The sequence below is a fragment of the Manis javanica genome, chromosome X (assembly GCF_040802235.1).
Source record: "Manis javanica isolate MJ-LG chromosome X, MJ_LKY, whole genome shotgun sequence".
Lineage (NCBI taxonomy): Eukaryota > Metazoa > Chordata > Mammalia > Pholidota > Manidae > Manis > Manis javanica.
Genome location: NC_133174.1, coordinates 40,647,934 through 40,720,022, shown reverse-complemented (window position 1 = coordinate 40,720,022; position 72,089 = coordinate 40,647,934). Strand labels below are relative to the sequence as shown.

General features: G+C 44.7%; 1 protein-coding gene across 3 annotated transcripts; it reads right to left on the bottom strand.

Annotated features, from left to right (window-relative positions):
- Positions 1-20,483: 20,483 nt before the first annotated feature.
- On the bottom strand, positions 20,484-58,140 carry LOC140847430 (uncharacterized). Of its 3 annotated transcripts, none has more exons than XR_012127421.1 (3): positions 31,853-58,140; positions 23,614-31,116; positions 20,484-22,864 (listed from the first exon to the last, which is right to left on the bottom strand). XR_012127421.1 is itself a non-coding variant. In XM_073227734.1 (2 exons), the coding sequence occupies exon 1, from the start codon at positions 35,638-35,640 to the stop codon at positions 34,831-34,833; it is 810 nt and encodes a 269-aa protein (XP_073083835.1). In that variant the 5' UTR covers positions 35,641-58,134; the 3' UTR covers positions 20,484-31,116; positions 31,853-34,830. The 3 variants fall into 3 exon arrangements, 1 of the variants encoding a protein (XP_073083835.1); XR_012127422.1 differs by having other exon boundaries at positions 20,484-27,997; positions 28,156-31,116; positions 31,853-58,138; XM_073227734.1 differs by having other exon boundaries at positions 20,484-31,116; positions 31,853-58,134.
- Positions 58,141-72,089: the final 13,949 nt, after the last annotated feature.

Genomic DNA, 72,089 nt, shown 5'->3' with positions numbered 1-72,089 from the left:
GAATTGGCTGGTCGTAGTAGCCGTTTGTATAAAAGTTCCTGGATAATTGACTGCAGGCCCAGAAAACTCTTGAGGGGCAGTGGGTACTGAGGGTGAGAGGGAGAAGAGGTGGGGTCTTTAAGTCTGATAATTACTAGGGGGCAGGTGGCATTAGAGGGGGGAGGGCATCCCAGACTACAGAGTTGACCAGATGGGGTGGTAGGGGAAAAGGAGAGGTAAGTGGGTTTGCAGCAGGTTGGAGGGTGAGTAAAAGTGGGATTGAAGGCGAGCTGGGGTTGAGGCATGGTCCAGGAATGAAAGTAATGGAAGCTCCAACCTTGTGTAATAGGTCTCTTCCCATAAGGGGGATGGGACAGTGGGGAATCACCAAAAAGGAGTGAGAGAGGGCAATGCCTCTAAAGATGCAGTGAAGCATGGGAGTTTGTAAAGGTTGATAAGCTGTTCCCTCTACCTCGACTATACAGGACTGTGAGAGGGAGGTAGGTCCCCAAAACTCCTTCAGGACTGAGTAGGTGGCCCCGGTGTTCAAAAGGAAAGAGATGGGCCTACCTGCTACCACAGTGGTTACCCTGGGCTCCTGTACAGTGATGGTAGTGGTCGGGTGGAGGAGTCCCGGGCCCCCTCAATCATCAGTTGCCAGACCCAGAAGGTCTATGTGTGGAGTGTTAGAGCTGGATGGCCTGGCACCTCTCAGTGTGCAAGGACAGTCAACAGCCCAGTGTCTCTCCTGATGGCACTTAGAGCATGGACCGGGGGGCTTCCGGGGATTTGGGCAGGCTCTAGCCCAATGATCCGTTTGACCACATTTGAAGCATGGACCAGGAGGTCCTCCTAGCTGCTGCTTAGGAAGTGAGGATATCCGAGCACCACTGGTTGGTGTAGGTTGAAAGGCCTTAGCCAGCATTTGATATTTTTGTTTATGGGCCTTTTCATCTCCTCCATTATATACTTTGAAGGCCACTGCCAGGACTTCTGCCTGAGGAGTTAAGAGTCCCTTCTCTAGACGTCTAAGTTTAGCCTTAATGTCGGGGAAACTCTGGGTGAAGAAGTAGGTCATTAATAATTGTCTCCCATGTGGGGTCTCAGGGTCTAGGTTTGTATATTGTAAAAGAGCTTTGCTGAGGTGGTCTAGGAACATAGAGGGATTCTCAGTTTTATCCTGAACAACCTCTTGGAGTTTTTCATAGCTAATGGCTTAATTGGCTGACTTCCTGAGATCTACCATGAGGCAGGTGATGAATTTATCTTGACTGGCGACTCCCCCTGTATTATAGTCCTCATCTGCATGAGTTCTAGCCTGTTCCCAGACTCGCCTACGCTCTTCAGGCAAAAGTGTGTTGGATAGGATCATGTGGATATCATGAAAGGTAAGATCATATGACTGAGTTAGGTACTGGAATTCTTTTATGTAAGTAGCTGGGTTGGAGGTGAAAGAGCCTAATCTTTTCTCAATTTGAGATTGGTTGGAGAGAGAGAAAGAGACATGGACCCGGATACGCCCTCTGCACCAGCTACTTCCCGTAGTGGGGCTAGGATCTGGGTTTGAGAGCGAGTGACTGGAGGGCATGGTAGGGGATCTCCGGATGGGAGGGAAACTGGTTGCGGTTGAAGAGGTGGGGTTGTTGCCCTGCCGCTGATGGGAGCTTGTGGGAGACTTCGCGGGGGTTGAGGGGGAGGAGGCTGGGCAGTTTCCATGGCTGCACCAGGTGGACTGGGTGGTTGAGGAGGAGGAGGAGAAGGAGGAGGTGCCATGGAGATTTGGGGTTGGTAGGGTGGGGGTTCATCAGTGGGGTCAAAGTCAGAGGTTGTAGTGGGATCTGGTTTGTTGGAGGTTGAGGACTTTAAGGCAAGTAGTAGGTATTTAGGATTGCAGGGGAGACACAGTGCTTGGTTCAGAGGTAGGAGAAAACCTGAATATATGGGATCTCTTTCTATTTGCCCATGCTCTCACAGAAGTTGTATAAGTCATGGAGAATTTTAGGATCTAAAGAGCCATTGGGAGGCCATTTAGACTGATTGTCCAAGGAATATTGTGGCCAGATCTCATTACAGTAGTGAATAGGCTTAAAAGGTTTGAGGTCTGGAGTGAGGTGGAGGGGTTTTAGATTATTGAGTAAGCAGCCTAGCAGTGAATCTGTGGGAATGGAGGGGCCAGATCCCATGGTGAGAATGCGACCATTCACAAGTTGCTGAGGCATCCCAGAGTGATTGAGGTCACAGAGAAGACCAGACACAGTTATGGGGTAATCACCACCTCTAACTGAGCGGTCAAGGCAAAAACGCCGAGGAGGCTCAGTACCTGGTACCAGGAGTTTACAACTAAAGGGAGACCGGGCTTCAGTGAATGAGATTTCTCGCCATGGGGAGGCAGAGAAGGGTCGACTATGGGGATCAACCGTGACTCTGAAAGTCATGGTTGGGGGTGCCCCTGTTCCAGAGGAGCCCTTGGGGGTGCTGCACACTCAATGGTCACTTCCCAGGTTCCAAAGGGACATTTAAGTCAACCATGAAGGGGAGACTTACCAAATTGAAGGCCGGTGTTGGGCGAGAAGATGAGCTACTGGGGAAATGGACGGTGAGCCCATGGAGGAGGATCGGGCAGTGAGGATTCCCAAAGCAGCTCAGATTACTGGAGGAAGAGCAAAATCAATGGGAGAACCTCATCCGAAGTCATGGCACCAATGAAAGGGTATCTCGCCGTCACCCTCCTTACCCCAGAAGGGCCCAGGAGATACGGGCCCACACAAGAGATTTTATTATCTGAAAGAGAAAATGGCTGCACCCAGAGAGAGGGAGCAGCCCTGTGGTGCAGAGCATTGTGCCTTTTATATTGGAGGAGTGGAAAAGTACCACTTGGCCGGTTACCTTGGGGGAGGGTCGGAATATTTAGAGGTAAGGTGAGCAAGCTCAGGCAAGTCCAGGCATGATTTTCATTGGCCTATGTGCTTGGGACCATGGGGTAAATGGAGTATAAATTACTATATTCTTATAATTTTGTTTTTCTCTCCCCTATTGTCTTGGGATTTCCCAGAAACTTCCTAAATGGAGACTGAGGCTTGCAATTCTTTCAGCTTAATCCACCATTTTTATACAGGACCCCTGTTATTGTGTGGTGGTAAGGTATGGGAGGAGGAGAAACATTCTGTAATGGTATGATTAGGTCTCTGTCTTTTAATGCCCCGGTGCCCTTGGCCTGTGACCTTCACAAATGTTTCCCAGTTCTCATCCCCTCTTAGTTGAGACAAAAGCCTGCAGGAGATTGAAACTGGATACTTTCCCTTCGCACCAGGTTGAATAAGGCTCTCGCAAAGTCTTCCCTTGCATGGTAGGTCTGGCCATATGGAAAGGGATCTTTCTCCAAGCTTCACAGGAAGAACCTGGTGGGACATCTAGAGATAAAAACCCATGTAAATGTGGAAGTTCCCCTTTAGAGTGGTCTCAGGCGAGTTTTAAATTCTCAAGCTGTTCCCTGTCAGCCTCTAGCAATTTATCAAAGTTCCTGTTGAGGCTCTCCTACTAGTTATTGGTTCCAGTGGCTTCTGCTTTAGGTAGACTGACCTGCATTCTCTATTTTCATGGATCTCTCCAGTTTAGAGAGTGCCAGTTTGTCCTGTGACTTCAGTTCTCTGATGAATCTAAGAAAAGCCATTGGTTTTCAAACTGATCAGTTTTCTTCTTGTGAGGATGAGAGAGACATCTACCATGCTCTTTACAGGTTGGAGCAGCTGTAGTTTTAATATGACTGAAGGTCAGCAAAATGTAGGTGGTTAAGTGTAATTATCATTGCCCATATATGTCATGTTGATGGACAGTTGATAATTTGGATGAATACTAAAATATGAATTTATATACAATTTTATATCATTACATGTTTATTCCATATTATTTGTTCTCCATTTTCACAAAAATACTAAAATTGAGGTTTTATGAAATGGTTGTATTTGCTACTGGACCCCCAAAGACCAGTGAGACAGGGACCATGGGGTGTAGCCACAGTAGGGTGAGCACCTCCAAGAAAAGCAGGGACCATGGGCTTAGACAGAATAGAGTGAGTGCCTCTGGAAAAAGCAAGGCAGGATATTTACAGTCAGAGCAATGTAACTACATGCAAAGAAACGCCCTACCAAAACTCTGTGTTAAACATTAAGCTCTAGGGTCATTCTTCAGTGAGATCAGTTAATATTCCACAGATAAAGAAGAGTAGCACATGTTTTTATTATGCTAATCATTTGTAATCATGTGTAAAAATCACTTTAGCATGTTAAAAGGCCCAGGCCTATGTTCTGTCTTTCCTCCTTCAGATCTGAGGAAATGAGTTGCAAACTGGGCAACTAATTTAGCATGCAGACCCAGCTGTAAACAACATAGTAAAAGGCAGGGAGGATTCCAGTTTAAAGATAAGATTGCATTTTAATACCCAGGATGTTAAGAAGTAAGATTCTTAAACTTACTCTTTAGCAAACAGACAATACCTCAGCCCACCTTGGGGGCTGGGCAGGTGACCTTGTTTGATATGTTCCTAGACCAAGATGCCAGTTTCCAAGGGAGAAATCAGAGCAGTAAATTTCTTCTGTTAAGTTAATTTTTAATATTCAGGGACCACTTAAGTCCACACCCCTAAGCTTTTTTTTCACGTCCCCCCAAATCCTCAACTGCCTATAAAACCCCTAGACAATGCACAACCACGGACTCTCTTGTCCCCTTCTGGTGTGAGCCAGGAGCTCTATTCTCTCATTGTATCTCTAAATAAAAGCCTCTCCCTGGCTCTCCTACCTTGACTGTTTGCTGAGTTCATTCTTCGACTCTGCAGACAAGAACCCCAGCATCACCAGCTTCTTGAGTTTCAGTGTTATAGAAATTAACACAAAACTAACAAGAAAGCAGGCTGAGTTTATTAGAGATAGCTTGTCCATAAGGGAGCCCACAAGACACAGGAGTGCCAGGCTCCTAGAGGGTTTGTGCATAAGGCTTTTAAAGGCAGTTTCAAAGGGTACAGGGTTTGGGGGGTTTTAGAGGGTGAGGATTCAGCTTCTGGAGGGCCACTTCATGGTGAGCAGATGTTGACTCACTGGCTTTCCCAAAACATGGTCAGGGACCTCCTTTTTCGATGTTTCTATATAACATGCTGACACATAATAATCTTTGTAATTTCTCTTTCTCCCCCAAGGCAATGATTCTCCTTGGGAACACAGGGAATGGTCGCTGACCCTTGGGGAGTGTTCATTCTGGCTTAAGGTATGGTCAGTTAATTGTTGACCATATGACTGGCTTATGGCTTACCATAAATTCTTAAAAACCATTTCAGAAATTTTACCTTTTAACCTTTAAGCCTCAAGGTGGAGGTTTAACTTAAAATGGAGTCCGTCTTGCTTTTCCCTATGCTGGCTCACTTTCATATTGAAAGTAATAAACTGAAGAACTAAAATTAAATGCAATTGAAATATTGGTGCAACATTTTAATATAAGCTATCACAATATAAATTAAATGAAATGGAAAAGACCTTTTTTACATTTAAAAGTATTTGCTTCAAGAAGGCTCAATATTAACTACTAAAAGGAAAATGTAAGCTGTAATTGATAAATTATACATTTAAAAAAACTTTAAAATACATACAAATATTGACTTCTAATTTTGTTCCCCATTAAAAGAACCTGGGGTAGGGGAAACAAACTTGGAATGTCTTGTTGTGCAATTAAATAAGGATGTGCTCAAACCGTGATGGAGTTGTAGGGACCAAGGGCACGCAGCCCCAAGATGTGTCATTGTGACACGCAGATTATTTCACAGTTGAGAATAATCAAGGCTCAGAAGACTCAGAAAGAAACTTTGACCTCCCACTCCGTAATGATATAAAAAATATTTAGATGGAGGACCTGCTCCAGGAGGAGAGCTAGCACCATAGACAACTACATTATAATGTAAACTAGGGGTGGTAGACAGGGAGAGACGTGGCTAAGTCTGTTAAAATGCCTCTTTGTGCCCCACTGTTTCTGTGTGGCCCATCAAGTATTTTATCAAACATTTACTCTTTTCACATTCCTATGAATTATTTCCCCTTTCCTTTGATGTCTCAGACCCATACCCCCTTCCCCTTGATTCAGGATGACATATACACCTCATTCTCTCTGTCTTTGGAACCCATGTCTATGGCTGCCCCATATGTTCACAATTAAACTTTGGTTTTTTTCTCCTGCTAATCTGTCTCATGTCAATTTAATTCTCAGACCAGCTAGAAGAACCTTGAGGGTTAGGGTTAGAAGAAATTTCTTCCTCCCCAACAGAGACCTGTCAAAAGGACACAAAATACAGCTTATAGGGGCCCCAGCTCGCCAAATATAGAATCATTTGAGCATTGAAATAAACGCTCATAGTGATAGATTATAACCACTTTAATAAAATAAGAATCCATTGCAAAACTGGACAACTACATGTAAGAGAATGAAACTGGATTATTGTCTAACACCATACACAAAAGTAAATTCAAAATGGATCAAAGACTTGAATGTAAGTCATGAAACCATCAAACTCTTAGAAAAAACATAGGCAAAAATCTCTTGGACAAAAACATGAGCAACTTCTTCATGAACATATCTTCCCGAGCAAGGGAAACAAAAACAAAAATGAACAAGTGGGACTATATCAAACTAAAAAGCTTCTGTACAGCAAAGGACACCATCAGTAGAACAAAAAGGCATCCTACAGTATGGGAGAATATATTCATACATGACATGTCCGATAAGGGGTTGACATCCAAATTATATAAAGAGCTCATGCACCTCAACAAACAAAAAGCAAATAATCCAATTAAAAAATGGGCAGAGGAGCTGAAAAGACACTTCTCCAAAGAAGAAATTCAGATGGTCAACAGGCACATGAAAAGATGTTGCACATCGCTAATCATCAGACTAATGCAAATTAAAACCACAATGAGATATCACTTCACACCAGTAAGGATGGCCAACATCCAAAAGACAAACAGCAACAAATGTTGGCGAGGTTGTGGAGAAAGGGGAACCCTCCTACACTGCTGGTGGGAATGTAAATTAGTTCAACCATTGTGGAAAGCAATATGGAGGTTCCTCAAAATGCTCAAAATAGACTTACCATTTGACCCAGGAATTCCATTCCTAGGAATTTACCCTAAGAATGCAGCAGCCCAGTTTGAAAAAGACAGATGCACCCCTATGTTTATCATAGCACTATTTACAATAGCCAAGAAATGGAAGCAACCTAAGTGTCCATCAGTGGATGAATGGATAATGAAGAGGTGGTACATATACACAATGGAATATTATTCGGCCATAAGAAGAAAATCCTACCATTTGCAACAACATGGATGGAGCTAGAGGGTATTATGCTCAGTGAAATTATCAAGGCAGAGAAAGACAAGTATCAAATGATTTCACTCATATGTGGAGTATAAGAACAAAAAAAAAACTGAAGGAACAAAACAGAAAAAAAGTCACAGAACCCAAGAATAGACTAACGGTTACCAAAGGAAAAAGGACTGGGGAGGATGGGTGGGAAGGGAGGGATAAGGGGGAAAAAGGGGCATTACGATTAGCACACATAATGTAGCAATGGGAGGAACACGGGAAAGGCAGTATAACACAGAGAAGACAAGTAATGATTCTATAGCATGTTACTATGCTGATGGACAGTGACTGTAATGGTGTATGTGGTGAGGACTTGATAATAGGGGGAGTCTAGTAACCATAATGTTGTTCCAGTAATTGTACATTAATGATACCAAAGTAAAAAATAAAATAAAATAAAGAATAAAATAGCCAAGGCTGTTTAAAGTAGAGCTAGAGATAAGGACTGTGAATAACTATCTTCTATATTAAAATGTGAATTATATTTTCCACATAGCCTGCAGTAACCCAAGTTAGGTACTGATCTAAAATGTGTCTTGGGTTGACATTTCTTTCCTAGAAATTCTTAAGAGGAAAACCATACATGAATAATTAACTAAATTAAATTGCTTCAATTCATCATGATTTGTTAAAGATGACCAAATGAATCTACTTGAAATGACTGAATCATTTTCAGAAATATATTCTAGTGAAACCTCAGTGCTGGAATGGCCTCAAGCAAACTGTTTGACTTAACTGTATACTGACATAATAACATGATTTGGTAACACATAGCAAGAGCTATAAAAGTGCTGAAGCTTTCAACCCAGTTATCCCCTTAGTAGTTTAATCTTAATAAATAATTCACAAGGAGAAAAAGAAGCTGATACTTCTCTAATGCTATTCTCTTGATTATTATTTATATTAGTAAAAAATGGGAACTAGCCTAAATGTCCAACTAGTGGGGGTGTAACTCAATGGGCAATTAAGCAGGCATTAAAAGTTTCAAAGACAAAGATCATAGAGATACATGGAAATATATTTATTATATAATGTTATATGAGATTTAAAACAACATACATTTCTAACTGCTTAGAGATAGAGTATACATAGTCAGCATTTATACAACACTGATAAAACTGTTGCTATTCTTGTACATAGTATTGATTGTATTTCATTAATGAGAAAAGGACTATCATATAAATATTCATTTGATTGGCTAAATGTATCTATTTTAGAACAATGTGTATTCCATTCTATTATAATGCCTATTTTTGGAAAGACTACTGAGCGCAAGGTTAAACACAATATGCTTTTCAGAAGTATTAATTTGGTTTTGAGGCAGGTATTTTAGCAGAGTTCAATGTTTTCATAGGTTCTCTTGATCGAGAAATACAATTTAAAATTTTACAATTAAAAAAAGAATCCATGAATCTGTACGTATAATAAGTAAATGACATGTATATACATACATACATGCACAAATAAACAGAGTGCTATCTTAGTCTGTTCCTACTGCTATAACAAAATTCCAGACTGGGTGGCCTAGAAACAACAGAAATTTATTTCTCACAGTTCTGGAGGCTGAGAGTCCAAGTTCAAGGTGCAAGTATGGTTGGGTTTTGAGGGCCTTCTGGGTTGCAGACTGCTGATTTCTGAATGAATCCTCATTTGGTGGAAGAAGACAGGGAGCTCTCTGGGGTCTCTTTTATCCCATTCATGAGGGCTGTACACTTATGGCCTATCATCTTCTAAAGTCCCCACCTTCTAATACCATCACTCTGTGCATTAGGTTTTTAATGCATGAATTTGGGGGGATGCAAACATTCTATTTATATCAGGTTCCTTACAGTAGAATATAATTATTAAATGTAGGAAAAAATTATAGAGTTAGAAAATCAGCATTTTTTAACCATTCATGATTTAGGCAAGAATAACAATGAATAGTAAATGAGAGGGGAGGAGTTTGAGTCTACAGAATACCCTATTCATCATCAAAGTCTCTCCCTTCAAATAACTAATTAGGAAGAGAGAAACAGTAACTTTCAATAGAGAAACCTGGCAGTCAGCACCTCAATGATGTGATCAAAGCAAATATTGGGAAATATCTACTGTTCCAGATTAAAAAATGACTGAAAAGAATGTGACAATTAAAGGCAACATGTGATTCTGGATTGTATTCTGGGCCAGGAAAGCAATTGCTGTAAAAGGCATTATTAGGAAACTAGGCAAAATTTGAATGATTGTGTATTAGATAATATTTGTATCAGTGTTAAATTTCCTGAATTTGATAACTGAACTGTGATTTTATAAGACAATGTCCTTGTTAGTAGGAGATACACTCTGAAGTATTTGATAAATATCTCTATTTATTCATATTATACTGACACTTAATATAAGATTTCCAGTCAGGTTATTATTACTTACAGGAATAACTATATCAGTTTCTCTTTGCCCCGGTTCTTCCCCTTTCTGGGGCAAGGCAGTCTTAGGAGCCAGATGGACTGGAATGCATATTCAGGGGTTGGACTACACAGTTAGAAATCTGGGAGCTTATTCAAGAGTATGACAGAGGCCCACACCCACACTTCGCTTCTGAGCGAGAGATCCATTGCACCACGAGTCCTAGTCCTTCAAAATCCCCTGGAATGTAAAGACCTACTCTGGGTTTCATCTCACTTGGAAATGTACACACATCCCTTTCAGTGTGGTGAATTTCTCCTTATGGTCTCCTATTGTCTAATTACCCTTTAACTTCCAAGGCTTGTCTTTTAGCCCAGATTTCTTTGCTCAGAAAACTCTGTCCAGAAACATGAAAATATTTTCTTTACAAACCCACAGTATTTAGGGGTAAAAGGAAATCATGAATGCAATATATGAGGGCGACAGACTGAGATGATGGAAGAGAGAGAGAAAGGATAAAGCAAATGGGGCCAAAATGTTAACAAGTGAGGAATCTGGGTGAAGGGTATACAGGAATTTTTTGTACTATTCTTACAAGCGTTCTGTTAAGTTTGAAGTCATTTCAAAATAAACATTTAAAAATGTAAAATAAAATATGGAGGGCAAGAGAAGAAGTACCCGATCTTGGAACTAGAGAACTCTTACAAACCTACTTATCCTATCAGTACACCCCACTTCTACCTCCACGGGACTTCCATGTCTGCAGGTTGGGTCAGGGTGTTCTGGCCCCTTTTCCTGGTGCCCGCAGTTCCATAGAAGACCTGATGTCTGCAAGGAGTTTGACAAGGATGCCCATCCAAGGGTACTGAGGAAGTGAATGCCCAGAGGGCAGAAGACAACTGCGTGAAAATCTACCTGAAGAATGGTTGGAGAACTAAAGAATGATGGGAGCTTAGCCAACTGACAACTGGGGTTGGGGAGATCAAGGATCTACCCAGAAGGGATGAAAACAAGAAAAGTGCTAGTGTCTTGATAAGAAGGTCTTGTGATCTAGATTAGCCAGGCAAAACTTTTTGGGGGTTGTGGGAGGAGTTTATGGTGCAAAAAGTGCCTGCACATAAAAGGAATGTCTGAATATTTGTGAAGTATATGAGTAAGTGATCCTTTAATTCAAAATATACTTCAATAACAGAAAGTCATCAGACAGGGTTTTTCTGCCCTTCTTGAAATCAAGATAAAAACGACAGCATTTCATGAAGCAGTTTTTCAAATTTGTTTCTGGAAAAGATATCCGTGCCTTCTTCACATAAGTAGATTCTTTCACTTTTTTGCTGAAAGGGCAAAAATGACCAATCAGATAAAGGCTAAATGATCATTTTCATGTACATTATTTTATACTGTTGCTAAAAATTCTTTTAATAAAAGATGTTTTTAAATTGGTCCCAATGTTTTGAACCTTTCTGGTTTGTCCTTACCACCTGTCTTTTGCTTTTTCATTCTTCTCTATTTTCTCATTTTGAAAATGGAGGATTCAAAACAAAAGAACTATGCTAACTTTAAAATCTGGGAAATAGTATAGCAAAATCAGCCATAGTCTCTTCAGGAATAACCATTGTTTACCAACGTCCTAAGCATTTTTGTTATATATCTATATATCTTTCTAATACATTTAAAAATGAGAATAGGAATCTCAGGGGAAGCAAGACTGCAATGTAAAATACTTGCATGGTATTCACACAATAGAGATATTTTCCCAAGCTGCTAGTTATTCTTAGAAATTGTTTCTTCTGCCTCCCTGATTAAAAGAAAGTGAAGACACCATCTGTTAGCTGAGCAGCTGTAAGTGGAACCTGACAGCCCTGTGGGTGGAGGGTGGGAGGTAAGGAGCCCTCATTACTGATTTCCCAACTGGTGTCTGCAGTACCTTCTGTGTATGCTTGACTGTGTCTCAGTACACAGGGCCCTCTGCTGGGCTATGTGCAAATTCCACCCAGGGAATTTTCTGGAAGGAAACAAGCCATGGAGAATGTTGGAAAAAAAGTTCTGAGAGCCAAAGAGAATAACTAAATACTCATTTGATTTTGTATACAATTTGGAAACTGCTTGGGAGATAGGATATTTAGATCATGAAATTAGAAAGCTCGTTTGTCCTCTTTTTGTTAGCAACACCTGATGTATATTGATGTGTTAGGTTTACTTTTTAAAATTAATAACTAAAATAGTGTATTTTTATCTCCACTCTGGAAAGCAAAACTATGTAATTTTCAAATCTATAACTATTGTCTTCAGAATCTTAATTACTATTGCTTTTTTTATATTAAACTTCATATCCATCTAGGGGTGGTGTAAAAAAATATGTTCTGTGCCTCTATGGTTTTCTTTTCAGAATTACTTACCTCCATCCTCACATTGGAGCCAGAGGATGTCAGGAAATCATCGGAATCTTTGAAACCCTTTGATAGGAATCTCTAAGCATTATAAATGTTGTAGGCTTATTCTTTAGTTCTATAACCTAACTAGTTAAGATATTAACAAAAGAGAAGAATACAAAACAGACTACATTATATATTTCCACATAATGAAATACTTATAAGTCCATTAAAACAAAGGCACTAACTTGAAAAAGGTGCCATTATTTTATTGCCAAGTGAATAAAAATAAGTTGCAGAGCAACAAGCATTCATTGATCTCATTTTTGTTCAAAAATTTATGTTGGTATAAGAATAGCAAAATATTCAGAAGCACACAATTATATTTTAGGAGGCCTAATTTATCAAATATTTTTTCTTTCATGACATCTGATTTGTCATTTATAAAAAGATTCACCCTTGTTTTAATGCTTCCAATGCTTTTTTTTCTTCAGTTTTTTTTTCACATTTAAAGTTTCTATCCAGATGGAATTTCTTTTGGTATAAAGAGAAAGATAAATACTGAGTTTTCATTTTTACCCCCAAATAACTACTAGATGCCCTAGAAATATTTCAAAGTTATTTGAATTTGTCAGGAAAACAGTGTATAAGGAAAATGGTGAAAACCTTTAATTGAAGGAAATTTGCAGAGCCCTTAAAATAGCACTTTTATAAGTAGTGAGATGTAGAGGAAGAAAATGTCATTGAACAGGCAATTAAACTAATCACCACCACAAATAGAACCATGTTAGGACATTACTTGAAAAGAGAAAAGCCACAGCATATGGAAATTCTGATACATGCTATTTTGGCATCACAGTCTCCAAGTTAGTAAGGCAGAAAAAGGTTCTGACTGCCTTCATCTTAAGTTTATAAGAGAAGAATCACTTAAAATAATAAATAGTACAAGTAAATTTTTCTCTCTGGCTTTGAGCCAATAGAATGTAAGGCAGCTAACTGAAATACATGTTTCCTTCACTCATTTTTTGTGTAACACAATATTGCTGGACGTACACCACTTACAAAAATGAACTTGAAGTGGATTAAAAACTTAAATGTAAGACCTGAAGCCATAAAACTCCTAAAAGAAAACACTGGGAAAAAGCTCCTTGATATTGGTCAGCAGTAATTTTGTATATGACAGCAAAGCACAAGCACAAAAGCAAATATAAAAATGTAGGACTACATCCCACTAAGAACCTTCTGCATGCAAAGAAAACCACCAGCAAAATGAAAAGGCAACCCACAGAATGGAAAAAATATTTGCAATTCATGTATCTGACAAGGGGTTAATATCCAAAAAATAAATAACTCATACAACCCAATAGCAAAAAAAAAAAAAAAAAACCCTAAACAATCCCATCAGAAAATGGGCAGAGGAAATGAACAGAACAGACTGTTTTTTGAAGAAGAGATACAAATGGCCAATAGGTATATGAAAAGGTGCTCAACATCACTAATCACTAATCATCAAGGAAATGCAAATCAAACCAAAATGAGATATCACTCACACCAGTTAGAATGGTTGTCATCAAAAAGACAACAGGTAAGTGTTGACAAGGATATGGAGCAAAGGGAACCCTGATATACTGTTGGTGGGAATGCAAATTGGTACAACCACTATGGAAAACAGTATGGAGGTTCCTCAATTAAAATTAGAACTACCTGATGATCCAGCAACTCCATTCTGTGTATGCATCTACAGAAATTGCTATGAGGATCTTGTAGAGATAGCAGCATTCCCATGTTCCTTGCAGCATTATTCACAACAACCAAGAAATGGAAACAATATATAAGTGTCCATCAATGGATGAATAAATAAAGATGATGATATATATGTAATGGAATATTATTCAGCTATGAGAAAGAACAAAATCTTGCTCCCGGGGCAACTAAAAAAACCCAACTTGTAGAAACAGTAGAGTGATGGTTACCAGGGGTTTTGGGGTGCAGAAATGGGGAGATATTGGTCAAAGGGTACAAACTTCCAGTTAGAAGATTAGCAAGTTTGGGGATCTAGTGTACAGCATGGTGATTATGGCTAATGATATTATATCATATAGTTAAATATTACCTAGAGAGTAGATTTTAAATATTTTCATAACAAAAAAGAAATGGCAACTATGTGATGGAGTGGAGGTGGTAGTGACAACAGACAAGGAAGGGGTGCCTCCTCTAGAGAGAAGACCAATCAGATGCCCATCCATTCCCGTTCCTTGCGGAGACTTTGGTCAACCTTGACTAATGTGCACCCATATAAGTCCCGGGCCAGGTCAGCCAAAGCTGAATCACCAATATGCCATGACAGTTGACCACAAAAGTGGATGAGGGCCCATGCGGATTCCATAGCGCAGGCCATGGAATCACAGATTCAGTGCAGGCTGAATGACTTCAGCCGCCCTGCACACTCACTCACTCAGACCAGAGTTTAAACATTCCTCCTCAGGAATGTCTGCCTGTGAGACTTATAAGAAGTCTCTAGGAGGTGATCAGGCTCCCCTTCCACCCCAATGGGTGGGACTGGCTGGGTCAGGTGCCCTGGGCCTTTACCGGATTCGAAGTTGTAACCAGTTCCTCACCTACCAAGCCTCGAGTCTGGCGGAAACAGCAGAACGGGGCCTGCCCAGGGCGACCAGGTGGGAGACTGCCGAAAGATCAGGCAGGGCGCACCTTCTCCATTGTGATCTCTTGTTCCATCACCGCCCCGCCATTGCCCCAAACCAGTGGCAACAAAGGGCCAGCATGGTTGGGTTTCCCAGTCAGGGAACCAAATGTTACAGAAAATACTGAGAAAAACCTGGACTGGATCAATGACAGAAGAACCAAGTGGCACTCGGAGGTCTTGGAGTGTTGAGGCTTTTTTTTCACACTGGTGGGCTCAGAGGGGAGTAATCTCCCAAAAGTCTGAGCCCTTAAAAATGGCAAAGGGAGCAATATGTATCTTTCTGCTTCCATATCTGTAACATTCTTACGTGCACAGCAAGCAAGCAGGCAAGGGGGATGGAGTTTAGGGAGTGAACCTTGGGAACCAGTGCTAGGCAGAGCGGGAAACCAAGGGAGTGTTTTTTTGTTGTTTATGTTGAGGAGGGGGATGAGGCAGAGGGGTGCCACCAGGGCTAGATTGCTGTCCTCATAAATCTTTCCCTATCAAAATAACACTCTCCTAAATAATCCATGGGTCAAAGAGGAAGTCTCAAAGGAAATTAAAAAAAGAAAAAAAGCATAGAACTGAATGAAGATGAAAACACAACATATTGATTGTGTAGAATACAGCTAAATCTTTGGGGAGAGGAAAATTTATAGTGCTATAGGCTTTTATTAGAAAGGAGGAAAGGTCTCAAATCAATAGTATAAGTTTCTGCTTCAAGACTAGAAAATAAGGGCAAAATAAACCCCAACAGTAGGAAAGAAATAATAAAGGTAAGAACAGAAATCAATGAAATTTTAAAAATAGGAAACATCAATGAAATGAAAAGCTGAGTCTGAAAATATCAATAAAGTTGATAAACTTCTAACAAGAGTGACAAAAGTAAAAGAGAGAAGAAGACACAGATCACCAATGAGGAATAAAATAAGATATCAGTACAACTCCAGCAGCCATTGAAAGGATAATAAGGGAATACTATGAACAACTTTACTCTCATGAATTCTACAGCTTAGAAGAAATTGGTCAAGTCCTTGAAAACCACAAACTAAAAAAGGTCAACCAAGATGAAACAGATAATCTAGTCTTATAACCATAAGGAAATTGAATTTATAATTAGAAAACTCTCAAAAAAAATCTCCAAGTCTGAATGGTTTCACAGGAAAATTCTATCAAACATTTAAAAAAGAATTGATACTGTAAAGTAAAATCGAGCCAAAATGACCAGGTGAGGGGGCAACCAAGGAGCCAAAAGTTTAATAGAGCACAATCCTGGGTGATGTTCACCAGTCTGGTTACGTACAGGCCAGAGAAGTCACACCCAGCAGGGCAGGCAGTGAGTTTATAAAGAAGTTAGGGGGAGGGATAGCATACGTCTACAGTGGTGTGAGGATTGGCTTGCCTAAAGCACGTGTCATTGGCCTTCACAGTAGACAAAGGACTAGAAAGTTACTACTCCTTTTTCAGATTGGGAGCGGGCAGCAGCCAGGGATTTTGGCACATCATCAGCCAGAATCTGTTGGTCTCTTTCCCTTACTAGGTCAGGGTTGGGGGCTTTGCTGCCCCCTTTCCTTATTTAGTGAGGGCTGAGCTCACCCGACGTGCTCACCACTCCCTTTGGTGCCTCCAGCCTTTTGGTTATAATGGGAGCCAACTCGACCTGGCTACTTCTGGCTGAGGTGGGGTGGCAGGGGCAGGGTTAAGGCTGGTGGGAGGCCGGAGGAGGCTTGGAGGGAAGGGGCGAGTACTGATGTACCAGCATAGTCTTGTGCACCTCTACTGTCCAACCTCTCTATTGGTGGCCAGAGGTTCTAGCAGATGTTGTCCTTGTCTCTCAGGACAGACATATCCAGCATGATCACTCAGGCTTCACGCCATCCAGTACTGTTGTTTGGAAGATGAGAGACAGACCTAGGCTCATTCATAGCAGGCAGCCTGGATGAAGGAACGGAAAGATGAGCATTGGGCAGGACAAGGGGGGTATCTTTCCTTGGGGATTTGGTGGAGGGTCTCGTACCCAGAAAATGGTCTTGCTGACTTCTCCTGGGCAACAAGTTTGAAAATCTCTTAACATTATAGCAGCCCAGTACAATTGGTCTCCTTGCTGAGACACCAGACATGAAAGTAGCATGTCTGGGGGACCAATTGGTGTAGTTGGAGCATACCCAATATGACGCACTGGTTACAGACCCAGTTTGCCAGAGCCGGATGGGTCATTGTGGCCAGCACAAGTGCGAGTAAGGCACAAACGGAGGGGCCCTGTCTCTAGACCTCCACCTATCATGACTGGGTGCTCATTTGAGCCTGGAGATGTGGTACCACAGGGAGTGTTCCAATAGCTTGGCAGACATGGGAGTGATAAGAATCACTGTGTATGGCCCTGTCCACCATGGTTGGAGTGACCGAGGTTGGAGTTCTTTAAGAAGGACTTCGTCTCCCGACTGTAGAACCTCCATAATTCTTGGATCTGAGGGGGAAGTGGGTTGAGGCAGGAACTGGTCTGCCTCCTAAGACGTCCCTGAGGAGATGTCTTAGGAGTGAGAAGTAAGGTAGGTAGGTAGGAGGCTAGAGGGGGTGGAGTTTTTGGCAGGCCTGTGTTTAGAAGGAAGGGTCTACCATACATTAACTCAAAGGCACTTAGTCCGGTGGGTTCCCTAGGGGCTGCTTGCAATCGGGTGAGAGCAATTGGGAGTAGGTCTGGCCAGGAGGTCTTTACCTCTAAGGAGAGTTTGGTAAGTTGATCCTTGAGAAGGCCATTGGCCCTTTCTACCTTACCCGAGGATTGAGGGTGATAGGGTATGTGTAGATTCCAGGAGATATATAGAGAGTCAGCCACTAGTTGTGTGACCTTTGAGATGAAAGCTGGTCCTTTGTCTGACTGGAGCAACTTCGGGAGGCCAAAACGAGGGATGATGTGTTCCACCAATGTCTTTGCCACTACCAACGCAGTCTCTTGGCAGGTAGGAAAGGCCTCGATCTAACTTGAAAATGTATCAACCAAGACCAGTAAATATCTGAGCTTTTTGTGTCTAGGCATGTGAGTAAAATCAATCTGCCAATCCTGTCCAGGTAGTGCTCCCTGCAGCTGGTGGAGGGCCGCACGGCGTTTGAGGGCACCTTTAGAAGAAACATGATGATAGGTGGTGCAAGCCATATGTACCTGGTTAATGGTCTTTCGGAGCCCAGATGGGGCAAAGATAGGGGAGAGAGACATGTACATAGCCTCCAGATCAATATGGAGGAATTGGTGAACTGTAGATACGATTTCCTTGGCCTGGGCCTGGGGAAGGGCTATCCTGTCCTTAAGATGAGGGCTGTTTTCTAGCCATTCCACCTTTGTCTAAATGTTGTTGTTTTTCCTCTTTGGAATAATTAGGAGTTATAGAGGGGAAGAGAAACAATACTGGGGAACAATCAGGACCTGAGGTTAGTTATCGGCCAGTAGCAGCAGTTAGAGCATTTCCTTTAGTGACTGGGTCGGTACCTGTCTGGTGTCTCTGGCAATGAACAATAGCCACCTCCTTGGGTTCCTGTAAGGCCTGCAGTAGGTGATGAATTGTTTTACCATTTACAATCGGGGTCCCTCAGGTAGTGAGGAATCCCCTTTCATTCAAGATCACCGCATGGCTGTGTGCGATTAGGGAAGCATACTTTGAGTTGGTGTAAATAGTTACCCTAAGACCCACCACCAACTGTAAGGCTCGGGTGAGGGCTACTAGTTCTGCCTTTTGGGAGGTGGTCCCCATCCACAGGGGAGCCACCTCCACTATTTCTGAGGAGGAGGAAACTACCACATAGGCCACCCGCCTGCACCCATTTGAATCCCTGACTGCGCTTCCATCCACGAACAGAATTAAGTCTGGGTCAGTGAGAGGTGTGTCCTGGAGACCCTCACACAGGAGTCAAAGGGTTTCCACCAGCTCCGTGCAGGAGTGGCTGGCATGGCAGATGAACTGGTGGGAGGAAAGAGGGTGGTTGAGTGTAATGATGGTGACACCTGTAAGTTAACTGGGGGTGTTCAATAAATATGAGGTAAAATTCCTACACTCGTGATGGGCTGAAAGAGGCCAAGGATTTGTGGCCCAGAAGGTCCTGTAAACGATGAGAAGAGTATACGGTTATCGCCTGTAGGAGGGTTAGTTTCAAAGCTTCTTTGGCAAGGCACGCTGCCACTGCCAGGGCTCTAAGGCAGGGGTTGCCACCCCTTATCAGTGGGATCCAGTTGTTTTGACAGGAAAGTGACCGGTCGGTGTCTGGGTCCTACTGGCTGGACCAGCACCCCAGTTGCTATTCCCATCTTTTCTGTATATATAAGAGAAAAGGTTTGTTAAGGCTAGGCAGCATAAGTAGGGGTGAGGAGAGGAGGGCATTTCGGAGTTCTTCAAGAGCATGGACCACTGCTGTAGGAGAGCTGAGTGGCCCAGAGGGCATTTCTTTGGCAGCAGCATACAGAGGCTTAGCTAATAAGGCAAAGTTAGGACCCACTGTCGGAAAAACCCCTCCAGTCTGGGATACAACAAGATCTCAGCTCCTGAGGTGGGTGGTAGAAGAGCTCTAATGGAGGCTGTTCAGTTCACTGTGAGTGCCCTGGAAGAAGGAGTTAGGGCCACTCCAAGGTATGTAACTTGTGGGGTGGATAACTGAGCTTCTGATGGAGAGACTCTTTATCCCTGCTGAGCCAGGAAGTTTAGGAGGGAAGCCATGTCTTGAACAGAGGCCTCTTTTGTGAGGCTACATAGGAGGAGATCATCGACATACTGGAGGAGAGTGCTGACTCCTGTGTCATGATGGAACAGATCTTCCACCAGTGCCTGTCTGAGAAGGGGATGACTGTCCCTGAAGCCTTGAGGGAGGACCGTCCAAGTTAGTTGTCTAGTTCGATGGGTGTCTGGGTCCTCCCAGGTAAAGGCAAATAGTAACTGGGAATCAGGATGTAGAGGGGTGGTGAAGAATGCATCCTTAAGATCTAAAACTGTAAAGTGGGAGGTGTCCAGGGGAACCTGAGACAAGAAAGTATAAGGGTTAGGGATGACCAGGTGAAGAGGGACTATAGCCTTGTTGATTATCTGCAGGTCTTGAATGAGCCAGTAGGTCCCCAATGGCTTCTTGACTGGAAGGATGGGAGTGTTACAGGGAGAATTAGTCGGTACCAGAAGCCCTTGGGAAAGAAGATGGTTAGTGATAGGTTGGATGCTTTTGCAATGGACTTGGAAAGTAGAAAATTGGGGCCTAGAAGGAAAGGAAGATGGGTCCTTGAGGCAGATGAGGACCGGAGCATGATGGCTCACCACTACAGGAGTAAAGGTGTTCCAGACCATCGGGTTAACATTGGTCAACGGTACAGGAGGGTCCATGGAGGCCTCAGGGCCACAACTTATACTGGCTAGGGAGATGAGTGAACACACATCCCCATACCCCCACACACTATACATGCTAATCGTAATGCCCTCTTTCTTTTTCCCCACCCTTATCCCTTCCTTCCCTCCAATCCTCCCCAGTCCCTTTCCCTTTGGTAACTATTAGTCCATTCTTGAGTTCTGTGATTCTGCTGCTGTTTTTTCCTTCAGTTTTCCTTTGTCCTTACACTCCACATATGAGTGAAATCATTTGGTACTTGTCTTTCTCCATCTGGCTTATGTCACTGAGCATAATACCCTCTAGCTCCATCCATGTTTCGAAGCCAAGGGTTTATATAGCATTTTCAAAGCACTTAACTCACAGTAATTTTCCACAGTTACATATTATTTTTGCAAGTCACACATCCTGGGGGTTAAGCAAGAGCAAGATAAGACCACTCCTCAATTAGACAGAGTGCTTTTGCAAGATAAGCTGACCAGGGTTGCAGCTGTAAACAACCCGGTGTCCATGATTAATTTGTTCTTCAAACTCTGTTTATCAAGCCTTACCCAGTTCCTCTCCCGCCGAGTCACATACTCAGAAAATGGCTTCTTGGCCCTTAAGATGGCCGTTCTCATGCTAACCTATTCTTACATTCCCCCCTTTTTGTTACAATGAGGAATCCTGCTCATTTGTAGGGTAGTTGTAGGGACCCTCAGGAGGGGGCAACTTTTCATATTGTTGTCTCAAGAACAGGAGTTGGACGGTATTAACACGGTCTTTCACAAAATTAATAAGTTTGTTTAGGATGCAGGGGCCAAAAGTTGAAATGAATATAAGTAAAATTAATGGGCCAACTAGGGTAGAAACTGGGGTGTGAGCCAGGTGGACTTATTAAACCAAGCTTCAAACCAGTTCTCTTGTGCTTCTCTTTCTCTCTTTCTCTCGGCTAATCCTTCTCTTACTTTAGCTATGGATTCCTTTACTACTCTTGAATGATCAGCATAAAAACAGCACTCTTCTCCTAGCGCAGTACATAGTCCCCCTTGTTGGAGGAACAATAAATCAAACCCTCTTCTATTTTGGAGTACGGCTTCAGATAGGGAGGTGAGAGATTTTACTAAATGACTAATGGAGGTCTCTATTCTTTCTATATCTTCATCTGTGGCCGCTCTCAGGGATGTCATACCTGCTTGTTGAGTGGCCAGGAAGGTTATGCCTGTTTTGGCCCCAGCTACTCCTAAAGTGAATAGAGTGGCAATGGTTAGGGCAGTGATGGGCTCTCTCTTATTTGTTTGGCTTGTGCCTTTACTCCATTGAGAATACATGCTTTCTTCGGGGTGGTAGAAGATGCGGGGTATCACAGTCACTAGGATACAGAACTCTTTAGAGGCGTTAAATATGGAGGTTGAAAGGCACGGGGTGAGGCCAGTCCTGGAACATATCCACCATCCATCACTTCCTGAGGTTAGCCACTTTATGTCATCCCAACTAGGGGTGGCATTTATGGAAGTGCATAAACTTTGTTTATCCTGTGGCACTTTCCCTAGGCAGGTCCCTTTACTGCTTACATGTTGTAGTGTTAAGTCTATTTTACAGTCCCCCCATGAACACTGAGAGGGATTTTCACTAATTGATACATTATAAGTGGCATTCAGGCCTATGGCTTCATAAAATGGAGGCTTTATATCATAACATAGCCAGCATGAAGCTGTGAGGCCGGGACTGGTAGCATTAAATTGTAGGGTCTCATACATAGCGTGCATCAGTTTCCATAGGGGGTCCTCAGCAGCCTGTGCAGCAGGTGCCAGGGGGGTTACAGAGGTATTAATCTGGGGTTCTGTTATTTCTTTCGAGGTGCTCTTGTTATCTGGGTTCTTAGTAGGGGCAGGAGGAGCCAATACCTGATTTGGACCCATAGGAACTCTTTTTGTCTGAGACTTATGGATAACTAGTTTAATGATTAAAAGTCCACTTGGGTAAGGGTCAACCCAGGCAAACTGGCCCATATCAAGCTGAAAACCCCAAGTTATTCCAGATATCCAGGACTTTTCATTTTTAGCTCATTCTTGGTTAAATTGTACACGCACTTGGGGTACCCTGTTGTTGGGGTCTCTGAGGGTGAATTTAACCAAATCTCGATTTCCGACTGCCCACTTCTGGGGCCCATCATTAGAGGTTACACAACTCCAGTTTATTCAGTAGACACTTTCTAGGCCACCACAGGTCTTCCAGTTATTTCTTAGATTGCCAGGGCAGGCCCAGAACCCTTGTGCTCATCCTTGAGCTGTGTCAATAAATAAGTGCCTGTTTTTGTAGGACATGATAATTGTGTTCTCTCCCCTGCATGAGTCCGAAAAGCTCCCTGAGGTTGAAATATAAATCTGGCCACCATGTGTTTAGTGGGGCTGTGTGTGAGGTTTCGTTGAGGGTTTTGCCAGTTTGTCCATCCGTCAGGATCCATGCCTGCTTATAAGGTTGATGAAGGTTGGTCTCTGCATGGTTTTCCTCCCAGTTGCTGAGCAGGGTCAGGACCAGTATCCATTTCATCATCAGGCCGGGTGGGAGGTTCTGGGTGTTCTCAAGGTCTCGAGATCTGTAGTTTCAGGGGGTTATCAGGGTGCTGCCGCACGGTCCACTCTCTGGCTTATCTTTGCTCTGGCTGGGTGGCTCTGCGCACATGGTAGTGGTGGACCCAAGGTCCAATGCTGTCAATCTTTAAGGCAGTTAGGGAAACGAGAACAACTACGTAAGGACCTTTCTGTCTTTTTTCTAAGGTTTGGGTCCTGTGCCTCTTTACCCATACCCAATTTCCTGGGGCGATGCCATGTTCCGGGTTTGGTGTGTCTCTTGTTTCATACAAAGAGGGCACCAAAGGCCAAATCTCATGTTGGACTTCCTGCAGGGCCTTCAAACTGGCTAGATAATTTGAGGTTACATTAGGGTCTTGGTCCAGCAAGGCACGGACAATAATGGGGGGTGGTCTCCCATATAGAATTTCAAAGGGAGTCAATCCATGCACATAAGGGGAGTTCCAAACCTGGAAGATAGCATAGGGTAGGAGGGTCACCCAGTCCCCGCCAGTCTCGATGGCCAATTTAGATAAGGTCTCTTTCAGGGTCCGATTCATTCTTTCTACTTGCCCTGAGCTCCGGGGATTATATTCACAGTGTAACTTCCAATTGGTCCCCACCGCTTGGGCCAGTCCCTGTAGGACTTTACTGATGAAAGCTGGACTGTTATCAGACCCTAAAACCTCAGGGACCCCATATCGGGGTATGATTTCTCCTAGTAATGCCTTAGCAACAACTTGGGCAGTCTCTCGTTTCATGGGGAAGGCTTCTACCCAGCCTGAAAAAGTACCAACAAATACCAGCAAGTACTTATACCCATACTTCCCAGGTTTTACTTCAGTAAAATCCACCTCCCAGCTCTGTCCTGGCACCCTCCCCCATACCCTTGTACCTGTGTGTAGGGGTCCTTTCCTACTGGGTCTCATAGCCTGGAACCTAACATATTGGTCCACGATTTCCTGGATCCAGACGGCTTGTCAGGGGAACTTAAGGCGGGCGGACTCGAGAACTGTCAGCAACTTCTTCGTTCCTAAATGGGTGGCTTGGTGCAGGTTGGAAAGAAGGAACAGTCCTAGTTTTGCAGGCAGTATTAGTCTTCCTTCTGGGTCTCGATGCCACCCATGTTGATCAGGCTCTGGGCAGTGGTGGTTTTGGATCCACTGGAGATCTTCTGGGATGTAATCAGGTTGCGGTGGCAGGTGCGGAAGCTCGGGTGCCGGCAGGGCGAGTGCCAAAGCTGGTGAAGCTATTGCCGCCTTTTTGGTGGCCTCATCTGCTTCCGGGGTTCAGGCAGACTGGTGTCCAGGGATGTGAACCACTGCAACTGCCCGGGGCTTTTGCACAGCCGCCAGCAACCTCTGTACCTCTGGGAGATTGCATAGTTCTTTTCCTTCTGCTGTAACAAAGCCCCTCTCCCAGTAGATGGCGCCATGCACATGGACAGTGCCAAAAGTGTAGCGGCTATCGGTGTAGGTGTAGACAGTCACCCATCTCCCTTCAGCTCATTCTAGCATCTCCGCCAGTGCAATTAGTTCTGCTTTTTGGGCTGAGGTTCCCGGGGGAAGCGAGGCACTCCAGATGACATTCCCATCTTGGTCTACCACTGCCACACCTGCCCTTCGCATCCTGTCCAAGATGAAGCTGCTTCTGTCAGTGTACCATACCAATTCACTGTTAGGGAGGGCAACGTCCTGGAGTTCGGGGCACACCTGGGTGATCTCTGCCAAGATTTCTTGGCATTCACGCAGGGGGACCTCTAGATCCAGGGTTGGCAGAAGGGTGGCTGGATTTAGAACAGCAGGTTCGGCAAACATGATCTGGGGTGCATTCAACAGGAGTACCTGGTAATGGGTCAGGTGGGTATTGGTCATTCACTTACCAGGGGGGTGCTTCAGGACTCCCTTGATCGCATGAGGAGTTACCACCTTTAGATGCTGCCCAAAGGTGAGTTTGTCTGCATCTTTTACCATTAGGGCCACTGCCGCGATGATCCTTAGACATGGGGGCCATCCTGCTGCAACTGGATCAAGTCTTTTAGATAAATAGGCAACCAGACGCTTCCATTGCCCCAGGCGCTGCATTAGCACTCCTTTTGCTATCCCCTTCCTCTCATTGACAAAGAGGGTGAAGGCTTTTAGGGGGTCTGGCAACGCCAGGGCTGGTGCCTTTAAGAGGGCGGCCTTCAGTTCGTCAAAGGCCTTTTGTTGTTTTGGCCCCCAGGCCCAGGGGGGCTTATCTTTGATTGCTTCATACAGGGGCCTTGCTATCTCAGCATACCCCAAAATCCATAGTTGGCAGTAGCCTGTCATCCCTAGAAACTCTCGGACCTCTCGGACTAAGGTAGGGACTGGAAGCCTGAGAATAGTCTCTTTCATGGCCTTTGTTAGCCATCTGGTTCCTTCGCTTAATTCATATCCTAGGTAAATGACTGTCTGCCTGCATATTTGAGCCTTCTTTGCACTGGTTTGATAGCCCAATTGCCCTAGTTCCTGGAGGAGGTCTCCAGTGGCCTGCCGGCATTTGACCTCGGTGGGGGCTGCCAGAAGCAAGTCATCTACGTATTGCGGGAGTGTAACTGAATCATGTCTCTGGCTAAACGAGTCCAGGTCCTGATTTAAGACTTAATTAAACAGGGTTGGAGAGTTTTTGAAGCCTTGTGGCAGTCTAGTCCAGGTCAACTGTCCGGGGGTTCCCATGTTGTCATCATGCCATTCAAAGGCAAAAATGTTTTGGCTGCTGGGTGCCAGGGCTATGCTAAAAAAAGCATCCTTTAGGTCTAGGGTGGTGTACCAAACATGTGAAGGGGGCAAGTGACTTAGTAAGGTGTAAGGGTTGGGGACCATGGGGTGGATGTCCTCAATCTTCTTATTTCCTTCCAAGTCCTGCGCTGGCCTGTAATCTTTTCCCCCTGGTTTCTTAATGGGAAGAAGTGGGGTGTTCCAGGTGGAGTGGCAGGGTTTCAGTATCCCAGCTTCTAAGAGGTGGTTAATGTGTGGGGCAATCCCCTTTCGCGCCTCAGTGGACATGGGGTATTGTTGGACCCAGATAGGCTGGGCTGAGGTTTTGACTTCGACCACTACTGGTGCTTGGTGGGCTGCCAGACCCACACCTGCTATTTCTGCCCATGCCTGAGGGTACATTCTAAGCCAGTAATCCAACTCATGGGGCCACTCTGTAGGGGGAGAGGTGCCGTGCAGGGCAAACAGGCGATGCTCATCCACGAGGGACAGGGTCAGGACATGAAGGGGCTGTCCTTGGCCGTCCATCACTTTGATGCCGTCCGGCTCAAAGTGAATACAGGCCTGGACCTTGGTTAGGAGATCATGCCCTAACAAGGGGGCCAGGCATTCAGGGATAACCAGGAAGGCGTGGGTCACTTGTTTGCGGCCCAAGTCCACCTGGTGCTTACTGGTCCATCAATAAACTTTGGACCCAGTTGCCCCCTGCACCAGGCTGGTTTTCTGAGACAGGGGCTCTGTAGGCTTGTTTAAAACTTAGTACTGGGCTTCTGTATCTACCATGAATTCCACTGATTTCCCCTCTACATGCACAGTTACCCAAGACTTGGGGAGGGGACCTGAGTCCCATTTCCCCTAGTCACTGTCTATTCCCGCCAGCAAAACCTGAGCGTCCTGTCCGGTCTCGCCCTGGCGCTTGGAGCATTCCCTCTTCCAATATCCATATTCTTTGCAGATCATGCATTGACCCCTATCTAGCCTGGGCCGCAGTTTCTGAGGTCGGGCCAGTCCGGTTGGACCTGGTCCTCCCTGGGCTGTGCCTTGCACCCCTGCCAGCAGGATTTTGGCCATCTCCTTCTGCTGCCTTCTGTTTTCCCTGCTCAGGTGCTCTCTGTCTTCTTTCCTAATTCTTTCCTGTAACTCCTGATTTTCTTTTCTGATCCGATCCTCTCTTTCTTCTGGGATCTCTCGAATGTTGAAAACCCTCTCTGCTACTTTCATCAGATCCCGAATGGTCATTTCCCCCAATCCTTCCTGCTTATATAATTTCTTCCTAATATCTGGGGCAGCTTGGTTTATAAAGGACATAATTACAGCTGGCTGATTCTCCTCTGCCAGGAGGTCTAGAGGGGTGTACTGTCTATAAGCCTCATAGAGGCATTCTAAAAATATGGCTGGGCTTTCACTTTCCCCTTGCATTACAGCTTTTACCTTAGTCAAATTGGTGGGGCGGCATGCTGCCGCTCGAAGACCTGCTATAAGAGTCTGGCGGTAGACTCAGAGACGCTCCCTACCTTCCGCGTTCCCAAAGTCCCAATCCGGTCTATTCAGGGGGAAGCGCTTGTCGATCAGGTTCGGCAAAGTTGTTGGTCGTCCGTTGTTGCCAGGGACATTCTTTCCGGCCTTGGTGACGATTTGTTTGTGCTCTTCGGTAGTGAACAAGGTCTTAAGGAGCTGCTGACAATCGTCCCAGGTGGGGTTATGTGTATGCATGACAGACTCAAATAAGTCTGTTAGACCCCTTGGGTCTTCAGAAAAAGGGGGTTATGAGCCTTCTAGTTATACAGATCACTACTTGAAAAGGGCCAATACTGGTAAGATTGTTCCCCACCTGGGTCAGTACCTTCCAGGGCCTGTATGGGGAGAACGGGCGCCCCAGCTGAGGTGGAGGAGGATGGTTCCTCCTCTGGGGTCTCTTCCTGGTGCCTGCAGTGCCTTAAACCCCTCACTGGTCCCTGGGTTGGGGCTGGGGGGGCTGACAAGGAGGCAGATGAGTGAGGGGGCTTGGGAGGGGCAGCCACCTCAGGTTGGAGTGGCACCACAGGCACGTAAGGAGGGGGTCTCTGGGTTTCTTCAAGATCTAGGTCTATCAGGGAGGGGTACAGGTCTGACCCTTCCTGTAAGACGGGTTTCTTGGATGGGTCCACCGGGAGTTCCAAACAGGCCATTAAGAGTGGGCACAGTCAGGTGGTGGGGAGCCCAAGAGATGGCCAGTACTCACGGGGGATCCTCCGGCTTCTCGGGGACAAATGGTTTTAGCCAGGAGGGAAGACTTTCCACCAATGCCTGCCACATCAAAATATAGGGATATTGGTCTGGGTGGCCCTGTAATTCGGGCCGGCTGATCACATCCCAGACTCTCTTAATAATGTCCAGGGGAAAGGTCCCCTGGGGTGGCCAGCCCACCTTAAAAGTAGGTCATTCTGCAGAGCAGAGGGTATCAAACTCACCTTTCTTTACTTCCATGCCATAATTGTGAGCCTTGGTGCGGATCTCAGGGAAGTGGTTCAGGAACAGGATCTTAGGTGTTACTTGAGCCTGTCCCATTATTATTACAAAAAGAAGCCAGAAAAAGACAAGGGACACAAAGCAAGCAAACATACAAATTCTAACTGAGTTTTCAAACACCCACCGGCCAGTCAGCCACACCACATCCACAGGCACCATCTCAATCACACAATGCTCAGGATCCTTACCTAGCTGTCCAAACAGCACCCATTGCGGACGTCATTCGGGCACCGTCTTGTCGGGGATGCCTCCCATGACTTCCAGTAATGGAGCCTCCAGGGTCATAACCCGCTCCTTCCTTTCCATGAGAATTCTCGATTAGGACCAGGCAGAGACCTGTTTCAGTCTCTCCAGTCGAGGACCTGTTTCAGTCCTCCCCTCTTGGGACCGGGCAGAGACCTGGTTCAGTCTCTCCGGTCGAGGACCTGTTTCAGTCCTCCCCTCTTGGAGGTGGCCAAACCTACTTCCACGGCTTCTGAGCAAACCTCAGTATCAGGGGGGTGTCTGTCTCCCTGAGGAGGGGTCTAGTGATCCTGGAGGAGCCCCCAAAATGTTAGGGTCCGGAGTTGACCACCTCTCGAACAGACAGAAGACACTCACGATAATGCAAGTCACACAGCAAGGTTTATTTCCAGCTAGCTGGGGTCCAAGTGTCTGCCTGATGCAGTGGGTTTCAACAAGGACCCAAGAGCACTCAAAGCCAAGGGTTTATATAGCATTTTCAAAGCACTTAACTCACAGTAATTTTCCACAGTTACATATTATTTTTGCAAGTCACACATCCTGGGGGTTAAGCAAGAGCAAGATAAGACCACTCCTCAATTAGACAGAGTGCTTTTGCAAGATAAGCTGACCAGGGTCACAGCCACCCACAACCCAGTGTCCATGATTAATTTGTTCTTCAAAACCTGTTTATCAAGCCTTACCCAGTTCCTCCCCCTCTGAGTCACGTACTCAGAAAATGGCCTCTTGGCCCTTAAGATGGCTGTTCTCATGCTAGTCCATTCTTACAAAATCGAGCCAAAATGACCAGGTGAGAAGGTAACAAAAGAAGCCAAAAGTTTAATAGGACGCAATCCCGGGGGATGTTTGCTGGTCTGTTTACTTACAGGCCAGAGAAGTCGCGCCCAGCATGGCAGACAGTGAGTTTATAAAGAAGTTAGGGGGAGGGAGAGCGTAGGTCTACAGTGGTGCAAGGATTGGCTAGCCTAAGGCATGTGACATTGGCCTTTACATTAGACAAAGGACTAGAAAGTTACTACTCCTTTTTCAGGTTGGGAGGGGGCAGCCGCAGGGGATTTTGGCATGTCATCAGCTGGAATCTGTTGGTCTCTTTCCTTTTCTAGGCTGGGGTTGGGGGCTTGTTAGGGTCCTGGACTCTGGGGTTTCCCAGAGAACAAGACACATGGATATGGAGATGAAAATCCAAGCAAAGTCTTTATTCAGCCAGCAAGCTGGGGTCGACAGCACCTCCCCTGACACGCAGGCCGAGTCCGAGCTGCCGACCCCCAAGCAACTTTAGGTATGGTTTATATGGGATTTCTACAGTCATTGCACTGGAGCCTGCACATTACCCCAACCAATGAATTTGAAACACATTCTATACTTTGGCCAATAAAATTGGAACAGGGACATACCAGGTGCCTGACCTTTGCACAAGCATTCCTATGTGACTTATCACAAGTTTCGACCCCAGGGGATTCGTTTACTTCTAGTTATCTAACTTAGGGTAGGGCCCAGGAATGTTAGCCTCACGTAGTTTCTATATGAAAACTGGGTGGCTCAGCCCTGTTCCCTGCATTCCTCTACATTCCCCCCTTTTCTTGATTAAACTGAGGAATCTTCCACAGTGGCATCCAGGGCCTGATATCTCTATAGAAGGACCAGAAGTTGGACGGCGTTAACCTTTTCCCGCACAAACCTAAGCAGCCCATTTACTATGCACAGACCAATCGTAAGCAATAACAGCAGGATGACCAGTGGCCCTGTAACAGCCGAGAGTAGGGTAGCAAACCAAGGTTTGTATTTGAACCAAGAGTCAAACCAGCTTTTGCTACTGTCATATTTTTTACGCCTCTTCTCTAGATCTTTCTTTAGTTTGGCCAGGGAATCTCTGACTGCACCTGTTTTGTGTACATAGAAGCAACACTCTTCCTTTAAGGCTGCGCACAGTCCACCTTCTTTTAAGAACAGGAGGTTCAGGCCCCTTCTGTTTTGTAGGACCGCCTCACCTAAGGAGGTAAGAGATTGTTCCAAGTCTGATATTGTCTGTCGAAGTTGTTCTAGGTCCCTGTCGACAGCCCACCTCAGAGCTGTGAGCCCCTGTTCTCAAGTTACAAGGGCTGTGACCCCTGTGCCAGCCCCTGCCAGCCCTAGGGCAAAAAGGGCCCCAATGGTCAAGGCTGTAATAACTTCCCTTTTTTCCCTGTGGGGGTTTGGCCATTCTTCCAAATAAGAAAGGAGGGTCTCATGAGAATGATATACTAGGAGTGGTAGAATGGCCACAAGTACACAAAACTCACTGTTAGCATTAAACACAGAGGTGGATATGGCTGGGGTGAGGCCTGTCTTTAAACAGAGCCACCAACCCGAGGAGGGTATAATCCACTTGTCCTGCTTCCATGTATTGTACTTGTAGGACGAGCATAACTGGCTCTGGACTATCAGGACTGAGCTTACACACGTTCCCGTGACTGAGACCTGAGCGATTGTAAGTCCCCTTGGCCCCCTGTCCCAATAAGTGGGATAGGAGTCATTAATGGTGTAGGAGCCATTTATCCCGATTGCCTCATAGAAGGGGGGTGAACCTGGATAGCATAACCAATAGGGATCGGTGAGGGAGGGAGTGCTGCGGTTCAGAATCTCTGTGAATGCCTGCACCATTACCCATAAGGGGTTACCTAACCCGGAGAGACCCGAACCCGGTTTTCTTGTGGGCCCTGGAATCAGCTGCACCGATGTAGCTTCCTTGAGAGTCCATACGAAGGCACTTATCAGCAGGATCCCCTTCATCTTCGGCTTAGGTGTATTTTCATGGGATTCGCAGGATGCTGCTGCACTTTCCACTCTTCCTCATGATCACCTGGGTTTCTGTGAGGCAGGATTTTCTAAACGTGCGTGTGATGCACCCAAGGAGCGATACCATCAACCTTGAGAGCAGTGGGGGTGGTAAACAATACAACGTAAGGTCCCTTCCACCTGGGTTCAAGAGTCCTTACTTGGTGTCTTTTGACCCATACCGTATCCCCTGGGACTATGCCATGTTCCGGCTAGGAATTTTCCCACCCTCGTAATATGCTCTGATCAGGGGCCAGATTTCCTGCTGCACTTTGGCAAGAGCCTGCAACACATTCAGATAGTCAGGGGCCAGGTTCTCTGCACTGGGAAGCTGCACTCACCGAATTATGGGTGGAGGAGCCCCGTACATTATCTCAAATGGAGTTAAACCATGTACATAGGGGGAGTTCCAAGCGCGGAAGATGGCTAAGGGAAGGAGGGTCACCCAGTCCCCGCCAGTCTCCAATATCAATTTAGAAAGGGTCTCCTTTAGGGTCTGATTCATTCTTTCTACCTGCCCAGAGCTTTGTGGGTTATAAGCACAGTGTAACATCCAATCTATTCCCAAAGCTCAGGCTAATCCTTGCAGGAATTTGCTTATGAAAGCCGGGCCATTATCAGAACCTATAGCTTCAGGGACCCAATACCTGGGGATGATTTCCTCAATTAATCTTTTTGCTACTACCTGGCTAGTCTCATGCTTGGTTGGAAAAGCCTCCACCCACCCAGACCATAACCAGCAAATACTTATATCCATACTTTCCTGGTTTTACTTCGGTGAAGTCTATTTCCCAGTTCCTCCCTGGAGCCCTTCCCCTTTCCCGGTACCTGCCGGGTGCAGCCCTCTTGGGGCTGGTCTTAGCATTGCACAGCTACCGCATTCTTTTGTGATCTGACGAGCTGCCTCATTTTGGTGGGGAAACACCAACTGCGCAGACTGAAAAAGGCTGAGCAGCTTTTTCCAGCCTAGATGGGTGGACTTATGCAGATTAGCAAGCATGTACTGTCCTAATGCTTCTGGCAGGATCAACCTACCTTCTTGGTCTCTACTCCAGTTTCCCTCTTCAGACACTTCTCCTGATACTTGTTTCCTAATCCACTCAAGATCCTGGGGGGAATACTCAGGTTTGGGTGGCAAGGCGGGCAGTTCAGGTATGGGTATTTTGAGGGCTGCAAGTACAAGGGAGTCCAAGAGGGCTGCCCTCTTAGCTTCTGCATCAGCATGACTATTGCTGATGGCCTCAGGTGTCTTCCTTGATTGGTGGCCCAGTATATGTATAACTGCTACCGCTTTGGGTTTTTCGACAGTAGGTAGTAGTCTTTGGACTTCTTGCAGATTCCTCAGTCCCTTCCCTTCCATGGAACAGAATCTTCTTTCTCGTTAGATGGCACCGTGGACATGGACAGTGCCAAAGGCATATCTGCTATCTGTATAAATGTTGGCCCGCTTGCCTTCTACTCTTTCCAGGACCTCAGCAAGAGCAATAAGTTTCGCCTTCTGTGCTGAGGTGCCAGGGGGCAGAGCTGCGCTCCAGACAACTTCCCCTTCATGGGTTACTACTGCTGCTGCTGCTCTCCTGACCCTCTCCTGCACAAAGCTGCTCCCATCCGTATACCAATTTAGCTCACAGTTTGGTAACGGTGTGTCTTTCAGGACTGCTTGCACGTGGATAATTTTGGAAAGGATGTCTCTACAGTCGTGGGTGGGGGTCAACAGATCTGGGTCCGGCAGAAGGGTGGCAGGATTTAGGGTTACCGGGTAAGAGAAGGCGATTCATGGAGAATCTAGTAAGAGCCCTTGGTAGTGGGTGAGTCTTGCATTCGTCATCCATTTTCCTGGAGGATGCCTGAGGATCCCCTCTACGGCATGTGGGGCTGTTACTCTCAGGTTCTGGCCAAAAGTCCGCTTGTCTGCCTCCTTTACCAGTAGAGCGATAGCTGCTAGGATACGCAGACAAGGTGGCCACCCGGAGGCCACTGGGTCTAGCTGCTTGGACAAATAGGCCACAGGTCTTTTCCACGGGCCCAGCTGCTGAGCCAGGACTCCTTTAGCCACTCCCTTCTTTTCATCTATAAACAGGATAAAGGGTTTTTCTGGGTCTGGCAGAGATAGGGCGGGGGCCCGGAGGAGAGCTTCTTTTAGTCTGTCAAAAGCCTCTTGTTGTTCCTGAGTCCATTGCCAGCCCGGCCCTTCTTTGGTCGCCTCATATAGCGGTCAGGCTATTTCTGCGTACCCTGGAATCCAGAGCCTGCAAAACCCGGCTGAGCCAAGAAATTCCCTCACTCCCCGGGGTGAGGAAGGGACAGGGATAGTCAGGATAGTTTGTTTCATGGCCTGTGTTAGCCACCTGGCCCCATTAGATATTTTGTACCCCAAGTAGACCACTGACCTCTGACAGATGTGGGCTTTCTTGGTGCTGGCTCGATATGCCAGTTCGCCCAGTTCAGCCAGCAAGTTCCCGTGGCTTCTTCACACTCCTCATGGGTTTCCGTGGCCAGCAACAGGTCATCCACATACTGCAGCAGTGTCACACGGGGGTGGCTCCTGCGAAAGGGCTCCAGGTCCTAGCTTAGGGCTTCATTGAATAAGGTGGGAGAGTTCTTGAAGCCCTGTGGTAGTCTAGTCCAGGTAAGCTGCCCTTTTCTCCCCCCTCCCCCGGCTCTTGCCACTCAAAGGCAAACAAAGGCTGACTAACTTCAGAGAGTGGGATATTAAAGAAGGCGTCTTTCAGGTCCAGAATAGTATACCACACATGCGTAGGTGGCAGGTGGCTGAGTAGGGTGTAAGGGTTGGGCACTGTAGGATGGATGTCTTCTACCCTCTCATTGACCTTTCGCAAGTCCTGCACCGGTCTGTGATCTCTACTGCCAGGCTTCCTCACTGGAAGCTGGGGCATATTCCATGCAGATTGGCAGGTTTTAAGGATTCCTGTCTCCAACAGTCTATGGATATGGGGTGCTATCCCTTTCCTAGCCTCTTCCGGCATTGGATATTGCCAGAGCCGGATGGGTAGAGCCGTGGCTTTGAGTTGAACAACGACCGGGGATAGATGTTTAGCGAGACCAATTCCTCCGGTCTCAGCCCATGTGGAAAGGAACCTCTGCAACCAAGAGTCCATTTCTCCCTGGCTCCCCTTTTGTTGATCCGCCTGTAACAGACGATGTTCATCGGCCAGGGACAGAGTTAACACATGCGCTGGTTGTAGGGGCTGACCTTCTTTGTCCAAGATTTTTATCCCTTCGCGTTCAAAATGAATGCGCTCCCCAACCTTGGTTAGTAAGTCTCTACCTAACAACGGTGTGGGGCTCTCAGGTATGACCAGAAATGAGTGAGAGACCTGATTCCTTCCTAGGTCCACTTTTCTGCTAGTGGTCCAGCACATTTCTTGGACCCTGTTGCTCCCTGGACTATACTTGTGTGTCCTGGGTTCAGGGGACCATGGGCATGGTTGAGAACTGAATATTGTGCCCCAGTATCTACCATGAACCCAATGGGTGTCCCCTCCATGCACAGGGTTACCCAGGACTCGGGGAGGGGTGCCGAGCCCCGTCCCCATCAATCCTCCTCTCCTAGATGCAGGGTTTTAACGGGGTTCCCTCCTCCTTGTTCCCTCCATTGGGGGCACTCCCTCTTCCAATGTCCATATCTCTTACACAGGGTGCATTGATCTCGTCCTAGTCGGGATTGGCGGGGTCCTGTTCCTCGAGGCGGCCTAGGGCCCTCCTTCACCCCGGCCAGGAATATCCTGGCCATCTCCTCCCTCTGCTTCTTGTTCTCCCTCTTCTGAAATTCTCTGTCTTCCTTCCTATTTTTCTCCTGCATTACCCATTTCTTTCCTCAGCCTTTCCTCTCTATCCTCCAGAGTTTCCCTAGCATTGAAGACCTTCTCCGCCTGCTGCAGCAGTTCCCTAATAGAGATCTCCCCCAGGTCCTCCCGCTTGTGGAGTTTCCTCTGGATATCCGGGGCTGCCTGGTTGATGAATGAGAGGACTACAGCTGATCTATGTTCCTCTGCTTCAGGGTTTATGGGGGTATACTGCCTGTAAGCATCAAACAGCCTTTCCAGATACACAGCTGGGCTTTCCATTTCCCCCTGAACAATAGCTTTTACCTTAGCCAGGTTAGTGGGCCGTCTGGCGGCCGCCCGGAGACCGGTCATCAGAGTCTGGCGGTAGACCCGGTGACGCTCCCTACCTTCTGCAGTCCCGAAGTCCCAATCCGGGCTCGTAAGTGGGAACGCCTCGTCGATGATGGGCTGGAGGGTAGTGGGTTTTCCATTCTCTCCAAGGACATTTCTCCTGGCCTCATTGAGGATACGCTCTCGCTCTTCCGTCGGGAAGAGAGTGCAGAGCAATTGCTGGCAGTTGTCCCATGTGGGACGATGGGTAAACATAATGGACTCCACCAGACCTATAAGACACTTGGGGTCCTCTGAGAAGGGAGGGTTCTGAGTCCTCCAATTATAGAGGTCACTAGATGAAAAGGGCCAGTATTGATATTGTTGAGTGATGCCTGTACCGATGGCACACACAGGCAGAACCGGCACTGCTCCTTCTGAGGTGGAGGAGGGAGCCTCCCCTTCTTGTTCCCTGGCCCCCCGAGGCCTTAACTGCATTCCTCCTGCTCTACCTGGTGCCCAGCGTGGGGCCAGGGCGGGGAAGTGTGGGGAAGCTCTTTCAGGCCTCCTGCCTTCCTCTGCTGAAGAGTCTGGGGAAGCTGCGGCCGCCTGGTTCCTGCTGGGTTCCCCAGCCTCATTTTCTATCCTCCCGGCAGCTTCACCCCTCTCCTCCGCATACGAGGGTGGCTGCTCAATCGGCAGAAGGGGGTAAAGAGAACTGTCAGGGAGGACAGGCGGCACAGTCGGGTTTTTGGCCCTGTGATTAGGGGACTATAAATCTTCCTGGGTAACTAGGACGGAGGCTCTTGGTGGGTCGGTGTGAGGTTTCTCCACCAAAAAGGGCCTCAGCCAGGAAGGGGGATTCTTAGCCAAATTTTCCCAAACAAGGATATAGGGAAGTTGGTCAGGGTGGCCCTCAGGGTTTGGCCGGGAGATAACAGCTTTGACCTTGTCAATAAGGTCCATGGAAAGAGACCCCTGGGTCGGCCAGCCTACTCCAAAGGAAGGCCACTCGGCCGAGCAAAAAGCATCGAGCCTACCTTTCTCGATGTTAAAACCCATATTCAGGGCCTGTTTCCTAACCTTCGGAAAGTGGGAAGGATCAGACCTTTAGGAGTAGCCTGAGTCTGGCCCATAGTGAAAAATACGAGGAAGACAAGGCTAAAAGGTAGAGATGCCACTCTAACAAGATGACTGGTGTATGTGCTTGTGAACGGGTGCCTGTTGTTGCAGTTTTTCTTCTGCGGGGTATGCGAATTTATCTGGGATTCACGGCTGTGACCCCCTTATCCTGTCACAGGAGTCTTCTAGCGGCGGGCACCCTAATGGCTCTTAATTGCCCGACCCGTGCCCGCGGGGAATGATTTAGTGGCAGAGAGGAGGAACGGAAAGAACAGGGAAGCTTAGAACAGGGAGACTTAAAATAAAAAGCGCAGAAAGAAATATAAACCAAAACCAAAACACAATAAAACAATCAATGATAACACTAAGCACACACACCACATCTGATCGCACTCGTTCGGACTGGTCCTTCTTTCACTCTGGTGCTCACCACACTCACCACTTTTAGGATCCTCAAAAACTCTCGTGATTCTCCCGAAAGGCGTCCACTCGTACTGCCGCAGGGTGACGAGCTCGATCCCTTCCTCCTCGGGCGCCAGGTTCCTGCTGATCGGACTTGCTTTCCTAAGGCCGAGTCACTCGGACCCTAGGGCCAGGATTAGTCACCTGGACTTCACCCAGGGTCACTAACCCGGGGGCCGGGACTACCAACCCGGACTTTCTCACTCGGGGTCACTAACCCGAGACCATACACGGGATGGCGACTCCCACTTTATAATGGATTTATGCAGACACGAGGGGGTGACCCTCGAATTACACCGCCCTGTCCAGACAATTAGACCTTGCCTCCAGCCGTCCTTTGTTCTCAGGGAAGCCGCACGGATCCCGGACGAGCCCCCAAATGTTAGGGTCAGACACATGGACACGGAGATGAAAATCCAAGCAAAGTCTTTATTCAGCCAGCAAGCTGGGGTTGACAGCACCTCCCCCGACATGCAGGCCGAGTCCGAGCTGCCGACCCCCAAGCAACTTCAGGTATGGTTTATATGGGATTTCTACAGTCATTGCACCAGAGCCTGCACATTACCCCAACCAATGAATTTGAAACACATTCTATACTTTGGCCAATAAAATTGGAACAGGGACACACCAGGTGCCTGACCTTTTCACAAGCATTCCTATGTGACTTATCACGAGTTTCGACCCCAGGGGGGTCGTTTACTTCTAGGTATATAACTTAGGGCAGGGTCCAGGAATGTTAGCCTCACGTAGTTTCTATGAAAACTGGGTGGCTCAGCCCTGTTCCCTGCATTCCTCTACAGGCTTTGCTGCCCCCTTTACTTACTTGATGAGGGCTGAGCTCGTCTGACGTGCTCACCCCTCCCTCCAGTGCCTCCAGCCTTAGAGATACTAATTTTACACAATCTGTTCCAAAAATAGAAAAGGACGGAGCACTTCCCAAACTCATCTTATGAAGCTACTATTACCTTGACACCAAAGCAAAACAAAGACAGCACAAAAACTAGAAAATTACAGACCACTATCCCTCAAGAACATAGACACAAAAACCTCAACAAAATATTAGCAAACCAAGTTCAGCAATGTATAAAAAGAAATATACACCAAGACCAAGTGGGATTTATTCTAAGTACACAAGTCTCATTCAACATTTGAAAACCAATCAATTTGTTCCGTCATATCAACAGGCTAAAGAAGACAAATCATGTTGTTGCGGGACCACTGTGTATTTTTCTCGGTCCTTGTCCGTGCTGTGACAAAAAATTGAAGAGCAGAGACACAGTAGTGAAGCAGAGTAAAAGTTTTATTTAAAGTTACTTAAAGAGAGAAAGAGTATGGCCACTTCAGCAAGGAGAGGCACCCTGAAAGGTGTGGAGAGAGAAAGTTTAAAATTAAAAGTTTACACACTTAGACCTCAGAGAGAGGAGTGCCCAGAAAAGTTGGGGGTTCCCCTTTTAAGGAGTCTTTAGGAATGTGACTAAGGGTTGGGGGTGCAGACTTGTTAAGTGGTCTTTGAATACTTAGAATGACCTTAACACAAGGAATTTCCTGCTTTGATTTCTCCCTGGGATTCCAGTGTCTTGGTCTGGGAGCTGATCAAATAGGCTGCCTGCCCAGCCCCTAAGGTGGGCTGAGCTATTGTCTTACAATTTTTACTTCCTGGGTATTAAAATACAATCTTTAAGATGGAATCCTTCCTGCCTTTTAGTGTGTTGTTTAAGGCTGGGCCTGAATGCTAAATTAGTTGCCTAGGTTACAAACTACTTAATTAGGGCCAGAAGGAGAAAAAGACAGCATAATAGGTAAAGAAAGTAAGCTGGGTCTGCATGATTAACACAATAAAGACACGGACAATGCTGAGGTACCTTCCTTTACCTGGGAAATATTCAAACATTCCAGGTCAAGTTGGTCTTGGCTTTTTGAGGCTTAATTGATTATTTTGGGTCGTTTTTAGTGGACTTTATGGCCTTTTTCTTTTTCCACCCCTCTCATATCTATTTTCCTGCCTAACAATGTGATCATATCAATTTACACAGTAAAAGCATTTGACAAAATCCAACACTGAAAGTCTCCTCAAATCAGGAATAGATGGGCATTACCTCAAGTTGATAAAGAGCATCTACAAGAATACTTTAGCAAACATCATACTTAATGGTGACAGACTGAATCTGTGATTACTCACTGAAGCAATTTGATGATGGCCGTTTTAAATTCCTTGACAGGTAATTCCAACTTACGATTTTTCTCAGTGCTGTTGTCTGTCGATTGTCTCTTCTCTACTTGTGGATTTTACTGGTTCTTGGTATGACGTTACTTTTGTAATTGTATACAGAGCACTGTGGATATTATATTATGATAATCTTTTCAGGGGTGGGGGAGTATTGTAAGATTTAACTTTATTTTTTTAACTTTTTAAAAAAGTCACTAGTCCCTCTGTTGAAGCATGGCAGGAAGAGGTTGGAAGGGTGTGTACCCTCAGCTTCCCTCTGGGCCTTTCCTAGGCCAGCCCAGCAAAGGTGGAGCTCTTAGTCACACCACCTCAAGTAGGTGGCCGGGATGGAAACTCATCATCCCCTGGGTCTGCTGACACTTTCCCAGGAAAATTAGGACACAGATTGGCACCATCTCTTTATCTCTGTGTGGGGGTATAAGAAGCTTGCATGCCTGCTGTACCTTGCTGGCACCAGAGGTAACAGGAATGTGGAATCTTGATTAGACCTGTCTCTTACTGCCTTGTCTAGTCTGCTGATGGTGGATGGGTGCTGGGACTCAGTTCACCTTCTCCTGCTGAGTGGTGGGGTGGAATATCAGCTCCATGCTCCCCTGAGAAAAGGTTGGGGCGGGGGATGCACTTTGGCTTGAGTAGGGCTGGTATTATCTAAAAGATCTGCTGCTGTTAGGCCACCCGTTTTCTGAAAGCTTTAGCTAAGGGGAGCAGGCTTTCCTTCTAGCTTTTTTTTTTTTTTTTTGGTTGTTGCTCTGTGACTGTTGGCACTTCCAGATTGGAGGTTTGTGGAGCCCCTTGTCCAGGATTTATTGGCTGCAATAAGGAAGCTGAGGAAATTCACGGCTGTGTTGTTCCTTAAGTCCTGAAGTCCCGAGGAAGTCTGTCTTATTTCCAACTTTCAGAGTCTTCCTATGTTCCTTTGTTCATTGTGTTAGGTACAGGAGTTTTCAGCTGTAAGACAAATGGGGCTACTCCATCTTGGCCAGAACTGGAAGTCCTGTTATTATTTATTCTGGTGCTCAAATTGCCCATATTTTTTTAACTGAATCTTTCTGCTATGTCCCCATCATTTCTGAGCACTGCCTCACTTTCTGGCACAAGATGTTCTAAGGTTATCTTGTACTTTCTCTGCTCCAGCTCTAGAATTAGCTGTTTCTCCAAAGAGCCCTGTATCTCTTAGCAGAGAATGGAATTTAGAAACCACTCACAATGGGGGCTGGCAAATACCCATGAGGCTCCACCACTCAGCCTTTCCTGATATCAAGTGTGTGGAGACAAGGTTAGATATGCCTCTGATCGCAGTAAATGCTCCTCTTGCAGCACCTGAGGCCCCCATCAGGCTCTCCAGTCCAATCACCCTGGCATTGGTCCCTAAGAAGGTATGGGTTTGGCTTTGGGGATGACCTTGCACTTTGCCAACTGCAGATCCAGCTGGAGGGTTCCGGAAAGATCAAAAGGCTGAACCAATGACGCCTTAGTTTGCTCAGGGGTGGGGATAGGTTACATGATAGGCAAGGAGCCTGCTCGCAGGATTGCTGCGTTCCCCATTTCATCGGGGCAGTCAGGCGCTTCCATTCTGCCAAGTCACTGCTGGCTGTTGGGCCTCAAGGGGTCTGGTTTGGAATGGCCAAGAATCCCTGCCCAGGATCTGCTCTCGCCCTGGGCGCCTTGTCGCCCCTCCAGCATCTCCCCCTCTCTCGTCCCCTCCGCAGTCTTTCTTTCCCAGCCTCTCCGGTCCCCATCAACATCTCATCCAGCTGTTTCTGTTCTGCAGCTCCCCTTTCAGGGTCTCGCCCTGCCCTCCATAATTCCCCGCCCTTGGAGCCTTTGGACCTCTCCTTGGTGTCTCCTGAGCTGCAGAGACAGCGCGGGGTCGCGCCTGGCTACCCAGCCAGGGAGGTGCCGTTTGGGCACTTAAGCCTTTGGCTACAGGGGTGTGACTTGGGGACTGCAGAGGTCTGCGGGACCGTGTTAGTCCTCATCCCCTAGTTAATAACCAAGAGAGTGTTGAGAGCTTACTAAGCGCCCTCCACCAAGTAGGCAGCAGATACAAAACCTGCCCTTTAAGATCTCATGAAGTCTCGTATAATTACCCGCGTTTTCTTTTTATTCAAGCTTTATTGGGGGTATAATTGGTATACAAACAAATTACACATATTTAATGTACACATATTGATGGATTTGGACATATGCATTCAATCATGTTACCATCACTACAAGCAAGATACTTAACATAGCCGTCACCTCCAAAAATTGTCTTGTGTTCTTTTCTGTGTTTTTTTTTCACTTTTAGTAATAACAGGAGATTTATCCTCAGTACATTTGAAAGTGTACAATACTCTACTGTTAATGATTCATAGTATATACAGTTCCCTGTATATTGGTACTTTATACAGAACATCTCTAAAACTTAGTCCCTTTGCATAAACTCAACCTTTGTAACCATTATGCAACAATTCCCCACTTGCCCTCCCCTTGGCCCCTGGCAACCACCATTCTAATCTCTGCTTCTATGAGTTCGACCTTTTTTTTTTTAGATTCCACATGTAAATTTGACCATACAGTGTCTGTCTTTCTCTGTCTGACTTATTTCACTTCGCATAATGCCCTCCAGTTCACCCATGTTGTCACAAATGGCAGGATTTTCTTCTTTTCATAGGCTGAATAATATTCCATTGTGTGTATATACCACATTTTACTTATCCAGTCATCTGTTGATAGATGCTTAGGTTTCCATAACTTGACTATTGTGAACAACGCTGCAGGGAATGTGGGAGTGCAGATATCTTTTCCTGATCCTGATTTCAATTCTTTTGGATAAATGCCCAGAAGTGGTATTGCTGTATCATATGGTAGCTCTATTTTTAATTATTTGAGGAACTGCCATACTGTTTTTCATAGTGGCTGCATCATTCTACTCTCCCACCAACAGTGTACAAGGGTTCCAATTTCTCTACATTCTCACCAACACTTATCTTTTGGGGTTTTTTGATAATAGTCATCCTGACAGGTGTGAGGTGATAACTCGCTATGGTTTTGATTTGCATTTCCCTGATGATTAGCGATATTGAGCATCTTTTCATGTGCCTGTTGGCCATTTGTCTATCCTTGGAGAAATGGCTAGTCAAGTCCTTTGCTTATTTTTATATCAGGTTATTTGGGGTTTTTTGCTACTGAGTTGTAGGAAATCCTTATATATTTTGGATATTAACCGCTTCTTGCACAGGTGGTTTGCAAATATTTTCTCCCATTCCGTAAGTTGCCTTTTCACTCTGTTGATTATTTCCTTTGTTGTTCAGAAGCTGTTTAGTTTTATGTAGTTCTGCTTGTCTACTTTTGTATTTGTTTCCTGTACTTTTGGTGTCAAACCTAAGAAATCATTGCCAACACCAATGTCAGGGGAGTTCTCTATTTTCTTTGAACAGTTTTACAGTTTCAGGTTTAAGTCTTTAATCCATTTTGAGTTGATTTTTGTGTATGGTGTGAGATAGGAGTCCAGTTTCATTCTTTTGCCAGTGTCAATTACTTCAAAATGAGGGAGTCGGCTCAAGGATTTGGCCAAAGTCCTGCAGTTCCTGGCAAAGCCTGGATCAGGAGAGCTGCCCACCAGGCAGTCTGGGTGTGCAGAGGGTCCCTGATGTGAGCATCCAATATGGAGTTGCTTATATCAGGCTTGCCTGCTTTCACATTAACTGCTTCTGTAAACATACCCCACCTAAAAGGGGTGCTGGTGAACACCCAAACCACATTATACCACATGTGGACTGTCCCCTCTTATCTCCGACTCTTGGATGGATGACTGGGCTATATAAGGGACAGACACAGAGCTCCTGTGACAAGCTTGTCCCAGAGGTCCCTGACACCAGACCACAGACATGTGCTCCAAGGCTTGCTCCTGCTCATCTGGCTGCACTCCTGCTCCACCATGGATTTGTCACTCCTCTGGAACTGTTTCCACTGCATCCCCTTCCCCATGGGAAAGATGACAGGCTGATTGGGACAGTCTGGACCCAAACCATTCATCATGACTGGTATGAGATGTATTGATCCATGATGTGGGTGATCTTCAGATATGTGTGATCACCGCTTTGAGTGTTGTGTGAAAGGGAAGTGCAAAATCAACCGAGTGATCCTTGCAAACTGAAGGGTGTTAAGTTCATTACTCCACCACCCTGCTGATCCATGCTTTCTGACCTGCTCACGCCAGTCCCCTGAAACAGAGGCAAGTGGTTCTTGCAGGCTAGGTGGGGATAGGATGGGGGAAGACTGGAAGGAGCAAAGCCTGGCATTGTGGGTCCCTGGGCCCTCCTGGAAGGCCCATGGCAAAATATCTGAGGACCCTGGGGCTGCCAGGGCTGGGGTTCCCAAGGGGCTGACTCCACTGAAGGAGTCTACCACACATCTCCCTGGATGTCTGCCTGCGGGGAGCCCATTCCAAGGAACAGACTCACCTCACACAGTGCTGTTTTTCTGCATTCCTTTGTTTTTTGTTTTTGTTTTTAACACTTAATAATTGTGTGTGAATCCCCAAACTTAGACTATTTCCAGTTTTAAATTTAAACTTAATGTAAATGATGTTAGTGTATGTGTTTTTTATTCCTCTCCACATATTTCCTGGAAATTACTCCTTGCTTGGTTTCAATGAAGTTTTAACACTCCATAGGTTGTATTATTCATTTTTTAATGATATGTTTGTTTAACATTTTTAAATTGAGTGTAGAAGAATCAAATGGTTCTTTCCTATATAGTTTGTGCGTTTGTATCTAGGTTAAGGAATGTTTTTCTATCCAAAGTTTATAACGGTATTTTCCCTTGCAACTTCCACTCTAATTTGTGAAATATGAAGTAGGAATCTGGTCATATTTCCCCTTCATATGGATACCTGATTGTCCCAGCTGTTATTAAAATAGCCATCCTTTCCACAGTTATCTGCTGTCCTCCTCTGCCATAAGTCAAATAGGTCTAGACACTCCTGTTTCTGGGCACTCTTCTTTGTTTGGGATGTTTGTATCTCCTTTCAACAATAGCACACTGCCTTGGCTACTACATGTTTACAATAAATCTTGAAATCTTGTGGGCAATTTCTCTCATCCCATAGTTTTTTTAAGACTGCCGTAGGCTATTATACTTCCAAACAAACTTTAAAGTCTGTTTGTGAAGTTCCTCAGGAACCTTTTTAAAGATATTGCCTGAAATTGCCTTGAATTTAAAATTAATTTGGTGAGATTCAACGCTTATTGATATTGATTCTTCCCATGGTTGAATGTGGTCTAACTCCATTTTTTTAGGTCTCCTTTATGGACTGAGGTGTGTCCCTGCAAAATTCATATGTCTAAGTCCTAACCCTCAGTACCTCAGACTGTGGACTTTTTTGGAGATAGGGTCTTTAGAGAAGTAATAAAGTGTAACTGAGGGCGTTAGCGTGGCCCTAGTCACACATGATGTCCTTATAAAAGGGTATCTTTATAAAAGGGGAGATTTTGATACACAGACATGCACACAGGGAGAACACCATGTGAAGATAAATCTAGAAATCAGGTTGATGCCTCCACAGACCAAGGAACCCACATGGCTAGCAAGCCACCAGGAGCTGGGCAAGAGGCAGAAACAGATTTGCCCTCACAGCCTGCAGAAGGAGCCTACCCTACTACCGCCTGGACTTTGGATTTCTGTCCTCCAGACCAGAGACAATACATGTCTGTTGAGAAGCCACCCAGTTTGGGTCTTTCTCACAGCAACCCTAGGACACAGTTGCACACTTCTATTTTGGATCCCTCTCCTATTCACTCCCAACACTGCTGCCTGGGGAATCAAATCTGAAGACAGTCTCACAGCATTCTCCTACTAAAAGCCATTTCACTAGCTCTTCCTCATTTCCAAAACATGGTCTAAACTCCTTCAGGTAGAGTTCAAGGTCATTCATATTCTGACTCCTCTTAGCCCCAGCTGCCAGCTCTTTGAAGTGCTCCTGCTCTCCTGCCTCCACCCTATAAGAGCTGCTGGTGGGCTCTTCACCACCTCCTGCTCTTTGTGCCTCTGGGCCTTTATTCCTACTATCCTTTCTGTCTGAATTCCTCCATGTTTTCTTCTATTGGTTGGTTCTTATTTGTTCAGTGCTCAGCTCTGGTATTTTCTTTGAGGGAAAAGTGCTCTCCTTCCCCATGCCTGATGCAAATCCCTATCTTATTATACAGTATTTAAATGATCCTACTCTCCCATGAAGAATGTCGCCTGAAGAGGAAGGCCTCTGGTCACTCCACCTCTATGCTGTACTGGCACCACACAGTTCCTTCATGACACAAAAGAGGGACTCATTAAAAGCTGATCTAATAGAAGCAAAAAAAAAAAGACAATGTCAGTAGATACCCCAAAGATAAAGTGTAAAGGCAATGAAAAGCTGTGGGAAAACGTTCATCTTACTAGCAAAAAAGAAATTTCAATGAACACAACCAGAAAAAATCATTTTCAAATATCAAAGTAGCATTCATTAGAAATAATGATACTCAGAGCTGAAGATGGGGTATAATGCAGATTGGCAGTATAAAACAACTCACTTGGAGCATGAATATTCTCTTGGCAGCTGAATAAGAAACCTTAAGGAGGGTTATGCCCGGGGGCCCAGTAATCCTTCTGTGGCCAGAGGGAAAAATGGGAAAAACAGGAAAATATTTGCACAGGAAAGTGATTCACTCCCACTCTTTACTGAAACATTAGTGTCCCTGTCTTAGCCTGGCCCTGAGCTACCCTGACACCAGGCCTCATATACAGAGAAACTGAGCTGTTCCCTCCCTGTGATTCTGAGAGCCAGAGGGCAGAGCCCTGGAAGGCAGGTACAGGTACAGACCTGAGCCCTGTGACAAGATGAGCCTGACCTGGGGGTGAAGGAGTAGAGCTCAGGGTGACTGTTGCTGAGCTGCTGGTGTGGAGAGGGCCTGTCTTGTCTGCAGGCCAAGAAAAGAGCCCCTGGAATGGGAGTCAGACCAAATATTACCTCAGCCTTCCCCTCAGAGAAAATGTTACCTCAGCCTTTTCTGTTGGACAGTAGGTCAGGGAATAAATGTGGGGGTGGGGGGAACCTTCCCTTTGGTTGTGGGGAGCAGAGTAGGGAAGAACCCAGGAGAGAGACCCAGGATGAAGCAGCTTGTGTTGCCACACTGCCCCAATCTCACTAGTGAGAGTGAGGCAGGGGCCCCAAGTACCGGCCTGCCGGGCTGTGGTGGCTGTGCTCTCTTGTTGCATGGTTTGGAGGGCCCAGAGCCAGTGACAATGGAGAACTTACTGGCAGAGGTGGCGGGTCTCCTCCAAGCCATGCTGGGTTATAAACTCTGGGTATAGCAGTGTCAGAAGCTTCCTGTCCTCCCCTTCCAGCCTGGGCAATCTGCTGAACTATGGGAGAAGGAAGCGACCACTTTATGGGGACTCTCCTCCTTGCAGAGACACCTGGCTTCCAGGAGTTAGGATCTCCAAGTGAGCAGGGGCTGACTTTGGTGACTTAGTTCTGCAGCTCCCCTAGACAAGACCAGGCTCTTCCCATGAACTTCTCACCCATCATCTCCTCAGACAGGGCCACAGAAGCACGAGGCACTAACCCCATCAGACTGTAATCAGGAGGACAGATCTACTGGACCGCCAGCTCCCTGAGGACAGGATTGTTCTTTTTGCCAGAGTGCTTCTGGAACAAGTCATGGTGGCCTGCATGAAGTGGACACTGAGTACACAATGCTAAAGAAATGTCTCTGGGATCCATACCCTCACCCTTGAACATCCCCTCGTGCATTGTAAGCCATACTTTGAGAGTGGAAGGTGCCCTAGACTGGAAGGGGGGGATTATGGCAGATGTCAGACCATCTCTGGTACTCCCTGCTCTTACACTTCACTGAAGGGATGCTAAGGTCCTTGAAAGTGCATAGGGCCTGTGTTCTGACAGAACCCATCCCAGGGGGAGGAAGGGCAGGAACCTAGCACTTACCTGACACCTACTGTAGGCCAGGCACCATGCTGGCTGGTTTTCTCTAGCCTACCTCATTTCAAGGTCACAAGAAGCTTGCAAGGGGTGCATATGTCTCCACCTCCCCACTCTTCCTGCCTTAATTCAAGTCTTCAGCCACCTCACTTGGATTATGATTTTAATTTCCTAAACTGTTCTCTTTGCTTCCAGACTTTTATTTTTCTCTACGGATGAAGTTACAACATTTCAAAGTTAATTCAGACACATCAATGGCCGCAAAGAACACCAACAAGTGACAGGCATGGTACCTAAACCTGAATCAAAGGCCATGAGGGAGCTTGTGAGTGCCTGTCAGCCCCTGACCCTCGGTATTGCTGTTCCTTCCTCCCCTACACCTGCCATCACCTTTGAGATTGATTAAACAAGTGCAGAAAACAAAGTCACTTTTAAGTAACTTGAGCTCCACCTCATTACCAAGAAGTCAGTCAGGTTATGAGGAAAAGCAGAAACTAGAGATGCCAACCTGGCCTGCTCCATCTGCAGCCCCACTGTCACCCAGGTCCTGGGGCAGCAGAAAGGACAGGAAGACAGTCTCCATTTGGCAGTACTAGGAAGCCAGAGACAGTGGGTCACTGACCAGATGAGACCCCTAAACCAACAGGCAGAACTCTGGGTAGTTACCAGCCTCTTCTGGGGGAAGAACTCTTTAAAGAAGAACACCAACTTGATTCACAAATGACTTGGGCCAAATACTTTTGCAGAAATCCTAACAAATGACTCAGATTCCTGGAGACTGCAATATTTAAAAATTGTCATTGGGTTGCAACGAAGGGAAAATTTGTTGAACACCAGTCCTCTAAAAGCAGAAAGATCATCTTTGTCTACTTCTTGAGGTACTGAGATCAGTCGAAGACCAGTCCTAACCTGTGCTTCTGATCTTGATCCTCCTCTGAGATGCCCCCTCCACACTGCCAGTGGTCAACCTGCTCAACACAAGCCTGGCACACTCCTTCTACTGTGCAGCTTGTCCTCCACTCCAGCTACTGCCCACCTTGCCTACCTCCCCTGCTCTGGAGAACCCTTGGGCTGTGGGAGCTGAGGCTGGGGGCCACCGTGCATCTCCTTCCTTTGCCAAGAGAGTCCAGACTTTCTTTGTCTAATTGGAAAAATCCCTGCTTACTGCTCACAGCTTAGTTCTGAGGTGACTTCTTGGCAGCAGCTTTTCCAGCCTCCTCCAGGCCAGTTCTTCCCAGCTTCTCCACACATGCTCCCTGACTGTACTTGGCTGTCATACCATCTTCCTTCCTTCCTCTCATCAAGTTCTTATACCCCTAAGTATCCCTACTGCCTGGGAACTCTACACATACATGGTGAATGTGTGGATAGAAGAATAAATGGGGAAATGTGTGTAGTGTAAGGTTGGAGGCACTGGGGGGAGGGGTGAGCACGTGGGACACTGATGAGGCACCAAAGTCCCCGGCTGCTGCCCCCTCCCAACCTGAAAAATGTGCCTTAGGCTAGCCAATCCTCGCGCCGCTGTAAATCTAAGCTCTGCCTCCCCCTACCTTCTTTAAAAACTTGCTGCCTGCCCTGCTGAGTGTGACTTCCCCAGCCTGTGATAACCAGACTGGAGAATATCACCTGAGAATTGTGCTCAAATAAATGCCTGACCCTTTGTTGCCTCTCGTCACCTGCTTATTTCAGTTAGAATTTATCTTACATGTAGATCCTGAGACTCTGTGAGGTCGGGTCTGTAAGATAAATTCTAGCTGGAATAACCAGGCAAAGAGAGGCAACAAAGGGCCAGGTAATTTATTTAAATACCCCCGGGTGAGGTTCTGTGGCCTTATTGTCAGAGGCCAGAGAAGTCACGCCCAGTTAGGGAGGTGAGGTGCTTATAAGGGATTAGGAGGGGGAGGAGTGGGCAAGCTATCCTAAGGGGTGTTGAGAGGTATGATTGGCTGAAGGTGACATAATAGTCAACTAGAAACTTTTTTCTTTCCAAGAGGGAGGAGGCTGACATCCAGGTCTTAGTTGGCACATCAGGATGGAATTCAGGGAGAGCTTTCCCCTTTCCATATACAGCATGGACTTTGGGGTCTGGTCTGTTCTCCCCCTATGATATCTCTCTGTTCTGTTTGCATGTCCTTGTTTTTCTTTTCTCCAGCCTAACATTCCAGCCTTTTGGTCATAATGGGTGATGACTCAATCTGGCTACTTCTGGCTGACAAGGGGAGTCATGGGGGTTTGAGGCTGGTATTAGGCTGAAGGTGGGGATTCAGTGGGAAGAGGTGCGTAACGGTGAAGTAATATCTGGTTGGTGGTGACTCGAGTCATCTGGGTTAGCTGCTGTTGGAGGAACCTGAGGACACAAGGGGCAACTAATAGTAAACTACAAACTGTTATTAAGGGGCCCAGTAGGGGCATTAGCCAGGCCATTATAGGGAACTAGAATTCTGGATTGAGTTTACATCTCAATGACTAGTATTAGGATTTAGTATAGATAAGACTGCATTATTGAAACAATACTTTTCTCTAAAATCACCCTTATTTTTATTAGAAGTAGTTAGATTAAGAAAATAATTAACAGTTGGCTTGATTATTTGCATAAGTGCAGCAAGAAGAGCAATTGATTACATGGGCTCTTTTAAATATGCTTTGCTGGAACTTTTTGTAAGGAATTTCAGATTGAACTTTTAAGGGCTTCTTGAGGCTAGAAAGCCAAGCCAGACTTGCCATCAGGTTGTGCCTGCAGTACCTGTAGATTTGGGTGAATTCTTCTCTTCTTGAGGTTCCTGCACCTGCCAGGAAGTGACCTTCTTTACCCACCTGGTAAGGCTGCTGGGAACTCTGTAAGCAAGGTACCAGGCCAGTTTTTTTAAGGGGCTTTGTTGGCTTCATAAAGCCAATCTTAGTTCCTTAAAGCTGTCTGTTCATATCTGAGTTTACACACGTGTCTCTCAGGTATGACGTTCCAGTCAAAGCCTTGGTAGCATAACCAGTGTTTTTAATTGGTTCTCTTACAAGGAAAGCAGGTTCTTATTGAACTTATGCAAATAAACATACTGCCATTAAATATAAAAATAGTCACTGAGAGTTTTTAAATTCTGGAGGGATCAGGTAGAGAGAAAGATAAAATTTCAATTCTGCTTATAAAGGTATTGTCATTCATGAAACTGTTGTCAGCTTAAGAGAAAAAGCTTAAAACACTTTATCAGCAACATCTGAAACAAAATCATCTTCTTTAGCTTCTTAATCTTATGTAACTAATACCTGTTCTGCTGAAATCTAGTTCTTTACTAGCTTAAGAGTAATAAAACAGTGACTGTAAATAATAAAAGACTTACAAATGACAATGGTTAAAGATCTGATGAGAGCTTACTGTAAGACAGTTGACATAAGGAAATTCTGATATTTCTGTAATACAAAACATTCAGTAACAAAGTTTAGCATTATTCTTTTTGACAGTGCTTCCTAGGTAATTAAGTAGATAATTATATATCAGATAAATAAGCTAAATTAGCCAAATATTTTCTCCAATGAGAAAAAGTTTTTCTGACATGTTCCAGGGGCCCTCTGGAAAATATCAGAGTTAACTAGAGGTAAAAGCACTTTTTTGAATTTGATTTTGGGAAGTTGTTAAAAGTTTTAAGGCACTTGCTTAAATAGGACTATAGGTTGCTATGAAGCAACACTTATCTAATTAACTAGAATGACAACAAAGTACTTCAAAGGCAAATAAAGGTTACACAGTTGTTATCAAAGTTTAGCTTTTAGTCTTCTTAATATTAAGATCTCATTTTCTTAAAGACTGACAACTCACTGAGACTTTAAGCATAAGAAACTGCTTTGATAAAACAATTAGAAGAACTTTCTGCAATTTTTCAATATTAAGAGCTAACAGTTAAGAAAACTTTGTCTTTTTAACTGAAAACAAAATTCTAATTTTGCTGTGTACTTGATACTGAGACTCATTTGCTTTAATTTTATATAGCATGACCATATTAAATTCTTCTACAAACTTTTTACAACTTTCTTTTATCAAAAGACATTTTTTAGTATGCAGAAATGTTTTCCTTACTACTTTAAGTAGTTTTGATCAGAACTTAAAACTATTACTGTAACCTTCAGTGAACACTGAAAAATAGGCTACTGTAAACTGTTACACTAGGATTCTTCAGATTGATACATTTATGAACGTATATTATCATTTTTGGAAATGTGCTTTATAGCACAATTTCTTATTAGGCACAAAATATGTCTATATAATTTAGCAAACTTTAAGAATTTTGGTTACTACAAAAATTCTCAGGCTGTTTGCATACATTAATACAGTATTATTATTAAGATATTTATTTGCTAGGCTTGTTTACTTATTTTTAGCAACTATGCTAGATTACTTACAAAGCTTTTACTGAATGTTAGACAAAGCTAAGCTTTTAAGCATTTTATTCTTAAAAGATTTAGCAGATAACATTGACTTAAATGACCTTAGGTAAACTTAGGCAGCTGATAACAACAAGGACATGCCCGCCTCAGCTAAACTCAAATTTGCATTAATGTTTAACATTTTTTACTAGATTCTCTGGAAGTTCCAGAATGCTCAATCTTCACAAGCGCTTGTTTTTAAATAAAATATTTTTCATTTATACACTTAGACACACAAACGTACAAACTGAGATACAATGACTACGGTCAGCAACACTTTTTTCATAAAAACATATACACAGATAGACAAACCAATACAAAGACTTAAGTTACTGATATCTAATTGCCATCTCTCTTCTCAGCTTCTTGTCTGTGGCTTCTGGAACTAGAGGGTGGGAGGGGAGTGTTCTGGTGGGGGAAGAGGGAGGTGAAGGTGGAAGGAGAGGGGGAGGGGGTGGTGCTGTTGGATTCCCCTGAGGAAGGCGCCGCCCCAAATCACTCACCAAAGACGTTTCTTGATGCAACAAGCAAGAGGAATTTATTCGGAAGCCAACTAGTTGGGGTCCAAGTCAGCCTGTTGCAGCAGGTCTCAACGAGGACCCTGAGTACTTACAACTAAGTGGTTATATAGGATTTTCTGAGGCATTTAGCCCTAGAGATTTACCATGGTTACAGATTATGTTGTAGTAACAAGATAACAATACTACATAGCAAGATAACAATACTACAAAGGCAGTAATTTTTCAAACCTACGATTTCTGAGTTGGTGCCACGTCCTGGGGGTGTAGCAAGGTAGGGTCAGCTTTTATGTTTAACTAACCGAAAGGTTAGCGCTGCCAGTAGTCATGATTGATTAACTTGTTTTTCCAGAGGAGTTACCTGGTTTCAGTTGTTCCCTCTGAGTCATATATCAGAATGGCTTTTTGGGCTTCAAGATGGCTACTCTTAGGCTAACTTATTTCTCAGGGAGGTTGGGGTCCTACATTCCCCACTTCTTTTTCTGAACATTCTAATCATGGAATGTTGGTTTCTTCTTGATGTGTGAGGGTATGATACTGTTGTCTCAGCATTAGCACCTGCACAGCACTTACTCTTTCTCTAATAAAGGTTATTACTCGATTTAAAATGCAGGGACCTAAGGTGAGGAGCAATATAAAAATAAGCAGGGGTCCTGTCAAGGTGGATATTAGAGTTGTAAGCCATGGGGATCTAGAGAACCAGGATTCAAACAGGCTCTGGTTAGCTTCTCGTTCTCGCTTTCGCTGATCTAATCTTTCTCTCAGTTTAGACATTGAGTCTCTTACTACTCCAGTATGGTCTGCATAGAAGCAACATTCTTCTTTTTGAGCTGCACACAATCTACTTTCTTTTAGAAATAGTAAATCTAACCCTCGTCTATTTTGCAGCACTACTTCAGAGAGAGAGGTTAGGGACTTTTCAAGTTTAGAAATAGACTGTTCTATAGTTCTCAAATCTTCATCGATAGCTATTCTTAGTCCTTCGTAATGTTGGTTTCCTTGTATAATTGCAGCTGCCCCTGGTCCTACTCCGGCTGCGACTCCTACTCTTAGTAATACAGCTAGAGTGAGTGAGACTGGCTCTCTTTTATACTTTAGTTTAGGTTCTAATTCTGCCACGAATGATAAGTCATCATGATACATTAGTCTGGGTACTAACTGGACCATGATACAGAAATCACGGGAGGAGTTGAAGGCAGAAGTAGAGACACATGGGGTCACTCCAGTGTTACAAGCCCACCATCTCTTGGGAGGAGGGATTAAATACCTGTTTTTACCAGGGAAGGCTATGGGTATGGTCTCATTCTTTCTTCTACAGATAGAGACTCTAGCTGCTGCTAGGAAAAGGGGCGATGACCGCTCTGGCTGCTTCGTGCTGAGAAGGGGGCGCAGTAAAGGGTGCAGCTAGGTCTCCATCACTGGTCAGTTGAGAGGGCTTCAGAAGGCTGGCGCTTCTATTCTGGGTTTCATTTTTATTACTATTTGCAGTTTTGTGGCTTCTAGGCAAGATAAAACAAATTGTGTTATTAGGTTATGTAGCAACATCTGGAGTTGGATTTTTTATTCTGGAAGGAGGCTACATTATTGAAACGATACTTCTCTCTAAAATCACTCTCATTTTTACTAGAAGTAACTAGGTTAAGAAAATAATTAACAGCTGGCTTGATTATTTGCACAGGTGCAGCAAGAAGAGCAATTGATTACACAGGCTCTTTTAAATATGCTTTGCTGGAACTTTTTGTAAGGAATTTCAGATTGAACTTTTAAAGGCCTCTTGAGGCCAGACAGCCAAGCCAGACTTGCCATCAGGCTTTACCTGCAGTACCTGTAGATTTGGATGAATTCTTCTCTTCTCGAGGTCTCTGCACCTGCCAGGAAGTGACCTTCTTTACTCACCTGGTAAGGCTGCTGGGAACTCTGTAAGCAAGGTACTAGGCCAGTTCTTCCAAGGGGCTTTGTTGGCTTTATAAAGTCAATCTTAGTTCTTTAAAGTTGTTCACATCTGAGTCTATGCACATGTCTCTCAGGTACGACATTCCAGTCAAAGCCCTGGTAGTATAACCAGTGTTCTTAAGTAGTCTTCTCACAAGGAAAGCAGATTCTTATTGAACTCGTGCAAATAAACATACTGCCATGGAATACAAAAACAGTCACTGAAAGTTTTTAAACTCTGGAGGGATCAAGTAGAGAGAAGGATGTTTCAATTCTGCTCATAAAGATAGTCATTTACTAAACTGTTGTCAGTTTAAGAGAACAAGGTTAAAACATTTTACCAGCAACATTTGAAACAAAAAGACACAAAATCATTTTCTTTAGTTTATGTAATCTTATGTAACTAATACCTGTTCTGCTGAAATCTAGTTCTTTACCAGTTTAGGGATAATACTATAAATGACAAAAGACTTACAAATGACAATGGTTAAAGATCTGATGAGAGCTTACTGTAAAACAGTTGACATAAGGAAATTCTGATATTTCTGTAATACAAAACATTTAGTAACAAAGTTTAGCATCATTCTCTTTGACAGTGCTTTCCTGGTAAATAAATATATATATATCAGATAAATAAGCCAAATTAGTCAAATATTTTCTCTAGTGAGAAAAAATTCTTCTGACATGTTCCAGGGGCCCTCTGGAAAATATCAGAGTTAACTAGAGGTAAAAGCACCTTTTTGCATTTAATTTTTTTAGAACTATCATTACACATTTATTGTCTATATACTCAGCACAGTAAACAAGATATCTTAAAAAGTGGGGCAGCAGGGGAGATTGCTGCTGTCAATTTTTAAAGACAACATACAGAAAGTCAAACTAATTCTAGGTTACTAAGCATTCTTGAGAGAATGGTAGCAGATGGTAGATTCTTCTGCTTTCATCTTCAGGAGGGGAAAAAAGCTACAATAAGAATTCATATTTAGCTGAAAGAACTGTCTAAACTCAAGGCAGAGTATAATATCACCAGGCATACAAAAGACTTGTTAGAGATACATACAAAGAATGAATATGGCTATAGTCAAATTCAACTTAAAAGTTAATAAGAACATAACTCAGCATAAGTGTCTAAGACCAGATACAAAAAAGCAGAGAAAGTGCTTAAGTTTACAGGTCTTCCCTGAAAGCTTCAAGAATGTTTTACTCTTTAATAGTAGATATAAGCTGCTATGCAAATTCTATTAAAAGCTCTAAGATTATTTGCATTAAAAAATATGGAGAGTCCCCCATGTTTTTTTTAAAAACATACAGCATATAAATTAAACAAGAAGACCTGGTGGTTCTCAAAAAATCTATTACAACTTTTCTCAAAAGTGGTCACACGTTCGTCTATCTAAACCTTTACAGTGAAACCTGTTTTTCTGGGAGAAACATAATCTTGTCCAGATTCTACAGTTTAATAAATTTTGGTTTGTTAACTAAGTGCATTTAATCAGCTGAAAAAAGCTTTGTTACTATTCTGCTTAGGAATTCAATTTTTCAGGCCATGCAATCATTTTTAATAACAAAATATTTCAAAGGCAAATAAAGGTTATACAGTTGTTAACAAACTTTAGCTTTTAGTCTCTTTAACATTACGATTTCATGGCAACTCACTGAGACTTTAAGCATGAGAAACTGCTGTGATCTTTCAACATTAAGAGCAGACTAACAGTTAAAGAAAACTGTTTAACTGGAAATGAGATTTTAATTTTGCTGTGCACTTGATATCAAGACTCACTTGCTTTAATTTCACTAGGCACGACTATATCTGTAAGAATATAGTAATTTATTCTTCATTTGCCCCATGGTCCCAAGCACATAAGCCGGTGAGAATTATGCCTGGGCTTGCCTGCGGCTTGACTGGGTTTATCTCCCTAACCCTTTCCCCAAAGCAACAGGCTGAGCGGATCTTCTACAACAAAAGGCACCACGCTGTTTTCTCTCTTTGTCTCTCTTTAAATAAATAGCTGTACTTTAGAACAAAGTTACTTTCTTTTATCACAAAACACATTCTACAATTTCTGCAACCATGAGCTTCACAGCACAATCTCCCAGCAAACACAGAGCACATCTTCTCAACTTAACAAAACTCTAAGGCTTTAAGTTACTACAAAGATTCTCAGGCTGCAGGTAGGCATACACACTGCAACACACAATTAAAAAGGTGTTCACTTGCCACACTTATCCAGTTCACTTACCTGCAACAACTATGCTAGCCTACTCACAAGACCCCCACTGAACACTAGACAAAGCCAAGCTTCTAAGCATTCTATTCTTAAAAGATTTAGCAGATAACATGACTCAAATGACTCTAGGTAAACTCAGGCAGCCGACAACTACCAGGACATGCCCGCCTCAGGCAAACTCAAATTAGCATTAATGCTTAACACTTTTTTATCAGGTTTTCTGGAAGTTTTAGAACACTCAATTTTCACAAGCGCTTGTCTTTAAATCAATTTCATTAATACCATCCGGAGGTAGAAAGATATATTCATTTACACACTTAGGGGGTTGTCTGAGTCTGTCCCATTGTCAGTATAACAATTATTAGGCACATGAAAGACACAAAAAACAGAGACACACACAGATTAGACACACAGCGGCCGCTTTTTGTTTTTTCTCAGATTTTCAAACAGAAACCGAAAGGAATCAGAGGGTTGATATTCCTGGCACCTGAAAATCAACCCTATCTCATCAGATTCACCTTGCCAGAAAAACAGACGGGAGGCTACCAGGCGTCCCTGGCCTCCCAACCTCCCCGAGGCGTCCCCCAGGGTTGCAGCCTGCGGTGCTCCTAGTACGTCTACCGACCGCAGTCTCGACCCCTTTACGGGATCGGGACAGCTGCCAGACAGTGGGTACCCCTTTTCAGAATTCTGACCGGTCTCACTGAAAAACAGAAGACAGAACACAGACAACTCAAGGCGCCACTAATCTTACCTCTTCCTCCAAGAGCGACTTCGGGAGTGAAGCGGGGTGAACGCATGATCCCGGACGAGCCCCCAAATGTTGGATTCCCCTGAGGAAGGCGCCGCCCCAAATCACTCACCAAAGACGTTTCTTGATGCAACAAGCAAGAGGAATTTATTCGGAAGCCAACTAGTTGGGGTCCAAGTCAGCCTGTCGCAGCAGGTCTCAACGAGGACCCTGAGTACTTACAACTAAGTGGTTATATAGGATTTTCTGAGGCATTTAGCCCTAGAGATTTACCATGGTTACAGATTATGTTGTAGTAACAAGATAACAATACTACATAGCAAGATAACAATACTACAAAGGCAGTAATTTTTCAAACCTACGATTTCTGAGTTGGTGCCACGTCCTGGGGGTGTAGCAAGGTAGGGTCAGCTTTTATGTTTAACTAACCGAAAGGTTAGCGCTGCCAGCAGTCATGATTGATTAACTTGTTTTTCCAGAGGAGTTACCTGGTTTCAGTTGTTCCCTCTGAGTCATATATCAGAATGGCTTTTTGGGCTTCAAGATGGCTACTCTTAGGCTAACTTATTTCTCAGGGAGGTTGGGGTCCTACAGTGCAGCCACCGGAAGAGGAGAGTAGGACAACGGCATGGTTGAGAATGCAGGACTTTAAGATGGAGGCGACACGTGGGAAGACAAAGGACTTAGAGATGGTGGTGGAGAGACGGGGAGGGGATTGCGAGCTGAGGGAGGTGGGCGACTGAGGTTTTCTGATGGATCTGAAAAGGAAGGACTGAGCAGAGTAAGAGGCTGACAATCTTTAACTGGAGATCAGGCCAGGAGAACTTGAGTTATAGAACACTTAACATAAAGGTCTTGACGGGAGTGCAAAGTCCAAAAAGCCTGCACATATGGGATTTCATTCTACTTTCCGCTCCGGTGGCAATAATTAGTTAAGTCAGTGAGGAGGCTAAAATCAAAAGTTCCCTCGGGGGGCCAGCGAGATTGGTTGTCCAAGGAATACTGAGGCCCAGCCTCAGAGCAAAGGAAGACTAACTTCCATTTGCAGACTTCCCGGGACAAACAGAATAGCCAGATTAGAAATGAGACACCACAGCGGGGTCTGAGCCTCTGCTTTCATGGGCTGGTTTCCCATGTCTGTGTTCACTTCCCAAAAAAAATCCTGCTGAGAGGAGCGCGCCCAGCGTCCCAAGCGCACCAAGTCAGGGGAGACGGCCTGGGAGCCTGGGTGAGGGACATCTCCCCCACCGCAGGGCCAGGGAGGGGTGAGTATCCCGGATACTCACAACGGATGGGCTGAATGCCCGGACCTGGATGTAGCTACGATTTCAGATGGACCAGGTGAAAGGGAGTTAGGAAGGGAAGCAGACCAGGGAAACTGAGGGACTCACCGGAAAATAGTCCACGCGGTGGAGAGCAGGCTGAGGTCCCGGGTCAGGGAAGGAGGGGGCGGGGCCACCGGTGGCTGGTTGTGCCCCGCGCTCACACTCCTCCCGGGCTTCGGCACCATATGTAAGACAAATTCTAGCCGGAATAAGCAGGCAAAGAGAGGCAACAAAGGACCAGGTAATTTATTTAAATACCCCCAGGTGAGGTTCTGTGGCCTTATTGTCAGAGGCCAGAGATGTCACACCCAGTTAGGGAGGTGGGGTGCTTATAAGGGATTAGGAGGGGGAGGAGTGGGCAAGCTATCCTAAGGGGTGTTGAGAGGTATGATTGGCTAAAGGTGACATAATAGTCAACTAGAAACTATTTTCTTTCCAAGAGGGAGGAGGCTGACATCCAGGTCTTAGTTGGCACATCAGGATGGTATTCAGGGAGAGCTGTCCCCTTTCCATATATGGCACGGACTTTGGGGTCTGGTCTGTTCTCCCCCTATGGCATCTCTCTGTTTTGTTTGCATGTCCTTGTTTTTCCTTTCTCCAGCCTAACAGGGTCATGTGTTTAAGCTCCAAGATCTAAGCTGTATGAGTGAATCAGTCTCTGGGCTGGAATCACTGGGCTCTACTGTTTGTTAGTCACATCCTCTCCCCCTGTGTTCTCTTCCAGTCTGCCTGGTGAACTAGTTCTGCTTGGGAGGTCTGTGCGGTCCCTGGGGCAGTAACTAAGTTAATTCTGCAATCAACCTTTATGTCTGACTTTTAGGAGTCATCCCCTCCCTAGAAACCATACCTGAGTGCCTTGGGTCAGGCTGTCTAGTCCCTGGTTGGGGACAGCAGGAGGGATAGCCTAACCCAAGCACAAGAGGTGCCCAGAGGCATGTAAGTGGGGATTCCAGGTGAGATGGGAAGCAGCTAAATGCCACTTGGGATTACTTGACACTGGCTTTGTGGAGGGTCCCTGAAGTGACTCCCAGCCCTGAGACAGAGACCGTGGATGTAATCAGAGTAGGGTGAGGGTCTCCAGAAAAAGCAAGGCAAGATATTTGCAGTCAGAGCAATGTAACTACATGCAAGGAACCACCCCCCCTACTAAAACTCTATGTTGAACATTAAGCTCTAGAGTCATTCTTCAGTGAGATCAGTTAATGTTCCCCAGATAAAGAAGAGTAGCACATGTTTTATTATGCTAATCATTTGTAATCATGTGTAAGATTCACTTTAGCATACTAAAAGGCTCAGGCCTATGTGCTGTCTTTCCTTCTTCAGATCTGTAGAGGTGATTTTGCAAACTGAGCAGCTAATTTAGCATGCAGACCCAGATGTAGACGGCATAGTAAAAGGCAGAAAGAATTCCATCTTAAAGATAAGATTGCATTTTAACACCCAGGAAGTTTAAGAGGCAAGATTCTTTAGCAAATAAACAATACCTCAGCCCACCTTGGGGGCTGGGCAGGCAGCCCTTTGATGCGCTACCAGACCAAGGCTCTGGTGTCCCAGAGAGAAATCAAGGCAGGAAATTCCTTATGTTAAGTTAATTTTTAATATTCAGGGACCACTTAACAAGTCCACACCCCTAAGCTTTTTTCACATTCCCAAATATCCTCAACTGTCTATAAAACCCCTAGACAATGCACCACCACGGGCTCTCTTGTCCCCTCCTGGCTCACGCCAGGAGCTCTGTCTGTCCTCTTGATGCTGGGGTTCTGTTCACGAAGCCAAAGAATGAGCTTCACAAACACTCAAGGTAGGAGAGGAAGGTACAGGAGGGGACAAGAGAGTCCGTAGTGGTGTGTTGTCTAGGGGGTTTTGTAGGCAGTTGAGGATTTTTTGAGAACATGAAAAAAACTTAGGGGTGTGGACTTGCATCACCTGCCCTGTCCTCAAGGTGGGCTGGGTCATAGTCTGATTGCTAGGGCTGACAGCAGAGTCATGGGTTATGCTGATACCCTTACAGAACACTCAAACATTCCAGGCCAAGTTGCTTCTGGCCTTTTGACCATTAACTGATCTCACTGAAGATGTCTATATTCTTAGGAATCTTTCCCAGAGAATTAGTGTGACCTTGACTTTGCATAAAGCTTAACAGAGTTTCAATGGGGACTTCTTTGCCCATTGTTACATTGCTCTAGCTGTAAATATTCCACCCTGCTTTTCCCAGAGGCCCTCACCCTACTCTGACTACACCCATGGTCCCTGTCTCACTCTCACTGTATCTCTCAATAAGTCTCCCTGGCTCTCCTACCTTGACTATTTGCTAAATGCATTCTTTGACTCCGCAAACAAGAACCCTGGCATCAGCCCCATGTGGGATTGCCTCAGCCTTGCGACTAGACCAAAAGAAGGTCTTCAGGCCAGGAGCTCAGTTTGGATTTAAGGTTGTTCCAAATCAGGGCAAGGGCAGTGTTAATCCCCAGCAGCCTGGGCTCTAGACATGTCAAAGGTTGTGGGGAGGTGGCTGCCTCCTGTCCCCCCACAAGTCTATGTCTTTATTGTGTTAATCATGCAGGCCCAACTTATTTTTTTACCTTTACCTATATGCTGTTTTTTTTCTTCCAGCCCTAATTAAGTAGTTTGTAACCTAGGCAACTAATTTAGCATGCAGGCCCAGCCTTAAACAACATAGTAAAGGGCAGGAAGGATTCCATCTTAAAGATTGTATTTTAATACCCAGAAAGTTAAAAATGTAAGATTCTACATTTACTCTTTAGCAAACAGCCAATAACTCAGCCCACCTTGGGGGCTGGTCAGGCAGCCTGTTTGATCTGCTCCCAGACCAAGAAGCTGGCATCCCAGGGAGAAATCAGAGCAGGAAGTTCCTGGTGTTAATTCTAAGTATTCAAAGACCCCTTAACAAGTCTGCACCCCCAGCCCTTAGTCACATTCCTTGTAGGATCTGAAGAATCAAAAGTTAGCATAAGTACAGCCATCTTAAAGGCTTAAATACCACCCCCTAACCTAGAAGGAGGAAAATTATTAGAATCTTGAAAAACAAGTTAGTCAGCCAGTGTTAAATGTAGTGACCTTTAATTAGCTGACCTCAAATCAGTTAATCATACACACCAAGCTTATCTTGCTAGAACCACCCTAAACATTCCAAAGGTAATCTTACCTAACCAGACCCCAGGATGTAGCCCCAGCCAAAGATTTATGTGTCTATGAAAAAACACTGTATTGTGATTGTGGAAAATGTTGCCCCCTTTGAAAATGCTATAAAACCTTCTGGCTTTGTGTGCTCAGAGTCCTTGTTGAGACCCGCTGCGTGGGGCTAACTTGGACCCCAGCTAGCTGGTTCCTGAATAAATTCCTCTTGCTTATTGCATCAAGAGACGCCTTTCGTGAGTGATTTGGGGCGGCGTCCTCCTCTGGGAAAATCCAACATCCTAAAGAATCCTTAAAAGGGAGAACCCCCAGCCTTTCGGGGTGCTCCTCTCTCTGAGGTTGCCCGCACTAAGTGCGTAATTTTTTAACTTTAAACTCTCTCTTTTCAACCTCTCAGGGGGTGCTCCTCTCTCTGAGGTCACCCACACTTTCTAAGTGTGTAACCTTTTAATCTTAAACTTTCTCTCCACACCTTTCAGGGAGCCTCTCTTTGCTGAACTGGCTGCACTTCTCTCTTTAAGGGACTATAAATAAAACTTACTCTGCTTCACTACTGTGTCTCTGCCCTTCAATTCTTTGTAGCGGCAGGGACAAGGACCGAGGAAAATACACAAGGCTCCCCTAACATCTGTTTAGCCAAAATTCCCCCTTTCCCCTGACCTTTCCTCTGGTAATTTTCCACCCACCCATACACCCCTTCTCTACTCCTTGGTTATTAATTCCCACTTGCCCATGTTGTATTCAGAACGGAACGCAGTTCTACTTGAGGTCTCTTTTCTCTTCATTCATCGCAACAGTCCTGAATGAAGTGTTTTTACCACTTTAACTACTGCAGAGTTCTGGTTTTTCTTTGACACTGGCAGGTCCCCAACCCAGAGACTCCAGGCCTCTGCCCACAGGAGACATGGGTGGGGGGTCCGCGGCTGTGCAGTTCCCATTGTGCCCCAGGTTCGGTCCTTTCTAGCACCTCCTCGCGGAACTACAGAGAGTGAGAGACCAGGAACCACAAGGAAGGGCTCTGGTCTGATCTGGCAGCAAACAGAGACAGCTCAAGATGAGCCCCTCTCCCGGGCGGCGGCAAGAGGGACCTGGGCCCTGGGCCATACCCGCCCCCCTGCCTGGGCCCATCGCGGTCTGCTCATTGCTCTGCGTCTAACGACAGCAGCTAGTTGCGCAAGAGCTTCCCCTAATTTACTAAGCGCACGACTGGAGAATGACACGGGAGGGAGGGATGAGGGAAAAGAAAGCTGCGGAGAAGGGAGGGGTCTAAGCGGCCGCCCATTCCCGGTTAAATGCAGGAACGGCAGGGGGCGTCAGAGACCGCCTGAATCCCTGGCTCCACGACGCTGCGGCAAAGCGCCCGCCAGGTTCTCCGCAGTGCGGAGGGCTGGCAGCAGCCTTCGGACTCCGGGACGCTCCGCCCCTTTCCGCAGCCGCTGCGCTCGTGACTGTCGTGCTCAGGGCAGGGCCACTTACCAACTCTGGTTGTTCACGAGAAGCAATAGCCTTTCTCCCTTCCCCCGCCTCCTCCATCTTCTCCATCTTCACCTTTTTTTGATAGGGGTGTGTGTGTGTGTGTGTGTGTGTGTGTGTGTGTGTGTGTGTGATAGATGTGTGTGTGTGTGTGTGTGATAGGTGTGTGTGTGTGTGTGTGTGTGATGTTCATCAAGGCCAGGGGTGGTGTGTGTGTGTGTGTGTGTGTGTGTGTGTGATGTTTATCAAGGCCAGGGGTGTGTGTGTGTGTCTGTGTGTGTGTGTGAGCTATGTTTATCAAGGCCATGTGCCATCATGGGAAAATGATTTTCATACAATATGGAAGTGAAAAATGCAACGTACGCATGGATCTCAGTGTAAAAAAAGGAATGACACACAGGAATGACAATACAATTCCCCCCGAATATGAATAATGGCTTTCTACAGGGATGGTGATGCTTTTCCAGGCCTTTCTCATTTATAGAGTATGTAGAAATTCATACTAAAATAAAATGAAGACCTCTCTTTCGACAAAGGAAGGGAGCTGCATGCCCTGCTCCGCTGGCTAGGCAGGAGGAGGAGCCGGCAGGACCTCAGTCGGGTGTGAGGGCTTCTTAGGTAGCCATGTGCCCTGTTGTCCCCCAGACCCTTGGGTCTACCCCCTGCACATCTCTGAAACCCACAATTCTCTGCTCCCCTTTCCCTGTGCCTAGGTATCCCTCAGCCTTCAGATCCCCACCCCCACAGACCCAAACCCACCCCCACAAACCCAAAATCTTACTCCATAGGCTTTCAGAAGTAATTTCCTATTAACGTTTCTCTGTTCAGAACATTTAAGAATCTCTCAATTGATCTAATGAATTGAAGAAATCTGTCCATTCCATTACATGCATGCACATTTTGGCCCCAATTTAGTTTCCTGGTAACTGAAATTTCTCCCATACATATATGTCAGACAAAGGAGGCAGTTTTCTGTTCCCCAATTCTCCTCATCTCTCTGATGCTGATCGGGGCAATCCATGTCCCTGAGCCCTGGGCCCAGAGCTCTAATGGGGGATGCAGAGCACCCGGTGTGTCTACCTGGGCCTAAAGGTTTTTGGCATAATAAGTGGGATGGATGTAAAAAGACACACAAGTAAGGTGATGCTCAGCACATCTTTGTGGAATAAAATATACACTAAGTGGCCACCAGTATAAGGTAAAATATTGGCAAACTGACTAGCAAGATTTAAAAATATGTATTTAATTCCAAAGTATATACAATACACTGTATAGTCATTTTCAGGCACTGTCCAGGCTGTGGTCCCTGAACATAAATTCCACTTGAGTATATTGGGCCCAGCTTGAGGAATTTGAACTCAGCCCTGCCGCAGTGCTCCCCAAGCAGGTGCGGGAGGACAAACCAGGCATCTTCTGTACAGATATGAAGGGGCTACCTTCATCTTTCTAACCCCTGGCACAGGCAAAGAATGGTTGCGTGCTGTGCATGGGGCTCCATTTACAGCTCTGGCCCCAGTGGGGCTGAGATAGAGCTCCTGACGGACATGCTGGAAGAGCTGCCAGTTTGCTAGGCCTGGGCTCCTGAGGGATGGGAAGCGAGTGGCTGCAAAATAAACTGAGGAGCAGTGAGAAACAAACCAGTCCTATTTGATTCCCCTCATTCCCATCTCCTTAGTCACATCCTCTCCCCTGTGTTCTCTGCACCTGACATGTCCCTTCTGTTCCACTTTGGCACTGTGACTGGAGTAAATGGAGGAATGAGTCAGGACCTGGCAGTGACAGAGGAGCTAGAAGGGAGGAGCTGGGCCTCTAGGTCTAGTGCTTCCTGTTACAAATCTGATCCCAGCCTTCAGCTGCTAGACATGTGGCTGGAAGGAGGGAACTGCAGCACCAAGAGCCAACATCAGGTATTTTGCCTCCTCCCCCCAACTTTCTTGGGCTAATATTCCTGCCCTCCATCTCAGGCCGACCTGACACTCACCCCCACTGCCCCCAGTCCCCTCCGGGACCTCTGTCTCCAACCCATGCACTGTACATCAAATTCTGATCCAGTATATGATTAGCATGGGAAACATATATCTTAGAATCAGAACACATGGTATTTCTCTAGTTTCAAAGTTGAGGTTGAAATGGCATTTTGGGGTTCCATCTATTTAAGTGAAGGACTCTAACATACATCTGATTATTGCTATGCCCTTCCCCATCCCTATTTCTTATAATTTTTATTTTAATCAAGGATTTATGGTTCATAGAGTTATTAACATACGATTTTATATAAGTCCCTTGATCATATTTTAACATTTGTTTTATAGCTGGACTTTTTTATTGAAGTACAGTTATACACAGTATTATATTGGTTTCAGATGTACAACATAATGATTTGACAATTATATACATTAGGAAATGTTCACCACAGTAAGTGTAGTTACCATCTGTCACCATACAGATATTACAATATTATTGACTATATCCCCCATGCTGTACTTTTCATCCTCGTGACTTATGCATTTTTTAATTAGAAGTTTGTACCTCTTTTTCCTATCCCCCACTCCCCTCCCTTGTGGCAACCACTATACAACTGGATTTAGAATTTTATGAACTATGATTATGTCTAACCTGCTTCAAGCCTCACTGCCAAGCCCTGCCAGAACCAGCCATATAAGTAATTTAAAATTTTCTTGGAGCCACTTTATAAAAAGCAAACAACAAAAAAAAACCAAGTGAAATTAGCTTCAAGAATATACTTCATTTAACCCAATATATGCTAACATATCATTTCAACACGTAATTGATGTGTAAAGATTAATGAGGTACTGTACATTCTTTTTTTCATACTAAATCATTGAAATCCTACATGTATTTTACACATCTCAGTTCCTATGGCTAGTGGCTACTGTGCTAGAAGCCTAAGTCTATGAGTCCTCCATTCTTTTATAGGCAGGATGAGGAATCTTGCATTAACTTAATTTGAAAAGGAAATACTAGCATACTCTGTTCAAATATGGCTCATTAGAGAATAAGCACTTCTAGTTACAGAGTCAAAACAGTTGCAGTATTTCTTTATTTCACAGTTTCAGAATTTTTTTTTCCTTTTAGAATATACACCACTTTTTATAATGTATAATGAGATTCAGGTTTCATTAAATGAGGACTCAATTGCATGAGCCCCAATAAACTAAGGTCATTGTGCAAGTAAAAGATGGCCTGCTAAGCGCATTCCAAGTCTGTAACACTCTCTTCTGGACAACTTAACATTTCCATAACTTGTTTTCTAACTTGAAGAAGATAACAGTTTCAGAATTTTGAAACTAACATCAAAGTGGCAGATGTTTATAACCTATGTCAACTGTATCTATTTTATTACTCATCTTAATAAGAACGACCATTTATTAAGCACTCACCTCATGCCAGCTCATGTATGTTTTATGGGCCTTCTGGATGCACATTACTAATCACACAGGGCTCTGGAGGCAGACTGCCTGTAGATTAATCTTGATTGTGGTATCTTGAATAAGGGCACTGACCTCTCTAATCCTGTTTTTTCACTTGTAATGTGGGGACAATAATAATGCCTAATCCTATGGCTGCTATGAGGATTAAATGAGGTATTTCTTGTCAAGACCTTACTCCACTGCCTGGCTCCTGGGGGGCCATCAGTGAATGTTCGCCTGCTACTGTTCCTGTCCTACTCAGTCCTTATGATGACCATGTCAGGTAGGTATTACGACTTCTGTGTCAGAGGTGAGGAAACTGGAGTTAGATGGCTCTTCTGAGGTTATAGCAGCTGTTAGGTGATGGAACTGCTCTTTAAACCTTTCTTATCCTGACCCAGAATCCAGGGTTTTAACCCCTTACCTGGTCTAAATTCTCATCATGAGCTACATAAGAGTAAGAATGGGTTACACTGATTTGGAATCCATTCAGCAGAGGCTTCTTACAAGGTTTCAATGTGAAAACTGAAGGTAAGTAATTGCAGAACGTTTGGGGGGCAAATTACTCCAGCAATTAAATAGAACAATTATGTATAAGTAATTTTTGTGGGCAGGACTTTCAGCTATGTCTTTTAAAAATGTGAATGGTTGTGTAACTTTCTCTGTTTGTAAATCAATGTCTGTCAATTATAAATATACAGAGTAAACAGAATAGCATAAAGCATTTTTTAAAAGCACCCACCATTTCATTACCACAACAAAATCACCAGACTTTCTTTTTCTATACATTTGTGGGCCAACAACAAAGAAACAGACCAACAGAGCAGGTACATATAGAGACGGAACTGAAGAAATGAAGTGTGTGTGTGTGTGTGTGTGTGTGTGTGTGTGTGTGTGTGTGTAAATATTTACAATATTGGGAACAGAGGCTAGAGGATTCTGGAAACTGCTCTCCTGCACATCATGGTCAGCCTGGCACTGACCTGACCAGGTTTGGAGTTAAGTGGCAGGGGATGCTCAGAGCCAGGTTAGCCTGGGGTAGATAGCTCATGGGAAGTGGGGGTGACACCATTGGGAGGGGCTGGGCTAGTTTGGGTCTGGCTGAGGAGCAAGTGGTACCTGAGATCTCCACATGCACTTTGCTATCTGGGGACATAAGGTCCCTGTGGAGCGTGAGGACTTCATGTGCTCACATTCCCAGTTCCTGGCAGGCAGCCTTTGGCTCTGTCTGTCTCTCTCCCCTTCGTGTTGGTCCTTCTGGGCTTTCAGACCTAGGGTACAACACACTCCCTTGGGGCTTCTTTTCCCTGCCTACACTTTTTCCATTTTCTTAATCCCCTCAAATTACCCAGTTTGAGGGTGCCATCTGTTTTCTGCCAGGACCCTGATGGCAGGAAAGAAATATCCTAAAAGTATGTTTATTATTCACATTCCCTTCTCATATGCATTCCACATATCTATTTGGGTATATTGTCATTACATCATTTTTTTCAGGTTCTACATTTTCTGCTGCATTATTTAACAACATTTGCTGAAAGTATGGCATGTGTCAATAGCATGCACTGCCCCAAGGTTCTCTAAGTGCTGGCCATCCTCATGGTGTTGGCCTATGAGGAAATACCTGGGTCCTGGCCTATGAGAGCAGCTGGCATGAGTAGGGCCTTTTGCTGGGACATCTCAGCAGAACTACAGGCTATGGTCTGTTTTCAGATCAACTTTGGGCCAACAGTTAAGAATTTCAGCATGCAAATGAGGTGATGTTATCACCTTTCATGTTTTAATCACACTGGAAAGATATGCACAAAAGCCTCAATGGTGATAAAGTCTGGGTTGAATTGTAAATGACCTTTTCTATATTCTAACAGTTTGTGATGATTGGATATTACTTATTATCATTAGAAATATCAGAAGAGGTAAATGGAGATATATTTCCAAGGATGTTTAGTGCAGCCTTTTGCAATAAATAGAGAGAAACTTCAATAGGGGAGTGATTCAATAAATTATGATGACTTAATGTGTCATGGTGGAATATTATGCAGCCATTTAAAAGGACAAACCTTGATGAATTTTCCTCCTACATACCACCACAAAAAGGCAGGAGCTACAGTCAAAATATAGGCAAGGCATATGACAGGCCATTCATAAGTGAGATGCTAAGAAACATGAAGAGATCTTTGAACTTATTAACATTTAGAGAAATGCAAGTTAAAATAACTATGGTGTATTACTTACACCCAAGAGAGTATCATAAATTGGAGAGCTGGAGCATGCCACAGTTTGGCAAGAAGGAGGGGACAGAGGAACTGCATGCATAGTGGGTGACAGCAGCCCTTTGAGAGTGCCATCTGGCACTGCTTATTTAAGTGTATCTAAACCCTATGACTTAGAAATGTGAATCTTAGGCAAATATCCCAAAGCAAACCTTGTCCTCAAAGTGGACATAGATGAGGACATATATTGTTTTCTTTGGAGGCAGCCTGTGTGTCTGATGCTGGCGGGTAAACACCAGGAAGGACTAGCTAATATGGACGGATCTTGAAAACACATGCTTCATAGAACAGAAAGAATCCAACTAGCTGTATGACTCACACCATTTGCATTAATTTTCTAACTGAATAAACTTTATCTTTTAGAGCAGTTTCAGGTTTGCAGAAAACTGATCAGATAGTACAAAGTTCCCATATTCCCCTCTCCCCACGGTTCAGTTTCCCCTACTATTAACATCTTGCGTTAGTATGATACATTTGTCCCAGTTCACGAGCTAACATTGACACATTACTGTTAAGTACAGTCCCCAGTTTACATTAAGGACTAGTTTTTGTTTTGTACAGTTCTATGGGCTTAGACGAATGTATAGTGACATGTATTCAGAATCACAGTATCATCCACAATAGTTTCATAGCCCTAAACATCCCCTGTACCCCACCTATTTGTCCTTCCCGTCCCCATGAAACTTTGGCAACCACTGATCTTTTTACTGTCTATAATTATTTAATGTTTTTTAGTGTGATTAAAAAAACACATATCATAAAATTTATCATCATAACCATTTTAAATGTACAGTTCAGGAGTGTTAAATATATTCACTTTATTGTGCAAGAACTCTCAAGAATTTTTACATCTCGCAGATCTGAAACTCTGTCTCCATTAAACAACTCATTTACCCTTTACTCCCAACCTCTGGTACCCACTATTCTATTTTCTGTTTCTATGACTTTGTCTACTTTAGATACCTCACATAAGTGGAGTCACACAGTATTTGTCCTTTTGTACCTGGTTTATTTCACTTAGCATAATGTCCTCAAGGTTTATCCATGCTGTAGCATGTGTCAGGATTTCCTTCCTTTTTAAGGCTGAATAATATTACATTATATGTATATACCACATTTTATTTATCCATTCATCCATGTTTGGACATTTGGATTGCTTCTACCTCTTCTCTATTGTGAATAGTACTGCTGTGAACATAGATGTCCATGTCTCTGTTGTTGGACCTTTACCAGAATGTCATATAGTTGGAATCCTACAGACTGGCTTCTTTCACTAAATATGAATTTAAAGTTCCACCATGTCTTTTCATGGCTTGGTAACTCATTTCTTTTTGTCACTGAGTAATATTTTTGTGTAAATGCACCAAAGTTTATCCACTCACCTTTTTTTTTGGTATCATTAATCTACAATTACATGAAGAACATTATGGTTACTAGACTCCCCCCTTCACCAAGTCCCTCCCCACAAACCCCATTACAGTCACTGTCCATCAGTGTAGTAAGATGCTGTAGAATCGCTACTTGTCTTCTCTGTGTTGCACAGCCCTCCCCGTGCCTCCCACCACATTTTACATGGTAATCATAGTGCCCCCTTTCTTTTTCCCCGCCCTTATCCCTCCCTTCCCACCCATCCTCCCCAGTCCCTTTCCCTTTGGTAACTGTTAGTCCATTCTTGGGATCTGTGATTCTGCTGCTGTTTTGTTACTTCAGTTTTTCTTTGTTCTTATACTCCACATATGAGTGAAATCATTTAGTACTTGTCTTTCTCCTATCCACTCACCTTTTGATGAACACCTTGGTTTCTTCCAGTTTTCAGCAATTATGAATAAAGCTACTGTAAACATTCCTGTCCAGGTTTTAGTGTGGACATAAGTTTTCAACTCATTTGGGTTAATACCTAGAAGCACAATTCCTGGGTCAGATGGTAAACCTGTATTTAGCTTTGTAAGAAACTGCCAAATTCCTCCCATGTGTCTGTACAATTTTTCATTCCCAGCAGCAGTGAATGAGAGTTTCTGTTGCTTGCATTTGGTATTGTCAGTTTTTTAGATTTTAGCTATTCTAATAGATATGTAATGGTACCCCATTGTTGTTTTAATTTGTGGTTCCCATATGACATATGATGTTGAGCATATTTTCATACTCTTATTTGCCATCTGTATATCTTCTTGGTGATTAATATTGCCTGGGGAATCAGTGATGGGAATCTGTGGGGATCAGTGATCTGTGGACTGCAGAGTACATTGTGCAAGGATCTATATGCTGTCTTTTGGGTCAGAGGTAGGAGTTCCTGGATGTCAGGTTTTAGGTATCTGTTGTGTCAGTGATTTGGGATCTGTTGATGTCAAGGGTTGGAGGTCTGTGAGGACCAGGAAAATAGAGTTTTATTGTTTAATGCACCTGAATGTCTTGGAGAGTTGCTGATGGGGGAAATATGTAGGTGAATGATTGGGAGGCTTTTGAGAAGTGATTGTGGTTCTATGTATGGTAGTGATTGGGAAACCTATAGATAAGGATGCTCTAGGTGTCAATGGATAGGGTGGCTTATGTTCTGTGTGGTCTCTGTGGGGCATTCACCTTATGAAATCTATGTCTCTTAGGGATTAAGGGTCATAATTAGGGAGACAGGGATTAAAGATGGCGGTGTGAGAGGAGAGACAGAGGCTTCCTCCTAAAACTGGATACAATTAGAAAATATAGTTGGCCAACTAATCCTGAGAGAGCAACAGGAAAGAGGATGGCATCAGACTGCATACACCTAGAGAAAAGAGCAGACCTCACCAAACGGGGTAACGTGCCAGAGTTGTGGCTCTGTGGGACATGAGCCCTTCCCCCACCCCAGCTCACCGGTGGGAGAAAGAGAAACTGAGCAGGGAGGGAGTGGAAGGCTTGGGACTGCTGAATACCTAGCTCCAGAGATCTGCTCTGGGAGTACAAACCTACATTTCATGGTGCTTTCATGAGACTTGCATAACTACCGGGTTGGAAAGTTAATACAGGCAGAGTTCCTGGGGAGACTGGGATTCAGGCCACTTGTGGAAAGCAGGGATCCATATCCAGCTGCTCTGGGACAAAAACTTATACCTGTGTGACCTGCCCACTGGCTCAGGCAGTGGAGACAGGCATAGCAGCCGGGAGGTGAGGAACAGCTCTTTCCTAACCCCAGGTACCAGTACCGTTCCCCTGTGACCCCTGACATTGCTTCAGGGGCTGAGCAGCTCCAGAATAGAGCTTCTGGACACTAGAGGACGCCATATACAAACATGAAATGCCAAAGGAGTCTTGTCCAGAGTAAAATTATTAATACAACTCCTGAGAAAGATTTAAATGCTATGGATCTCGTGACTCTTCCTGAAAGGGAGTTCAAAATAAAAATCATCAACATTCTAATGGAGGTAAGGAAAGATATCCAAGAACTCAAGAATGAATTTCGGTGGGAGATCCAATCTTTGATGAGCATGATGGAGGGTATTAAAAGTAGGTTGGATATGGGGGAGGACACAATAAATGAAATAGAAACTAGAGAAGAGGAATACAAAGAAGCTGAGGCACAGAGAGAAAAAAGGATCTCTAAGAATGAAAGAATATTGAGAGAACTGTGTGACCAATCCAAGTGGAACAATATTTGCATTATAGGGATACCAGAAGAAGAAGAAGAGAGAGAGAAAGGGATAGAAAG

What these genes read in the sequence shown, in the direction of transcription:
- LOC140847430 (XM_073227734.1), bottom strand. Translation starts at nt 35,640, where the DNA reads ATGCAGTTAAGGCCTCGGGGGGCCAGGGAACAAGAAGGGGAGGCTCCC.